This window comes from Rutidosis leptorrhynchoides, chromosome 7 (genome assembly GCF_046630445.1).
Source record: "Rutidosis leptorrhynchoides isolate AG116_Rl617_1_P2 chromosome 7, CSIRO_AGI_Rlap_v1, whole genome shotgun sequence".
In the NCBI taxonomy this organism is placed as follows: Eukaryota; Viridiplantae; Streptophyta; class Magnoliopsida; order Asterales; family Asteraceae; genus Rutidosis; species Rutidosis leptorrhynchoides.
In genome coordinates this window covers 187,722,310-187,794,398 of record NC_092339.1, presented here as the reverse complement: position 1 = coordinate 187,794,398, position 72,089 = coordinate 187,722,310, and the positions used below count along the sequence as shown (strand labels likewise).

Sequence of the window (72,089 nt, the reverse complement as noted above, 5' to 3'; positions counted from 1 at the left end):
TGTAATGTCTTTAAAATGAGCAAATGCACAGCGGAAGATTTCTTTCATACCTGAGAATAAACATGCTTTCAAGTGTCAACCAAAAAGTTGGTGAGTTCATAGGTTTATCATAAAACAATAAAATTCATCATTTTGATAGACCACAAGATTTAAATCCTGCATGGTACAAATGGGCCCGAATCCTATACCCACCTGTAATGTACACGCGATATCATTTAAATACAGTACACATTTCTCGTGTACGAAATCATCTTTCATAAATCTTAGTAACCGTACACATATCTTGTGCACAAAAATAACATACACATAACCTGTGTATAAAATCATTCTCTCGATACATAACATTCACTTTTCATTTCTTTCATAGCTTGGCTTGGTAGCCAACCTTAACATATAATGCGCATAATAATATCCCCAAAACAGAACATCTCGTCTGTATAATAATCATATAAACTTCGAAGTACTAAACACCACGCCCACTAGCCCTTCCGTCTAGTGAACATTCTGGGTGGGGGTGTTAAACCCGGTAGCTACCTTTAGGATTCGTGTCAATTAGGCATGCACTAATTCTCAAAATTAGTGATGTTCCCTAATTCTTAGGTTACCAAGCAATAATAATCAGGGGAAAAATATTCATATCAATTGTGGCAATTATCAAGTCCACATAATTCAATGGTGGCAATTATCAAATTCACATAATTCATTCGAGGAATGTTTTGCTTGTGTCTATATCGTCAAACATTTATAAAAACATTTCATGTATTCGCAGTTCAAAATGTATTTCAAAAGCATTTAATAAAGCAGTTGTAAAAGTAGCGCATGTATTCTCAGTCCCAAAAATGTAAAGAGTAAAAGGGAATCAAATGAACTCACAATACGATATTTTGTAGTAAAAATATGCATACGACGGAATTGAACGATGCAAGGATGACATCGGATTCAAGAACCTATTTCAGTAATATATATATTAAAACACATAATGAGCATATAATGGTATTCAATCCAGTTTATAAATATAAAATATATTACTTGTTAAAAATATTAATGTATTTATTATTTCTAATACAATATATATCTATAAATGTTATTTTTATATTAAAATAGTGAATTAGGTATACTTATGATATATGTAATAATTATATTTTTATATAATTATCTTTTGTTTGTCCAAATAATAATTATGATAATACTAAAATAATGATAATAATACTAATCATTAGATTTAACAATGGTATTGATAATAATAATTTTGTTCATAACCTTAGTCATTTTATTTGTAGTAATGATGATGATGATGATGATGATGATGATGATGATGATGAAGAAATGTGACTACCTTTAGAGATAAGCTTTCTAAATTTTTTTTGCATGAAACTAGGCTCGAACCCGCAACCTCTCGCTAACCCAACACCCCTTCTAACCATTCTTCCATTTTTTCTTTTCTGATTAAACTTGTATCTCGTTTATATTTAACCGAAAAACTAAACTGTTTTTCTCCTTTCTCTAAAATCTAAACGATTGAATACAAACCCAATCATAGTTGGACTTTGAAAAGAAACAGAATCTTGCACAGCAGCCCATGTTGCCTCACTAGTTCATTTAACGATTGATGGCCCATGCATTTGCAGTTTTAATATGGCGAAATAATTTAAGGAAAATATAGTGGTTGTCGGTTCTTCTCAAGGAGCTCGATTTGGATTAATCACAGCCAGCACTATCCTATTAACATAACATTGCACTTCTCTTTATGAAATCCACTATGGTGGACCATGCTATGCTCTTTTGTGTGATTAATTAGATTCAAGAAAACATCCCATTTAATATTACGGTTCTTGTTATTGTTTAATTCCCCACGGCTTATCCTCAACCATCTTAACAAACACCCCAGCCCCACAACATTGAAATAATTAGAATAATGTGGTGATGATGGTAGACAAAATGATACTCCCTAATGAAATCTTAGGGACCATCACAAGGGAAAAGTGTCATAAGATTCCTTGGCTTTATCATTAGAATTAAGTTTAATAGAGTATGATATATCGTAGCAGCAACAATAACATAATTCGAACAGAAAGCAGATACTTTAAGCGTAGCAGCAGGCTGCAGTTCACTTGTGTTGTTGAAGTTGTTCGAATAACAAAAACAGAAAAACAATAATTGTGGTTGCATTATTTCGTGGGTGGTGGTTAATTATGGTTGTATTGGTGGTGTGGTTTGGTTTTGATAGTGAACCGGAACAAACGCGTATAACAGTAGTTCAAGCAAAACATCGAGTAACAGCAGTTTTCATTGTGGGTTTTGTTAAGGCCCAACAGATGATGTACTCTGGTTCTCGGCCCAACAAGCATTAACTTATTCAAGCAGCCCGTAATTGTTTCCAAGCCTACTCCGCTAGTTTTAATAGTTTAAAGGAACGTGACTTGTTCCTGAGTTGTTTCCCATCATCTTCCAACATAATAAACATAATAAAATTTACTTTAAAAGGGAATCCTAGACGTGCCTTTTGTTTTGTCGGATAAAAAAAATTAGTAGATAGTTTGGCAAAAGTGATTGATAAAGGTATGTGTGAGAGTAGGGTTGGGTGGGTCACGTAATAGTGGCTGCAGAATAATCGAGCAAGATTAATCATACTAATATAATATCTAGCAAATTAATTAATCCCTTAATGCACAAGTGGGATCTTAGCTTTAGTATGTATCGGCCAGAAGAAATTGCACATATATCCCACTTAGGTTCCTCTTTATGTTCGCCTTTAATTATTACCTTATATAACTCACTTATATCACGTAAGGGACTTAATAAATATAAGGAAGAAAGTAGTTGCAGGTACCAACTTGAGAAGGATGGTTGTGATGTCGGTTACTACCTGGAACAGAAGAAATATAATATCGAAGTTGCGGCAGTTTAACTTGAGTTTGGGTGACAGTTTGTGTGTATTGAGGTGTGTTTATAGCGAATGATAGCAGCAACACATGAAGTGGCAACGTGGCTTGGTGTTGATCGAGCAAGGTGGTGATTATGGTGAAGTGAGTTGTGATGGTGAAGGTGGTTTAGTCGTGGGTTTCAAGAGAGTGATGCATGGTGGTGATATTCATGGTGGTGGCATGGGTTGTTGAGTTCGTGGTGGTGATTATCGTTCGTCCAAAACAGAAATATAATAAAGTGCAGCGATTGATGGGTGTTCTGTTGAAGTGAGGATCGATGGTGGATTTTGATATCAAGAAGGTTATGTCTTATTTTCTTAGTGTGTTCAATACGCATACGTATATATATATATATATATATATATATATATATATATATATATATATATATATATATATATATATATATATATATATATATATATATATGATTTAGGGGAACGAATATAATAAAGCAGAAACAACTCGATTTAATATATTCTCTTGGATCTGACACCAAGTTAACTTCTAGTGTATCGACATGGAAGAATAGAATCAAGAATGAAGCTAAGAGATAAAATTTAAAACTGGATAGTGACCTGCAACCGACTTCGTTCTGTATTGAGATTAATATTCCAAATTGGAGTAGACAGGAAAATAATGGATGAAACTGACTGCTAACAGATTAATGTATTTGTTCAAGTGATTGGATTGTGATTGGTACGAGCTTAGAGACAGAAACACAAATCAAATACAGTGAGATAACGATATGAAACAAATTTTGGACTCTACTTCTTATTTATCTGTATTTTATCATATATATATATATATATATATATATATATATATATATATATATATATGTATATATATATATATATATATATCTGCATTCTGTAAATATGTATGTATTTATATATAATCTGCATATCGATTTTCATATACCTGTATTTATATCCGAAGTTGTATATCTATTATATCTATATATTTATTTTTATAGCTTATAAATTAATCTTATTAATAAATATAAATATGATAATAATACTCTTAATATTATAAATAATAGTAATACAAATGTAATAGTAATAATAATAATATTATTACTCATGATAATGATGATAATTACTATAAAATATATAACAATAATACTAATTATAATCATACTAATATTATTGATAATAACAATAATACTAATAATAATATATATCAATTTATATATATCAACTTTCCTATCTATTTATTATCTATTGCTAATAATAATATATCTAACACTGATTTTAATAATGATAATAAAAATATTAATAATATTAATGGTACTAGTAATATTATCAGTTATAATAATATTAATTTCATTGATAATAATAATATTAACAATAATAATATAACAACTTATTCTTATCAAATTATATATATATATATATATATATATATATATATATATATATATATATATATATATATATATATATATATATATATATATATATATATATATATTGTATTAAAAATAATAATATTAATTATACAAATTTTAATATTGATAATAACATATATTTATATATTTACATATTTATTTACACACAATTGTTCGTGAACCGTCGAGCATAGTCGAAGGGTAATTGATTACATGAACATAATTTCAAAATTTTCGAGACTCAACATTACAGACTTTGTTTATCTTGTCGAATTCATATAAAGAACTAAGTTTAAATTTGGTCGGAGATTTCCGAGTCATCACATGACAGAATTTGGGTACCAAAGTTTGGGGATGTGAGAGAAATGGTACTTGGGGAAGCACATAAAACTAGATATTCAATACATCCCGGAGCGGGGAAGATGTACAAAGATCTCAAGAAATACTTTTTGTGGCCGGGTATGAAAACCGATATTGCTACATACGTAGGAGAATGCTTGACTTGTTCTAAAGTTAAAGCTGAACATCAGAAACCATCAGGCCTACTTAAGCAACTTGAAATCCCGGAATGGAAATGGGAAAACATTACCATGGATTTCATTACTAAATTCTCAAGGACTGTAAGTGGTTATGATACTATTTGGGTAATAGTCGATCGTCTCACCAAATCAGCACACTTTTTGCCAATGAGAGAAGATGATAAAATGAAAAAGTTAGCACGTTTATACTTGAAGGAAGTCGTCTCCAGACATGGAATACCAATCTCTATTATCTCTGATAGGGATGGCAGATTTGTTTCAAGGTTTTGGCAGACATTACAGCAAGCATTGGGAACTCGTCTAGACATGAGTACTGCCTATCATCCACAAACTGATGGGCAGAGCGAAAGGATGATACAAACGCTTGAAGACATGCTACGAGCATGTGTTATTGATTTCGGAAACAGTTGGGATCGACACCTACCGTTAGCAGAATTTTTCTACAACAACAGCTACCATTCAAGCATTGAGATGGCGCCGTTTGAAGCACTTTATGGTAGAAAGTGCAGGTCTCCGAATTGTTGGAGTGAAGTGGGGGATAGACAGATTACGGGTCCGGAGATAATACAAAAAACTACCAAGAAGATCATCCAAATTCAACAACGGTTGAAAACCGCCCAAAATCGACAAAAGAGCTACGCTGACATTAAAAGAAAAGATATAGAATTTAAAATTGGAGAGATGGTCATGCTTAAAGTTGCACCTTGGAAAGGCATTGTTCGATTTGGTAAACGACGGAAATTAAATCCAAGGTATATTGGACCATTCAAGATTATTGATCGTGTCGGACCAGTAGCTTACCGACTTGAGTTACCTCAACAACTCGTAGCTGTACATAACACTTTCCACGTCTCGAATTTGAAGAAATATTTTGCTAAAGAATATCTCAATATTCCGTTAGACGAAATCCAAATCAACGAAAAACTTCAATTCATCGAAGAACCCGTCGAAATAATGTATCGTGAAGTTAAAAGAATTAAGCAAAACAACATACCAATTATTAAGGTTCGATGGAATGCTCGTAGAGGACCTGAATTCACCTGGAGCGTTAAGATCAGATGATGAAGAAATACCCGCACCTATTTTAAGAAGATTCGTCAACACCTTCAACAGCTTAAAATTTCGGGACGAAATTTATTTAACGGGTAGGTACTGTAGTGACCCGAACTTTTCCATGTTTATATATATTAAATGAAATTGACATTTACATGATTAAGTGTTTCCAACATGTTAAGCAATCAAACTTGTTAAGACTTGATTAATTGAAATGAGTTTCATGTAGACAATTGACCACCCAAGTTGACCGGCGATTCTCGAACGTTAAAAACTTGTAAAAACTACATGATGATGATATATATATATATATATATATATATATATATATATATATATATATATATGGTTAACATGATATTATGATAAGTAAGTATCTTACTAAGTGTATTAACAATGAGTGATATACATAAAAATGAGATTATTGAATTAAGAAACTCGAAATAACAACGTCTTACTAAATACATATGAATCATATTAAGATATAGATACACTATGTTTAACATGGTAAAATGATAATTAAGTATATCATTAAGTGTGTTAACAATGAACTACATATGTAAAAACAAGACTACTAACTTAAGGATTTCGAAACGAGACATATATGTAACGATTATCGTTGTAATGACATTTTAATGTATATATATCATATTAAGATATATTCATACATCATAATATCATGATAATGTAATAATTTAACATCTCATTAGATATAATAAACAATGAGTTAACAACATTAAATGAGATCGTTAACTTAAAGGTTTCAAAACAACACTTACATGTAACGACTAACGATGACTTAATGACGTTATACGATTATCGTTATAACAACGTCTTATTAAATACATATGAATCATATTAAGATATAGATACACTATGTTTAACATGGTAAAATGATAATTAAGTATATCATTAAGTGTGTTAACAATGAACTACATATGTAAAAACAAGACTACTAACTTAAGGATTTCGAAACGAGACATATATGTAACGATTATCGTTGTAATGACATTTTAATGTATATATATCATATTAAGATATATTCATACATCATAATATCATGATAATGTAATAATTTAACATCTCATTAGATATAATAAACAATGAGTTAACAACATTAAATGAGATCGTTAACTTAAAAGTTTCAAAACAACACTTACATGTAACGACTAACGATGACTTAATGACTCAGTTAAAATGTATATACATGTAGTGTATTAAGATATATTTGTACACTTTTGAAAGACTTCAAGACACATATCAAAGTACTTTTACTTAACAAAAATTCTTACAATTACATCCTCATTCATTTTCATCAACAATTCTACTCGTATGCACCCGTATTCGTACTCGTACAATACACAGCTTCTAGATGTATATACTATTGGTATATACAATTCAATTGTGATGACCCGAAAATTTCCGAACAAATTTAAACTTTATATTTATATTATTCCGACACGATAAGCAAAGGTTGTTAAGTTGAATCTCAAGAGTTTTAAACTATGTTTGTACATTCATTTAAACCTCGACCAAATTCCAATGATTCAAGAACCATTAATTGAACGTATATGATTATATATGTATATGTGTATATATATATATTATAACTTGAAAATGTCAATAAAGTATTAGACGTATAATACTTTACATAAATGTATTTGTTTCAAAATATATTTAGAATAATTATCGATGGAATTAAAAGATAATATCAAAAGATTGAAATATCAAATACATTGAATTATGATTTCGAGTCTCTGTTAGGAGGTCCACTTTGATTTGGAAAACATTTCTTTTTAACGATATTCGGAATAAATGGTAAAGTGATCTTCGAGTAAGGACAAAGTGTCAAATAGCGAGAGCTAGTCGAATTAGTGGAGACTCCTGTTTGATTTTCAATACATGCCTTACAATAATTTTCTCGTTAATATTGATAGGTTAATTACTAGTCTTTAATTATATTTTATCATGAAGAGTAAATGATTGAATTAATGTTCGTCGGCAAGATAAAACTATTTGACATGTTAAGATGATTTCATACGTACATTTATCCATTTGACCTAACCCTTCAACTCTTGAATAAACTGTAAGTTAATAACTTGAAACCTGTTATGATTTATATATTATTTTACTTTCTTAAGTAAAAACGTTTTTCGACATAATAGAACTAGATTATTAATGTGTATGTTTAAATAACGTAAGTTAGAATATTAGTTGTTAGATATATGAATAACTTGCAACATACATTAAAACGTATTCATTAAATATATGTTTTTGAAATTAATTAAGTACACGATAGTAACACTCACTTGGTGATGAGATTGATATTTAAAACGTTAGTGCATAAATGAATCGTATCTATTTAAGTTTTAAAGTATAAACGATACGTGTTATAATATTTTCTAAACGAAAGTTAAAACGAATTTTGAAATATAATTAGTTTTGAAAAACTATATATTATATTAAGTAAATAGTTCAAACTTATATTTTGAAATGAATATATATATATATATATATAGTTTTGAAAAACTATATATTATATTAAGTAAATAGTTCAAACTTATATTTTGAAATGAATATATATATATATATATATATATATATATATATATATATATATATATATATATATATATATATATATATATATATATATATATATATTTAACTTAGTCATAAAACATCCTGATTTAAAATAATATATTTTGATAAACAGTGGGCCCTTGATTTATAGAAGCAAATGACCACAACGCTCAAATATATAAGTTACATTTCTTATGATATGTTTCAACGACGTTTAAGTCAAATTTTTGTAAAAGGTACACGTCGCGTAACGAAAAGTGTTAGTTTTCTAAGCGTACGAAAAGTCGTTTGAGAAACCGGAAGTTTTCTAAGCGTACGAAAAGTCGTTTGAGAAACCGGAACCAAGACATGAGTCGAGTGACAACGTCCGTGTCATTTGTGTAAAAATTATTTTTTTTTACCATGAACGTAAATATAATATAATATATAATTAATTATAAAGATTAAATAATATATATAATTCTTTATATTAATCAAATAAAGGAGTGTCGGCAAGAGTTTAATGGGTAGGTGAGGGCTGCTACTTGCCTTTAAATATAGAACGAGCTTAAATACAATTCATTTCATCATTCACTTCGAGAGAGAGAAAAATTTATACATATATTATTAATATTAATATTATTAATATTAAGATTATTATTATTAATCTTATTATTGGTATTAGTATTATTAGTAGTAGTATTATTAGTATTATACATAAAATACTACGACGAGGTCATGAGCGAATTATTTCAAGACGGGTTTTTCGAGGATAGGGCTAAGGAAATTATGGGTTATAGCTATGGAGGTGATGGGTATGGTTCATGGGTATGCTTGTGAGGTCAATCTAGTGTTTATCGTCTCCGTTGCGTCTACGTACCTTTTCCGCAATATTGAATCTCAATATTGATACGTAAGCACTCATAATTTAATTTTTTACATATTAATAGTGTATCCCTAACTAGTGCTCGAGTATATAGGATTATGCATGCTTGTATTTTTGACATTGTCATTAGATAGATTATGTTGAATCCTAAATTAGTTACATATGCGGTTGAGATAAGGTATAAGATATGCATGTCGTTGAAAAGCTAGCAAAAAATTAAGAACTTTTCATTTAGATATCGAATGATTTCGATGAACGGATTAGAAGTTATAGTCAATTGAATTTTTATATTATTATTAAAAATGATTATTATTATCGTCGTTATTATCGTCGTTATAGTTTTTATCTAATTATTATTATTATTATTATTATTATTATTATTATGATCATTATTATTATCATTATCCATAGAAAGTATTATCATTAAAAATTGTTCTTTTATTATCGTTAAAGTTATAATTAATATTATTGTTATTATTATCATTAAAATAGTTATTAGTATTATTATAATTAAAACTAATATTAGTAACACTTAATTATTATGATTACTATTATTATTATTAAAATGAACGCGATATAAAAGACAATTAAAAGCTATCAAATGAATCAATTAGGAAATAATGAGTATGAGTATCATGATAAAATTAAAATATTGTAAGATATGAATTTAGATAAAATTATTGTACTTATTATTTTATCATTACTATTATTATTAAAAGTATTGATAATATTAAAACCATCATTTTAACAAAAATTATCATTTTAATAAAAATGTCATTGTTATTATAAAAGATCATTATTATTATTATCATTTTTAATAAAATTATTATTTTAAAGTATATTAAAAAGTATCGTAAATATTAATGTTATCATAATTAGAATTATCATTTTATCATAATATCATTTTTTGTAAATATAAATATTGATATTTTTATTAATAGAATAATAATAATTATTATTACAATATAATACAACTTTTACTTATTATTATTATTATCAATGTTATTTTATCAAATAAATATGTAATACAAATAATATATTTACCTTAATAAAACCTATCATAATATTTTTATGATATTAAATGAACTTTATAAATTTTATTACTTAAGATATATAAAAGTATATTTTTTTATAAAATTTTATTTATTAATAAATGAATTATATTATTTAATCTTATAAATCTTTTAAAAATATTTAAAAATATAAAACGACGATATATAAACTATATAATAATCATGTATAAATTTTGAAAATCATTTTGAGTCAAATTGACTTTTGTTGACTTTTGCATATTAGTCTCGAGCATTAGGATTGTGGTACACTATGACTTGACCTAATTTGTTAAGACAAATATTGACCAACATATAAATATATATATTTAATTTAGGTTCGTGAATCCGAGGCCAACCTTGCACTTGTTTAATGATGTTATATGTATTTTTACTACAAAATATTGTATGGTGAGTTTCATTTGCCTTTTTACCGTTTATATTTTTGGGCTGAGAATACATGCGAAATTTTTATAGATGTTTTACGAAATAGACACAAGTAATCGAAACTACATTATATGGTTGAATGATCGAAGCCGAATATGCCCCTTTTGCTTGGTAACCTAAGAATTAGTAAACCGATTTACTAATTGACGTGAATCCTAAAGATAGATCTATTGGGCCTAATGAACCCCATCCAAAGTACCGGATGCTTTAGTACTTCGAATTCGTTTTTATCGTGTCCGAAGGATTTCCCGGAATGATAGGGGATATTCTTATATGCATCTTGTTAATGTCGGTTACCAGGTGTTCAATCCATATGAATGATTTTTGTCTCTATGCATGGGACGTATATTTATGAGAAATGGAAATGAAATTCTTGTGATCTATTAAAATGATGGAAATGAATGATTATGATAAACTAATGAACTCACCAACCTTTTGGTTGACACTTTAAAGCATGTTTATTCTCAGGTATTAAAAAAATCTTTCGCTGTGTATTTGCTCATTTTAGAGATCTTAATTGGAGTCATTCATGACATATTTCGAAAGACGTTGCATTCGAGTCGTTGAGTTCATCAAGATTATTATTAACTCAATTATAGTTGGATGTATTATGAAATGGTATGCATGCCGTCAACTTTCGTTGGAAAGAAAGTTGTCTTTTAAAAACGAATGCAATGTTTGTAATATGTATCATATAGAGGTCAAATACCTCGCGATGTAATCATATGTTATTGTATTCGTTCTTATGGATTAGGACGGGTACTTACATCAATGATCAGCTCCTTAGCAGCCCATGTGAGTCATTAAACATGTGGGAACCATCATTTGACAACTAGCATGAAATATCTCACAAAATTACAAAAAAAATTATAAATCATTCATGAATTATTTACATGAAAACAAACTTACACATCCTTTATATCTAATCCATATACCAACGACTAAAAACACCTACAAACACTTTCATTCTTCAATTTTCTTCATCTATAATTGATCTCCCCCAAGTTCTATCTTCAAGTTCTAAGTGTTCTTCATAAATTCTATAAGTTCTAGTTTCATAAAATCAAGAATACTCTCAAATTTACAAGTCTACTTCCAAGCTTTCTAATCCATTTCAAATAATCATCCAATCTCAAGAAATCTTTCTTATTTACAGTAAGATATCATTCTAATTCAAGGTAATATTCATATTCAAACTTTGGTTCAATTTCTATAACTATAACAATCTTATTTCGAGTGATAATCTTACTTGAACTTGTTTTCGTGTCATGATTCTACTTCAAGAACTATCAAGCCATCCAAGAATCCTTTGAAGCTAGATCAATTTTTGTCACTTCCAGTAGGTTTACCTACTAAACTTGAGGTAGTAATGATGTTCATAACATCATTCGATTCATATATATATAAAACTATCTTATTCGAAGATTTGAACATGTAATCACTAGAACATAGTTTAGTTAATTCTAAACTTGTTTGCAAACAAAGTTAATCCTTCTAAATTGACTTTTAAAATCAACTAAACACATGTTCTATATCTATATAATATGTTAACTTAATGATTTAAAACCTGGAAACACGAAGAATACCGTAAAACCGAACATACGCCGTCGTAGTAACACCGCGGGCTGTTTTGGGTTAGTTAATTAAAAACTATGATAAACTTTGATTTAAAAGTTATTCTTTTGGGAAAATGATTTTTCTTATGAACATGAAACTATATCCAAAAATCATGGTTAAACTCAAAGTGGAAGTATGTTTTTCAAAATGGTCATCAAGACGTCGTTCTTTCGACTGAAATGACTACCTCTTACAATATTGACATGTAACCTATATTTCCGACTATAAACTTATACTTTTTTAGTTTCATAAATTTCAGTTCATTATGAAACTGTAGCAACTTGAATCACTCAAAACAGATTTAAAACGAAGAAATTATGGGTAAAACAAGATTGGATAATTTTGCTTGTTGTAGCTACGTGAAATTTGTAACAAATCTATACAAATCATAACTTAACTAACTTATATTGTATTATACATGTATTCTAACATATATTATGTAATCTTGGGATACCATAGACACGAATACAATGTTTTGACATATCATATCGACCTATATATATATATATATATATATATATATATATATATATATATATATATATATATATATATATATATATTTCGAAACAACCATAGACACTCTATATGCAGTAATGTTTGAGTTAGCTATACATGGTTGAGGTTGATTCCAAAATAATATATATACTTTGAGTTGTGATCGAGTCTGAGACTTGTAGACACTGGGTCGTGGATTGATTCGAGATAATATATATTGCTTAATTTCTGTACATCTAACTGTGGACAACTAGTTGTAGGTTACTAAGGAGGACTGCTGACTTAACAAACTCAAATCATTAAAACGTAATAAAAATGTGGTAAATATATTTTGAACATACTTTGATATATATGTACATATTTGTTATAGGTTCGTGAATCGACCAGTGGCCAAGTCTTATTCCGACGAAGGAAAAATCTGTGAAAGTGAGTTATAGTCCCACTTTTAAATCTAATATTTTTGGGATGAGAATACATGCAGTTTTATAAAGGTTTTACAAAATAGACACAAGTACTTGAAATTACATTCTATGTTGGATTATGAATACCGAATATCACCCTTTTTGCTTGGTAGCCTAAGAATTAGGGAACAGACACCCTAATTGACGCGAATCCTAAAAGTAGATCTGCGGGCACTAACTCCCCCCATACTGGAAAATGGTATGCTTTAGTACTTCGAGTTATTAATACAGATGGATTTCTGTTTTGGGGATATTCTATATGCATTTTGTTAATGTCGGTTACCAGGTGTTCAACATATGAATGATTTTTATACAGATTGTATGTTATTGAAAGATGAAATCTTGTGGTCTATTATTACGATTTGATATATATAGGTTAAACCTATAACTCACCAACATTTTTGTTGACGTTTAAAGCATGTTTATTCTCAGGTCATTATTAAGAGCTTCCGCTGTTGCATGCTAAAATATGGACAAGATTTGGTGTCAGCATGCTTGTATAATATTGTTTAAAACTGCATTCGAGATTTACTTTGCTGTAACATATTAATATTGTAAACCAATATGTATTGGTCTTGTGTAAGTGTGATATTTTTAGATTATCAAATTCTTGATAATCTAGGTGGTGTCCTTTTAAGCTTGTCAATAAAATAAAGGTTATGGTTTGTTTTAAAAACGAATGCAGTCTTTGAAAAACGTCTCATATAGAGGTCAAAACCTCGCAAAGGAATCAATTATTATGAAACGTTTATAATCGATATGAACGGGACATTTCATTGATAGCTTCATCTCCAGTAATCAAAGCAAACAAATTATCTACAGCCGTTGCACGGATGGTTGGTTGTGCTAATTCTGCTTATATCGTGATGGTGCCGTCTTGGTCAAAATTCCATCCAATAACTTTCCGGCCATCTCCTCAGTCATAAAGAACTTCTCGTCTTCGTCCCCAAAATTCCAATCATCTTCCAAGAAACCTTCATCACTGTGTTGAGTTTCAGTTTCATCGACAAAAGTGTTCAATTGATTGAATAACTTGAACAATTGTGATTTTGAGATTGTCTTTCCTCTGTTGTTGTGCTTAACATTCACATCAGCTGTCCTTTTAAAAGAAACATTGTGTGTTCCTCGCCTGGCTTTCCACATTCCTCCACTAGAACTCCCCATCAATGGCTTCTTCAATCGTGGTATAGTTTCATGAACTTGATCATCGGTGTTACCAGTGTGCGGTTGGTCCTCTTCTTCAATTGAAGTTTCTTTAAGAGTTAGCTGATCCACTGGTATGTTCTCAATGATGTTTTCATCAACTGGTTCAAGTGCTGTTTTTGATGAGGTTGTTTCAGTTGCCTTCGTGTTCTTGGTGGTTTTGGTGGTCCTCGAGACGGGTGGCGCCATTTGTTGGTACGATTTTCCGTATAGCGGCTGTAAAGTACCAGTACAAGACAATAGCTGCTCAGCGTGTGGCGTATACTGTTGGTTGTTGTTTGCCCTCGAGAAATAATCTCTGTAAACCCGGAACACAGATGTAAGATCTGTGGGGTGGCCTCAATCAATCTGTGGACCAATCTCTAAAGATCCGTCTAGCGTATTGCTGCTAAGCGGCTAATGTGCTTTTAGAGTGAGAAAGAACTGCGTGAGAGAGAAAGTGTACTTCTCTCTGACTGAAGTTCAGATTGAAAATGGTGTGAAATGTGGTGACCCAGGGGGTCTATTTATAGGCGTAGAATGTCCGAATTTCACGGGATACACGTGTCAATCACTGAATGGTTCTGTTACGTGAAGTATCCAGAATGTCGGTGGCATGTGCTGACGTGGCTGCGTGCCGTTCACCCGCTGAGTTAAAGGGCTTATGCATAGAAGCTGCCTGCAGGGCTTATGCTTGACGCTGGGCGGCCTGCTCTACGCTGGGCGGTAAATACTAAACACTGCTAAATTTTGTTATCTTTTGTGCTTTTTGATCCATTTTTCTATATGAAAATGGTGTTTTTATGCGTGTATCTCCTAGGATACACCATTAACGATGTCCTTTCAAAGGTGGATGAGGATCATGCACGTGAATATTTAAAAGAGGTTGGGGTGGATGCAAACTTGGATTCCACTAATCTGAACTCGACTAATAGCAACGAGCACGCGAATGGGTGCGAGTCTAATTCATATTCGTTTTCTCCTGTGTATGAAGATATTAATTTGCCTCAGTTTGCATCACCTACAACTCATAATGTCCCTGCTGAATCGTGTACAGCTCCTGCTACATCAAGCAATTCTTAGCCATTCAAGAGACTAAGATGATGAGATTGGTGTTATATCGTTTAAAAACAATGTGGGAGAATATGAACTTTGATTATGCGTGTAGCTCTTCTCGTGGTCACTCAGGTGGGTTGATGTCTATTTGAGATCCAAACGTGTTCGTTAAGGAGGATATTTGGTGCCAAGACAACTTCATTATCGTCAAGGGTAAATGGCGTGGTCACAATGTTCAGTGTTTTATGGTTAATATTTATATATGCCTCAACCCTGGGTCGAAAAGTTGGCCATTCTTAATCAGATTCGTGAGTTTATGGGATCGAACCCTGGAGAGTATATCTTATGTGGTGATTTTAATGCGGTTCGAACCAGTGATGAGAGGCATGGTTCTAAATTCTCACAGGTAGAAGCTGATGATCTTAATAACTTTATTGTGGATACGGGTTTATTCGATATTCAACTTGTTAGAATGAAACAAGTCAACAAAAGACAAATTACCAAATGTGGTAGTTTGACTCTAGGATCAGAGAAAGAGCTTCTCATCATTTCCATATTTGTTGGAAGTCACATGTCAACCCAAGACAACTACTAGAAGCCAATACAACGGATCCAAAACAAGCAAAGACAAACTGCATTTCCCAAATTGTAATCAAGGGGTTCCAAAATGGGATTTGGAGCCTAACCTCTAATGGAAATAACTGTTACCTTGTTTTTCATATAAAAAGGCTTCAATGGCCATTTGTAATATATACAATCTGTATCAAAAACCAAAATCTATTAAAAATGTAGTCCTTCAAGTTTATTGTTCTCTTTTATCTTTTTCTAGTTTACAACTTAGATCAATATCGGTTAACATCCACTTCATTATCAATAAACATTCAATCATATCGATAAACATTCAAATATTTTCGCATATCAATTGTTAACATGGTATCAGAGCTAACGGTATCGATCCTTTGATCAAGATAGTCGCTTTTTGCTTCAATCATATACCTCAAATCTGAGCTGCCATGTCAATAGACGGTAACTCAGTTAATAGTCTCAAAACCTAACCAAATTCAGGCATAAGGAAGAGCCGAAAGGGTTGCTGAATCAAAGCAATCACCTTTCAAGGCTTACTTCACTTGCCATTGATGGTAGCTCAGAAAAGCAGAAGCAATAAGCTTCTTAAATCAAGCCGCCATGTCAAAAAGACGGTATCTTAAATCAAGCCTCAATATCACCGGCCACCAAAAGCCACAAAGAATAGTTTTGGTTTCCATGGTGATAATATGACGGCTTTAGAGCAAATAAATGGTGGGATTTGCAACCGTCGGTAACCAAGATGGTACCAACAGCGGTGACCACCATCAACCGTTAACGGCGACCATAGGTGTGATTACCTGGCGCCGAAAGGAGAAAAGAAATCAATGACCTGAACGGCGGCGAAGGAAGCAACAAAGGTGGTTGGCGGCAACCTTGAAGCTACCCGCAACGACACCACATGCTTCAATTTAATGCTTCGAAAATCTGCAATTAGGTAAAGGGTTTGGGGTTAACACCTCAAACCCTTCTCTTCTCAAAACTCGTTCCTTTAATTTCGTATTCATCCCGAAAATCGTCAATAAAATTTTAAGGTTTTTGGTTTGAATCAAACCCTAATTTAGTCGTGACTGATTTTAGGGAGGAAAAGATTGGTATGAAAGAATACAACCCTTAAACCATTTATTTCTCTTTTCACAGATATAGAAAAAGTAAACGAATCTAGGGTTGCTTCTAGGTTTAAAGGTACGTGTGGGGAAGATAAACTGAACCAACCTGTTTGTATCGATAAACAACCTGTCTGTATCGATAATGAGAAAGTGACAGCAAAAAGGGAATCTCGAGGTTGAAAAAGGGGACGGTTGGGTCAATTAAAAATGGATACCGACTAAAAAAAGGACGGTTGGGTTAATTAAACACTTTGGGCCTGTTAAGGGTAGTGGGCCAATTAGCAACCCTTGCTTTGTGTAAAACACACTCCTGCCAAAAAATACTTCAAATATACTCCGTATGTCTTTAAAGTATGGAGTAAAAAGGAGTCCAAAGTTTGTAAACAACTTTAAAGTTGGTCAACTGCCCCTTCTGATATTAAAGAGTCAAGATCAAAAAGGGGATTTTTTTTTTTTTTTAAACAAAAGAAATAAACGTACCTCGTTTTATTGATTTACAATTTTTTTTTTCCCTGTGAAGTTAAAAAAAAAATGTCCAAAGATCTCTTCAATTTTATTTAAACAAAGGAATGTCCAGTTTTTTAGTCCAAACCATTTGTTAGTAACTTTTGTTTACTAAAGGAAACTCATGTTTAATAATTTTTGGTTGTTGGTTAATTTCACCCTTGGAGATGTGAAGGTCATAAAAAGAAGATTCTCAAATAACCACCTTTTAATTTAAATTAAATTTAAAGCTTAAATGGAAAAAAAAAAAAAAAAAAAAAAAAAAAAAAAAGAGGATGGTCAAATTTTTTTTGTTTTAAAGCAAAATACTTTTGTTAAAAGACAGCTTCAAATAGTGTTTTAAGTAAAAAGGAGGTCAAATAAAAAATTACATTCGAGGTTGTGAAAAGTCAGTCACAGACTACCTTTTGGTTGGGAAAAGTAAAATCTTAAATCAATTTTCCAAAATAACTCTAAAGTGTTTAAATGAGTTTAAAAATGAGGGACTTTTGAAATACGAAAAATATGGTTGGGATAAACTTTATAAAGTAAAACATTTTCTTTTTAAGAGTATGCAATGACCCGTGTAATAATAGGAAGTAAAAAAAAAATGGTCAATTTGTTTTCAACAAACAAGAAGTCAAATTGGTCCCAACGTTTTTTGGTCCAAACGTATTTTTTCTTATGATAAGGAATCGAAGATTTTCTTTTATGAAATAAAGAATCAAATTTTTTGTTGAAAAATACACCTTCGTGAATTTAAAAACAAAATGTGAAACTTTGATTTGTAACTTTTTGGTTTAAGGTTAAAATCCTTTGTTGGAAAAGGTTACAAGCTTTTTACCCGAATGTCTTAAAAATAACAAAATGTTTTTTTCTAGTTAAAAAGGTGTCACATTTTCTATTAAATTATAAGGTTCTTGAGACCAATTATTACTTTTAACCTCCAACACACAAGTGAGGGGAAGTTTAATCCTAATATCATTGTGAGTTGGTGTAAACTAACTATGATTATGAATAGATTGTGTTATTGCAACGTCACTAATCCTTTGTTTTTATGATATTTCTGGTATATATCCAATACACGGGTGATGGGCAGATTGATTCTAACAACACCGTGAGTTGATTACCGGAGCATCTAAAGGAATAACTCAAGACACTTCGGCATTTAGCAAACAATAAAAGATTAAGAAGAGGCGCATGAAGCTACTCAAAGAAGAAACATCAATGCTAAGTCAAAGTGGCAATCCCACTTTGACTTCATATTACTCAAGCAAAACCAAACAAGTTCCAAGATTGGATTGGGTTCATGTCTTGAGACTGAACAATCCTTGACGAACCAAACAAAGTTCAAGATGAATTGGGTTCATGTCAAGGAACAAAAACTTAAATACTTCCAAGCAAACCAAACAAGGTTCAAGAGAAACTAGGATCATGTTTGAAAGATGAATATACTAGACGAACCACTAAAGGTCCAAGATTGACAGGGTTCATGTCTAGAAAATTGAATATTACTTGGCGAACCAGTGAAGGTCTAAGTTGGACTGGGTTCACCTCAGAAAGATAAATACTCCAAGCGAACCAGTGAAGGTTCAAGATTGAACTGGGTTCATGTCAGGAGCTTGATACTCGAGACCAACCAAATAAAAGTTCAAGTTGAGTTGGGTTCATGTCGGGTGAACCAATGAAGGTTTAATTTGAGCTTGGTTTAAGTTGGAAACTCAAGAAGATGGTTTTTTCGGCGAACCTCAAAGGTTCAAGTCGAGAATTAACTAAACATGTTTTTTAAGACAGATGAAGAAGTTCAAGTCATGAATTGACTTGAACAAAATTGAAGACTAGTTCGTGATTATTCTTGCAAAACTAGTCAACGAAAGTCTCTTCAACGGCGTATTGGGCAAGTTGAATTGTGGAAATCCCACTATTCAACTTGAGGGGGAGTGTTAGAATGAAACAAATCAACAAAAGACAAATTACCAAATGTGGTAATTTGACTCTAGGATCAGAGAAAGAGCTTCTCATCATTTTCATATTTGTTGGAAGTCACATGTCAACCCAAGATAATTACTAGAAGCCAGTACAACGGATCCAAAACAAGCAAAGACAAACTGCATTTCCTAAATTGTAATCAAGGGGTTCCAAAATGAGATTTGGAGCCTAACCTCTAATGGAAATAGATGTTACCTTGTTTTTCATATAAAAAAGGCTTTAATGGCCATTTGTATACAATCTGTATCAAAAACCAAAATCTATTAAAAATATAGTCCTTCAAGTTTATTGTTCTCTTTTATCTTTTTCTAGTTTACAACATAGATCAAGATCAGTTAACATTCACTTCATTATCAATAAACATTCAATCATATCAATAAACATTTAAATATTTCCGCATATCAATTGTTAACACAACTAGGCGGCTTTCGGTTCTCTTGGCGTAATAAACCGGGGTCTAAAATGAGTAAGTTGGATAGATTTTTGGTTTCACAAAATATTGTGAATATGACCGAACCCATAAAAGGTATGATTTTACGTAAGGGACATTCTGATCATTCTCCTATTTTGCTCTATCATGAGAAAGTTAATTATGGGCCTACCGTCTACCCCTTTCAAATTATTTCATTCTTGGTTTGAAAGAGTTGGATTTGAATAAGTGGTAAAAAAAGTCGCTCACTGATTTTGATCACTTGAACGTGGATACCAATTTTATTGTTAAAATGAAGATCTTGAAAGCTAACATCAAAGAATAGTTTCATGCAAACAGAGATGGTGATCTTTCTCGTAAAAAGCAAGTTATTAATCGCATGCTTATCATTGACGAAAGAACTGATGGTGGGTTAGCCTCCGCCGAGGAAGTGGCTGAGTATTCTCAGCTCGCTAGGGAAGCTGATTCGTTCGATCGTTTGGATGAAATGGATATGTTTCAAAAATCTCGGGTTAAATGGATTGCAAATGGTGATGATAACTCGAAATTATTCCATACGATGTTGAAACATAAGCGTAATAATACTGCTATTCAAGGTGTTCTTGTCGATGGCGAATGGAATTCAGATCCTGATATTGTCAAAGACAAATTTTTCGATTATTTCAAGTTGAAGTTTCAAAAAGTCTCTTCTGGAGCTACTCTCGAGGATATTGTAGTTGATCGTTTGCTAGACCCGTTAGATGCGGCGTTTTTGGAAGAGGCCATAACGGAAGATGAGGTCAGAGCGGCAATTTGGGATTGTGGAAGTGATAAAGCGCCTGGACCAGATAGTTTTACTTTTTACTTTATCAAACATTACTGGGCTGATCTCAAACACCATATTATGAAGGATGTGTATCGGTTCTTTGCATCTTCGGTTTTACCTCAAGATGCCAAATCGGCCTTCTTTTGTTTAATCCCGAAGTTTTCCAATCCGACTGTAATTGCAGATTACCGTCCTCTCGTTGGTGTCTTGTATAAGATCATTTCTAAGGTGCTTACTAACCGATTGGCGCTTGTTATTGATAACATTATTAGTCTAGAACAGTCGGAATATATTAAGGGTGATGGCTCGATTGTTTTGAGTGAAATTATCTCGTGGATGAAAAATAAGAAACAAAAGATGATGCTTTTGAAGGTGAATTTTGAATAAGCATACAACTCGATTGATTGATGTTTCTTAGACCATATGCTTAAATATCTCGGTTTCGATTCTCAATGGCAAAGTTAGATAAATGGATGTCTCTCCTCGGCCCGAACGTCTATCCTTATTAACAGTAGCCTAACGAAGGGATTTCCAATTCAATGTGGTTTGCGCCAGGGTGATACTCTTAGTCCGTATTTGTTTTTAACTGTTATGGAGGGGTTGCATCAGATGATGGTGAAAGCGCCGGCTTTTAATTTATTTAAAGGGGTTTGGATTGGAAATTCAGACGTTACTATTTCGCACCTCATGTATGCTGATGACGTTATTATCATGACGGAATGGAACCAAGGCTACCTCGAAAATATTATACATATGCTTAATGTTTTTTACTTGATTTCAGGTCTGCGTTTAAATGTCACCAAATCCCACATTTTTGGTATTGGAGTTGAGAATGCAGACATCAATCGTTTAGCTGCCGAGTCGGGTTGTGCTATTGGGTCTCTTCCTACAAAATATCTTGGCTTCACAATTGGTGCTAATATGAACTATATAACGTATTGGTCAGATTTGCTAGCTAAATTTCATAAAAAATTGGCGGCATGGAAGATTCCTCTTTTATCAGTGGGTTCTCGTCTTACACTAATAAAATCGGTGTTGGGATCTATCGGTCTATATTTTTTCTTTATGTTCAAATGTCCCGAAAAGGTTTTAAAAGAGATGGAGTCATATCGTTGTCGTTTTCTCTGGGGCGATAATGGTGTGTCTCGAAAAATATATTGGGTGAGATGGGATCTTATAATGGCCTCATACGACAAAGGTGGTCTTAATATTGGGAGCCTTAAAGCGTTTAACATGGCGTTGCTTTTAAAATGGAAATGGCGTTATCTTGTGGCTCCAGATTCGTTATGGGTGAAGGTTATTCAAGGCATCCATGGTCCCTTGTTTGATCAGACCTCATCAAGTGGTTTGTGAGGGATTCTATTGTTAAGAATTCTAAAAATGTGGTGGAGCAACATCTTGTACCCAACGATTTGTTTCAAATGAAGCTAGGAAATGGACATTCCATCCAGTTTCGGCATGACCTATGTGTTAACGGATATTAGACATAGACAATATCTGATATAATATCTAGCATTAAATGTAGGCATATCTATCCATATCTCATATTAAATGTAGGATCCCTAAAATCAAAGGATATGAGATCAGATCATGTACTATATATTTGGCCTCTTTAATCAATAAGAATTATGGGTGAATTATAACATTTCAACATGGTATCAAAGGGTTTGATCCAAAACCTAGTCAGCCGAATGTGTGCCGCTTCTGCTCTACCACCCATCAAATCTTCTTCCTAACCCCATCAATACCGAACCTCTACTTCGGCCTTCTATCTATCTTTCTTTTGTTTTCCAATTCTTTCAAAAAGCATTCAAATCACGGTTGAAATATACACCATCATACCACCACCGGAGCAGCAAATCACGGTTGAAATATACACCGTTTCAGCTCCCGTCTTTATCCTTTTTCTTTTATTTTTCCATTTCTTACAAAAAGCATCCAATTATGGTTGAAATATACATCGTCATCTCACCACCGGAGCAACAACATCAGGGTTGAAATATATACCGTTTCAGCTCCTGTCTTCTTTCTATGACTCTTTTGTTCTTCAATTTCTTTAAAAAAAATAAATAAAAAACAAGTACCTCTGTTCTTCACCTCGTGCTCTCTTCCATAGCATCTCAGCATCTTCTTTTCTCCATCCTTATCTTCTGTTTGATCATGGCTAAAGACCATCAGCAGCAAAAAAAAAAAAAAAAAAAAAAAAGCAGCCAAACTAGAGAAAGAAGGAGATGTGGGAATGAGAAATGATGTGTTGTCTCTAAGCCTCAACTATCATTTTATAATTCTTATTTTCGGTCCCACCTCCACTTTTGATTACTTTTCCAAATAAAAAAAAATTATAAGAAATGTAGCACATGGCACGCGTGAAAAGAAAAAGAAAACATGGTCATGGATCGGCGTAAGGATGAGCCACCTAGCTATACTAGGTTCCAAACCTCAAAAAAAAAAATAATAAGAATAATAATAAGCTCTTTCGATAAAGACTGGTTATCGTCGACAAAGTTCAATGCCCAAGTCCTACTCAATCCTTAGGCAAAGTGTGATGCCCCGTACAAAACCATCGTGTACGAATCATCAACAACATGATCATTACAAGGTCAAATACTATATGCTGTTTCAAAAAGAGTTTGCATTCATAAATAAAGGTGACGTTTTAACCAACGTCAAATGTTTAATAACCAAAGTATGCTTTTACGAATAGCAAGCAATAATAGTACGTGACCCATAGGTCGTTACAAATACATCGTTTCAAAAGTAATATAGTTTGAATGCAAAATAAACGTTTCATGCGGTGACATCTCTAATAAGTGCAGTGGGTGTCTACAAAGCATGACTAGTACAGCGGAAGCAAGCAAACCTTAAGCACCTGAGAAAAACATGCTTAAAAATGTCAACACAAAGGTTGGTGAGCTATAGTTTAAGTATAACAGTAATGTAAGGCAGGCCACGAGATTTCAGTGCTTCAACAGCGTTTCAAAACAGTATGAAAAGTATATGCATAACCGTGGGCACTTGGTAACTAACTTAACGTTTATCACCCCCTAAAAGTGCACTTGGCGAGTGCGTATGTTTACGAAGTATTAAACACCCGTTAAATGCTAGCGCTACTAGCCCGAGTGGGGATGTCAAACCCTATGAATCCATATCTAAGATTCGCGTTCACCGGTTCAAAGACCAATGACTAAACGTTACCGAGCTAAGGGGAAAGTTTATGTCGTTGTATAACCCACACATATATAAAGTTTAAGTACTCGTGCCTAGTATGTAAAACGTAAAATGCGCATGTATTCTCAGTTCTCAAAATAGTTAAAGTAAAAAGGTATGCTATAACTCACAGTGGAAAGTAGTAAAAGTCGATACGCGAAAAGGTAAGCAAAGTGGTTGGTCCGGAAGGTCCTCAACCTAAGTCAAAAGTTAATAAGTCAGTAAATCATTCCCAAAGGTTTAAATGTATGTAAATTAGTTCTTAAGTACCATCATCATTCATCATTAAACAAAAAGTGTAAAGTAAGTTTAATTCAAGAAAAGAGTTTAAAACAAAGGCTGATTTAGTTCAGCCGTTACGACCTCTATACAAACTGAAATAAGGTGAGGACAGTGGCCATGGCTTCGTATATGAGTCCCCTAGACGTTGACAAATTTCCAGAACCAAACTCGTCTTAGTTTGACCGTGGTGACGGTTTAAGTACGAGTAGGTCAGAAATTTCAGCACAACGTTAATAGGGTGTAGTGACTTTCGGGGGGCCATAGATCCTAAACCGTAACTCGGATTAAGACAAGGTCTAAACGGAAAATCATCTACTCGAACCGAACTAACTGAAACTCAACTTTACAGTCACCCAGGTAGTCTGATCAGTTCCAGAAACAGTAAGTAAAGGTGTTTCGGTGGGTTCTTGGTGCTTGATGCTCATCACGGTTCTCATCCTTGATGCGTATAGCTTCAAGTGTACAACTCGTTGATGGGTTTGCATCATCTTAACCAAGGTTTGACCATCATAACACTAGTGTAAGTCTAAGATATGTTGCACAACTCACTTAAGAGTTGTATGTAGTTTGATGAACCAAAGTTACATCAAGATCTTAGATCCGACACATACATGAGTTACAAAAGTAATATTAAGCTATAAATTTGAAAGTAAACTAAATAATCAAGATCTTAAGTTGCAGAACATAGTTCTTAGTTAGATCTTGAAGATCCTAGACTCAAAAGTCTAGATCTAAAGTCCTTAAGTTAAACCCTAAGTTATATAACTTGGATCTTAACTTTAATGAAACCATAAGTTATGAAACTTAGATTTTCATCTTGAAAAGTGTATGTAAGCTCATAAGATCTTGTTTACAACAAAATTAGAAGACCATAAGCTATAGAAACTTAGATCCAACACAAGTATATGAAGTTATAACTAAAAAGTTATACTTTCATGTTCTTGAACTTACAAAGTTAACTTTGGTTCAAGAAAAATGAGATCAAGATTAACTAGTAACACTTGACCAAAATAACAACATCACAAACTTTAAAAAGAAGGAAATAAACTAAAGTACAAGTATTATGTTCATGTTTTGTTTCATACTTAGAAAGATTCAAATCAAAGTTTGAATCTTAGGATTTAAGTCTACAAACATGAACACAAGTATGAATATGAAACTTATGAACTTTAAATCTTGAAAACATTTAAGTGTAGAACCATAAACTAGAAAGTTTAGATTCCTTGTTCTTGACTTCATCAAATAAGGATGGAAGTAACAAGATTTCATGAAGATACAAGTTAGAAAACTTGATCTTTAACAACAACAACAAACTAACAAAGCAAGTAATTAAACAACAACAAAGACAAGTTAATAAATGATGATGGTGGTGGGTTTGTTTAAGAAAAAGGAAGAAGAAACTAGTTCATGTTACTTACAAGTTTGAGAGAATATTGAGAGAAAAGAAGTTGCAAGTATTATGTGTGTGTAAAAAGTGAAGTATACAAGAGAATAAGTAACAAAAAAAAAATTGAAAAGGAATCCCTCTCTCCCATGAAAACTCACGGCCAAGGGTGCCTAAAGAGGAAGGTCAAGTCTCCAACTTTCTTACATGGGAGAATGGTGTGAGCTTGGAATGGAAATAAAGCTAAATGGTTATGGGAACAAGGTGTAAATGTGTAAGTAACTAGATTCCTTCACTAATTAATCCAAGTTAAGTCCTTAACAAGTCATTAGCATAATGTTGGGCTCCTGATAGTCCATTAAGAAAAGTAGGGTGGGCTTTCAAGTCCATTTTCAATAATAAAAGCCCAAGTCCAAGTAAGTAACAAATTAAATAAACAAAGCCCAAGTAATTAACTAGTAACATTAGTTAATTAAAAATGATCAATATTAATTAATCATGAATGTAAATAATATTCGAAAATATTATTCGTGCAAAGTACGTGTGTCACAAAGATAAGTCGGGATATGTAAAGTCAAGTACGGTATCAAGTAAATGTATATAAATACATTTATTAAAACGCATGTATTAATAATAAATATTACTGAATAAACGTTGGAAAATCCAGGGTCGTTACATTATCCACCTGTTAAAGAAAATTTCGTCCCGAAATTTTAAGCTGAGGTAGATGGAGGAGTTGGGAAAAGGTGAGGATACTTCTGCATCATTTGATCCTCTCGTTCCCAGGTAAACTCAGGTCCTCGTTTGGCATTCCATAGTACTTGGACGATCGGAATCTTGTTGTGTTTCAAATTTTTGACCTCACGGTCCATAATCTCTACAGGTTCTTCCACGAAGTGGAGTTTGTCGTCAATTGTAAGTTCCTCCAATGGTATGACATGTTCCGGTTCAGCAAGACACTTCTTCAAATTCGATACATGAAAGGTAGGATGAACTGAGCTCAATTGAGTTGGAAGATCCAGACGGTATTAACGGGTCCAACACGCTCCAAGATTTCAAAAGGACCAATGTATCGCGGGTTTAACTTCCCATGTTTTCCAAAACGGATCACATCCTTCCAAGGTACGACCTTCAACATAACACGGTCACCGACGTTGAATTCGAAGTCTTTACGTTTAAGATCAGCATAACTCTTTTGATGATCACGGGCCTTCTTAATTCTAGCTTGAATTTGAGCAATCTTATCTGTTGTTTCATGGACTACCTCGGGTCCGGTGATTTGCTTTTCGCCCACTTCGGCCCAACAAATAGGAGACCGGCACTTGCGGCCATACAATGCTTCAAAAGGTGCGGCATTAATACTCGAATGATAACTGTTGTTGATGATTCATACACGATGGTTTTGTACGGGGCATCACATTTGGTATCAGAGCATTGGTTGTAGGGAATTAGGTTGCATTAGTGAGTCTGGACCGATCCGAGTAGGATTCACTAATAGAACTAATTTACAACTTGCTAGTTTACTTGTTTCTGCGGAACTTACTGCATGCTGCTGCTTACTTTTACTACTATATGCCGTATACTGCTACATGTTTACTCTAATGCATGCTACTATATGCTTCGATTGCATGATACTTCTGTACGATTTGTTATTATTTCCATGCTACTTACTGCTATGCATGATCTAGACTGTCATAGTCACCTTGCCTAATACGTGCTTGCTTTATGACTTACTGACATGGAAAAAGTTATTTTTCCTTGTTCAAATGTCGGATGCCCTGCCCACTATCTTTCACTTGGAGAGCGCCTCGGACTCATCGGCCACCTCACCTACCGTTGTTGCTGACTCGATCTCGTCATCTACACCTTCCAGCGACTCCGGCGATTCATCCTCTGGAGCCAGTAGCCATGCGCCCGGCCCAGTGATCACCTCTGACGGAGCCGAGGACCCACCATATATTCCAGCTCCACTTGCCCCAGGACCTCCGGAGCCACAGCACCATCCCGGTGGTGCTGTGATTCTCGCGGAACTTGGGAAAGGTCCGGTCCATAATGAGCATAACCATTGGTGCTGACGCCTTCCTGATGGACGTCTCGTGCCGATCCCGCCCTTCAGATACCGACTGATGATGGCAGCCCGAGGAGAGCCACCCATATAGCCACCCCCCAGCTGATCTAGACGACCCATCATCTGCCGACTCATCATCCGACGACTCATCCTCCGACAACTCCAGTGACGAGGATTCCGATGAGGACCCTGATGAGGCACCCGTGCAGCCACCCTCTACCCCGCTGAAGAAGCGGTATCGTTTCGATGGTACTGTTATTCCTGGGGTTAACAGATGGAGATCATCCGTTAACGCACATGGACTGAGGACTAGAGTTACCGCCCGTAAGCGGCTTGTGCCATATCCTGCTGATCCCTTCATCCGTAAGCCTTACCGCTGTGCACCATCCACTTCTGAAGACGGACCATCTGCACCACCGTCACCACCCGTACCGACTGCACCACCTGCCCCACCATCTCCCTCTATCGAGGAACTGACGAGAGAGGTGGAGATCCTTCGTGCTCGGGTAGCTGAGCTCGAGGACCAGATGTCCCACGTAATGGACATCCTACACCCACCATCACCATAGGACATTTGTAGTAGATTTCATTATGTAATCTCACTTGTAGTTTTATGTTTTATTTATGTATTGCGCGAACCTATGCTGATGTATGCAACTTATTATTAATGAATGGAACTTTGTGTTATTTAATCCTTGTACGGTGTTCTATTTACGTTACTGTATGATGATCTTGTGGTATCTGAATCTATTTGCATTACTTAATTAACATGTGTTGTGTTGATTCCATGCTGGTTACCATATACTGTATTATTACTATTTGAATACTGGATTTTGACTTGAGTCAAAATTTTTTGTTTAAAACATCAATGGCCAACGGAAGATCAACACCCACCGCAGCCCAAATCGAAGAAATGATCAATGAACGAGTCGCCGCAGCTTTAGCGGAAATGAACCCCCAAGCTCCACCACCACCGGTTATCCAGCCCATTCGTAATGGGTTCACATACAAAGAGTTTCAAAGCTGCAAGCCCCACAACTTTAGTGGAACTGAGGGGCCAGTTGGTCTCACTAGGTGGTTTGAGAAATTAGAATATGTGTTTCGAGTTAGTAACTGCTCAGAGGCGAACAAAACCAAGTATGCTTCATGTACGCTGTCAGACGGTGCACTAACTTGGTGGAACACTCTGGCTCAAGCAAAGGGTATTGATGAGGCGTATGCCACTCCATGGGAAGAGTTTAAGGGGGCCATGATTGAGGAATATTGACCTAGGACAGAGATCCAGAAAATGGAGATTGAGTTTATGCAGTTGAAGGTTGTGGGAAACGATCTCGATGGTTACAACTGTAGGTATCTGGAATTAGCCCTGATGTGTCCTACCATGGTTACCCCGGAGTTTAAGCGTATGGAAAGGTACTTGTGGGGACTTCCTAAGTCCATTAAGGGAAATGTCACCTCGTCTAAACCACCCAATGTCCCGGAAGCAATGCGCATGGCGCATACCTTAATGAACCAAATCATCATCGATGAACCAGAAAAGGCAAAATCCGAAGCGGGTAGTAGTGATAAGCGTAAGTGGGATAACAATAAGGGGAGAGCCTATGATCAAACCCCCGCCAAGAGGCACAATGATGGGAGGAACCCCAATCCGAACACCAACTCGAACCCCAATTACAAGGGTACTCTACCACAGTGCAAGAGGTGCTACAAGCACCATACCGGGTACTGTAACGTTGTTTGTGAAAAATGCAAAAAGACCGGGCATATTGGCAGAGACTGCAAGATCACCACCATGACTGGAAAGCCGAACTCCAATGGACCGAGAAAGTGTTATGAATGTGGACAGACGGGCCACTTCAGAAATGAGTGTCCCAACAAGCGAAAGGACGGTGGACCACCGCGTGGCAGAGCTTTCAACGTAAACGCAAGGGATGCCTGTGAGAACCGCGACTTGGTCACAGGTATATTCACTATCAAAAATCTATTAGCTTCTGTCTTATTTGATACTGGTGCCGATAGGAGTTATGTATGTAGCCACTTTTGCGATAAGATAAATTGGTCGTTAGTTCCTTTAAAGGAGAGTATGCTTGTAGAGGTAGCCAATGGAAAACTTGAAAAAGTTGACCAAATTAGCCGGGGAGCTATTATCAATATAGCTGGTGTGGATTTCGAGATTGACTTGATACCCATTAAGTTGGGAAGCTTTGATGTTATTGTTGGTATGGACTGGTTGACCAAGATAAGGGCTGAAATTATCTGTGGAGATAAAGCTCTTCATATACCGCACGGAAATGGTGAGCCACTAATTATTTACGGAGAGAGATGTAGCTCGAGACTGAATCTCATTAGTTGCATGAAGGCGCAAAAGATCATGAAGAAAGGACGTCTTGCTATTTTGGCACATGTGAAAACGTTAGAAACTGAAGTGAAGAGCGTGGATGACGTACGAATTGTGAACGAATTTTCCGATGTCTTCCCGGAAGAATTGCCTGGATTACCGCCACCGAGAGCAGTGGAATTTCAGATCGATTTAGTGCCAGGAGCTGCACCTGTAGCTCGCGCACCTTATCGACTCGCACCTTCCGAAATGCAAGAGTTGCAAAGCCAATTACAAGAACTGCTAGACCGTAGATTTATCCAACCAAGTTTCTCGCCTTGGGGTGCACCTGTTTTATTTGTGAAGAAGAAGGATGGATCATTCCGCATGTGTATCGACTACCGTGAACTCAACAAATTGACGATTAAGAATCGGTATCCTCTTCCCCAAATTGACGATCTTTTTGATCAGCTACAAGGATCAAGTGTTTACTCTAAGATCGATTTGCGATCCGGTTATCACCAGTTGAGGGTGAAAGAGAGTGACATGATGAAGACTGCATTCAGAACTCGTTATGGTCATTATGAGTTTCTCGTGATGCCATTCGGTTTAACCAACACACCTGTCGTGTTTATGGATCTCATGAATCGTGTCTGCAAGCCATACCTGGATAAGTTCGTTATCGTCTTCATAGATGATATCCTCATCTACTCCAAAAGCGAAGAAGAACATGAGCAACATCTTCGTCTAGTTCTTGAACTCTTGAGACAATAGCAACTTTATGCAAAATTCTCCAAGTGTGAGTTTTGGTTGATGGAAGTCCAATTTTTGGGTCACGTTGTGAGTGATCAAGGTATCAAGGTTGATCCTGCCAAGATTGAAGCTATCAGCAAGTGGAAAACCCCCACTACTCCGACTCATATCCGCCAATTTTTAGGCCTCGCCGGTTACTACCGAAGATTTATTGAAGGTTTCTCTCTGATTGCGCGTCCTTTAACCGCGCTGACTCACAAAGGGAAGAAGTTCATTTGGGACCCGAACAGGAATCTGCATTTCAAACTTTGAAAAAGAAGTTAACCACCGCACCTATCTTATCACTTCCTGAAGGCAGTGACGATTTTGTCGTTTATTGCGATGCTTCGAAAAGTGGTTTTGGTTGTGTACTGATGCAACGAACAAAGGTTATCACTTACTCCTCCCGACAACTGAAGATTCATGAGCGAAATTACACAACGCACGATCTCGAGCTTGGAACCGTTGTCTTTGCATTAAAGATGTCGAGACACTATCTTTATGGAACAAAGAGCACTATTTTCACCGATCATAAAAGCCTCCAACATATCTTCGATCAGAAGCAACTGAATATGAGACAGCGTCGATGGATCGAGACGCTGAACGACTATGATTGTGAACTTCGTTATCATCCTGGCAAGGCCAATGTTGTAGCTGAGGCTTTGAGCCGAAAAGAGAGGATGCCACCTCTTCGTGTTCGGGCACTGAACATCACCATCTATTCGAATCTCAACAGCCAGATCCGAGCAGCCTAAGATGAGGCTCTCAAGGAGGAGAATATATCTCATGAATACTTGAACATTCTCATTTCTCGATTCGAAGTTCAGGAGACTAGACTTCGATGTTATGCCGGAAGAATTTGGGTACCCCGTTATGGAGATCTACGGAACCTTATATTGGATGAAGCCCACAAGTCGAGATATTCGATTCACCCTGGAGCCGGTAAAATGTACCACGATCTTAAGGAACAGTATTGGTGGCCTAATCTTAAGAAGGATGTTGCAACTTATGTTGGTAAGTGTTTTACTTGCTCGAAAGTTAAGGCCGAACATCAGAAGCCCTCTGGATTACTTTAACAACCGGAAATCCCGCAATGGAAGTGGGAAAGGATAACAATGGACTTCATTACTAAGCTACCAAAGACGGTGGGTGGATACGATACCATCTGGGTTATCGTTGACCGTCTTACCAAATCTGCACACTTCCTAGCTATGAAGGAAACTAATACGATGGAGAGACTCGCTCAACTATACCTCAAAGAGGTTGGATCTCGTCATGGTGTGCCCTTATCGATCATCTCAGATCACGATCCCCGTTTTGCTTCCAGATTTTGGCGTTCTTTACAAGAAGCCTTGGGAACCCGTCTCGACATGAGTACTGCGTATCACCCGCAGACAGACGGACAAAGCGAACGCACGATTCAGACTTTGGAGGACATGTTGCGTGCTTGTGTCATTGATTTTGGAAAGGCTTCGGGAAGGCATTTGCCGCTAGCTGAATTCTCTTACAACAACAATTATCAAATGTGATGCCCCGTATAAAACCATCGTGTACGAATCATCAACAACATGATCATTACAAGGTCAAATACTATATGCTGTTTCAAAAAGAGTTTGCATTCATAAATAAAGGTGACGTTTTAACCAACGTTAAATGTTTAACAACCAAAGTATGCATCTACGAATAGCAAGCAATAATAGTACGTGACCCATAGGTCGTTACAAATACATCGTTTCAAAAGTAATATAGTTTGAATGCAAAATAAACGTTTCATGCGGTGACATCTCTAATAAGCGCAGCGGGTGTCTACAAAGCATGATTAGTACAGCGGAAGCAAGCAAACCTTAAGCACCTGAGAAAAACATGCTTAAAAACGTCAACACAAAGGTTGGTGAGCTATAGTTTAAGTATAACAATAATGTAAGGTAGGCCACGAGATTTCAGTGCTTCAACAGCGTTTCAAAACAATATGAAAAGTATATGTATAACCGCGGGCACTTGGTAACTAACTTAACGTTTATCACCCCTTAAAAGTACACTTGGCTAGTGCATATGTTTACGAAGTATTAAACACCCGTTAAATGCTAGCGCTACTAGCCCGAGTGGGGATGTCAAACTCTATGGATCCATATCTAAGATTCGCGTTCACCGGTTCAAAGACCAATGACTAAACGTTACCGAGCTAAGGGGAAAGTTTATGCCGTTGTATAACCCACACATATATAAAGTTTAAGTACTCGTGTCTAGTATGTAAAATGTAAAATGCGCATGTATTCTCAGTTCCCAAAATAGTTAAAGTAAAAAGGGATGCTATAACTCACAGTGGAAAGTAGTAAAAGTCGATACGCGAAAAGGTAAGCAAAGTGGTTGGTCCGGAAGGTCCTCAACCTAAGTCAAAAGTTACTAAGTCAGTAAATCGTTCCCAAAGGTTTAAATGTATGTAAATTAGGTCTTAAGTACCATCATCATTCATCATTAAACAAAAAGTGTAAAGTAAGTTTCGTTCAAAAAAAGAGTTTAAAACAAAGGCTGACTTCGTTCAGCCGTTACGACCTCTATACAAACTGAAATAAGGTGAGGCCAGTGGCCATGGCTCTGTATATGAGTCCCCAAGAGGCTGACAATTTTCCAGAACCAAACTCGTCTTCGTTTGACTGTGGTGACGGTTTAAGTGCGAGTAGGTCAGAAATTTCAGCACAACGTTAATAGGGTGTAGTGAATTTCGGGGGGCCATAGATCCTAAACCGTAACTCGGATTAAGACAAGGTCTAAACAAAAAATCATCTACTCGAACCGAACTAACTGAAAATCAACTTTACAGTGGCCCAGGTAGTCTGATCAGTTCCAGAAACAGTAAGTAAAGGTGTTTCGGTGGGTTCTTGGTGCTTGATACTCATCACGGTTCTCATCCTTGATGCGTATAGCTTCAAGTGTACAAATCGTTGATGGGTTTGCATCATCTTAACCAAGGTTTGACCATCATAATACTAGTGTAAGTCTAAGATATGTTGCACAACTCACTTAAGAGTTGTATGTAGTTTGATGAACCAAAGTTACATCAAGATCTTAGATCCGACACATACATGAGTTACAAAAGTAATATTAAGCTATAAACTTGAAAGTAAACTAAATAATCAAGATCTTAAGTTGTAGAACATAGTTCTTAGTTAGATCTTGAAGATCCTAGACTTAAAAGTCTAGATCTAAAGTCCTTAAGTTAAACCCTAAGTTATATAACTTGGATCTTAACTTTAATGAAACCATAAGTTATGAAACTTAGATTTTCATCTTGAAAAGTGTATGTAAGCTCATAAGCTCTTGTTTACAACAAAATTAGAAGACCATAAGCTATGGAAACTTAGATCCAACACAAGTATATGAAGTTATAACTAAAAAGTTATACTTCCATGTTCTTGAACTTACAAAGTTAACTTTGGTTCAAGAAAAATGAGATCAAGATTAACTAGTAACACTTGACCAAAATAACAACATCACAAACTTTAAAAAGAAGGAAATAAACTAAAGTACAAGTATTATGTTCATGTTTTGTTTCATACTTAGGAAGATTCAAATCAAAGTTTGAATTTTAGGATTTAATTCTACAAACATGAACACAAGTATGAATATGAAACTTATGAACTTTAAATCTTGAAAACATTTAAGTGTAGAACCATAAACTAGAAAGTTTAGATTCCTTGTTCTTGACTTCATTAAATAAGGATGGAAGTAACAAGATTTCATGAAGATACAAGTTAGAAAACTTGATCCTTAACAACAACAACAAACTAATAAAGCAAGTAATTAAACAACAACAAAGACAAGTTAATAAATGATGATGGTGGCGGTTTTGTTTAAGAAAAAGGAAGAAGAAACTAGTTCATGTTACTTACAAGTTTGAGAGAATATTGAGAGAAAAGAAGTTGCAAGTATTATGTGTGTGTAAAAAGTGAAGTATACAAGAGAATAAGTAACAAAAAAAAATTTGAAAAGGAATCCCTCTCTCCCATGAAAACCCACGGCCAAGGGTGCCCAAAGAGGAAGGTCAAGTCTCCAACTTTCTTACATGGGAGAATGGTGTGAGCTTGGAATGGAAATAAAGCTAAATGGTTATGGGAACAAGGTGTAAATGTGTAAGTAACTAGATTCCTTCACTAATTAATCCAAGTTAAGTCCTTAACAAGTCATTAGCATAATGTTGGGCTCCTAATAGTCCATTAAGAAAAGTAGGGTGGGCTTCCAAGTCCATTTCCAATAATAAAAGCCCAAGTCCAAGTAAGTAACAAATTAAATAAACAAAGCCCAAGTAATTAACTAGTAACATTAGTTAATTAAAAATGATCAATACTAATTAATCATGAATGTAAATAATATTCGAAAATATTATTCGTGCAAAGTACGTGTGTCACAAAGACAAGTCGGGATATGTAAAGTCAAGTACGGGATATGTACATTTATTAAAATGCATGTATTAATAATAAATATTAATGAATAAACGTTGGAAAATCCAGGGTCGTTACACAAAGCAAGCCACGACGTAAAAAAAACGTTACGGAAAAGGAAACGCAGTCAAGCAATATGCAACCACATCAACGAATATCAGTCTGCTCGGAAAGAAGAATGTTATTTAGTTTTTAGCGTTTTAATCCAGTTTGTCCGTTCATTCCTCTCCCGCTCAAACTGCGGGGGGATGTTAACGGATATTAGACATAGACAATATCTTATGTAATATCTAGCATTAAATGTAGGCATATCTATCCATATCTCATATTAAATGTTGGATCCCTAAAATCAAGGGATATGAGATCAGATCATGTACTATATATTTGGGCTCTTTAATCAATAAGAATCATGGGTGAATTATAACATTCTAACACTATGGATAGGTGACACACCTTTACGGATTCATTTTAACCGATTGTATCATTTGGAATTGAATAAACTAGTTACTATTAAGAAAAAAGAAAATAATCAATGGACGTGGAATTGGGCTTGCAATGATATAGGATGTCGGAATGAACTATCGTTGGTTTCTTTATGCTCGGTTTTGCAGGAGGTTCAACCATATGAAGAAGATGATTACTGGAGATGTACTATTGCAGGTGATGGGGTATTTACAGGGGTGGACCTGGTGCAGGGAGAAGGGTGCGACCACACTGGGCATCATACCTTTTGGGGCATCAAAATTATGGTTCATGCTATGTTATGATAGACAACTTTCAGATGAGTTACAACAACGTCAACGTGTTTTATGATTATTATATTACGTTTTCTTAAAGATTGAACAACTACCTAAGGAAAAAAAAACTCAAACTTTTTTTTAATGGAGTTTCAAGGTTGGGTTGGAGTTTCAAACTTTTTACTTTTTATCTCTATTTATTCAAATAGTCCCCGGAATTACTTTACTATTTCACTATTGACCCTAAAACTTTCAAATTGTATTTATGCTCCTCTAAATTTTGTTTGACTTAGTTTGCCATATAGCTAGAGTCGATATCTAAAATATACTTCTATGACATATGCATAAAATGATGTGCATTATAGAAAAAAAAACTAAGATTTAGACTAATAATTATTATCAATAACTAAAATACAATAACCCTATAAAATTAAAATTCAGAAGTGTATTAGACATACACAAGTGATAATAGATCAAATTATTTAATTGCGAGAATGTAGAAACACTATAACTTTCAATAACGTAATTCTCGTGCTTTGTTCCACCACTGATGGAATTAAGAGACTACATATCTAGAGATACCTAATTTTTCATTTGTTCTTTTTGAAACCGATGGTGCAACTGAACCATAAACATGGTCTGATAGTGCTAAAAATTGTGATGTTCAAATTTCATACTAATCACATATATTGTAGCGAACGCGTTAGAGTGACTCATTATTAGAATAAACATTTTAGTAACTGTTCGAATTCATATATAGTTATTACACATACTAATGTTCACTGTCATCAACTACTCAACATGCAGTTAAGGGTAACATGCATCTGAGGTGAGGTAGGTTGACATAATTGGATCATGAGAACATGGGCTTATAAATTAGTTATATACCGTTGATCAGAGACAATAAATTTTGAGCTGATGGATGCTCCATGGATGGTATTACTTTTCTGATTTTCGGCATATCAGGACACGTATTGGAGCATCACTATCTCCAATTTGAAGCTGGACGAAATAGACAATTGAACTTTTGTGAGGAGCTGCCCTTAAAGTTTAGGTGGATTGACCCATTTTGGGAGGAAAGTGTGTTTGTATTTGATGGTTTAATGTAGTTGATAGAATGTTTTATATATATATATATATATATATATATATATATATATATATATATATATATATATATATATATATATATATATAAAACTATCGAACTTAGACATTCGGGTCTAATTAAGTGTGAGTAACATTTATTAGTTACATAATTATACATAATTAAAATTATTAAACTTAGATGGTTAGTGAAGGGTCAAGAAATGTTACTATTCATATCCTAGTTAACTCAAATGAAATGAAAGTAGGATGTTCATCTTCTAATGTGGTCATGTAAATTCATAAACGTGGTCATGTAAATTCATGTTTAAAGTAAATAGATGATGGAACCCAAACATACCACACCTAAACCCAAACTCAACCCCCCGAATCATCAGTAATAATCAAATTAAAAAAACACAAAACACATGTGTATCTTCGTTCACCAGTCAAACACAATAAAAAAATCCTAAAATTTGAAAATCATAAAACATAAAATAAAACTCGATACCAATTTTGTAATCCCACTTATGTATCATTTTATTTATTTGTTTATTACTTTTTCTAATAAAAATCAAGAAGTGAAGTGAACTAAATGAATTGAATAAGCAGTGAACTAAATGCATTGAATACACCATGTACTTAATCTTTTAGTATTAACACAAAAAAAAATCCTAAAATTTAAAAATCATAAAACATAAAATAAATCTCAATACCGATGTTGTAATCCCACTTATGTATCATTTTATTTATCTATTTATTACTTTTTTAATAAAAATCAAGAAGTAAAGTGAAGTGAACTAAATGGATTGAATATACAGTGAACTAAATGCATTGAAATACACCATGTACTCAATCTTTTAGTATTAAGATATATATTTTCCGATATTTACCATTCATTATTTATAAAGTGACTACAAAAAAAACTCATAAATAAAACATACATTTATATAAGTGACTAAAAAATGCATAAATAAAAAATAAATAAAAAATATACTTTTATATAAGTGACTACAAAAAAACTCATAAATAAAAACTACATTTACTACTCAATCTTTATATAGTGTATATATTTTTTCCATTATTTACCATTCACAATTTATATAAGTGACTACCAAAAAAACTCATAAATAAAAAATACATTTATTAAGTCACATTTACTCATTTATATAAGTGACTACTCAGAAAAACTCATAAATAATAAATACATTAATTAAGCCACATTTACTTCTCATGGACTCATTTATATATATATATATATATATATATATATATATATATATATATATATATATATATATATATATATATATATATATATATATATATATATATATATATATATATATATAGTGATCCAGATTTATTTTAATAATAAATTCAAATTGTTAACGTGAAGTAATTACAACTTATTAGTATTAGTTATATATAGTTAATACAAATAAGTTCTCGACTATCTATTAAATTGCTATTATTATTATTGTCATTTGTCATTTTTTTATTAGTTAATTGTTCTTAATGAAATATTATTACTATTATATTCTATTTTAAAATAATTTACTTATTATCTTGCGAAAGATACGTCTTGATTTTTTTACAAAATCTTATATATATATATATATATATATATATATATATATATATATATATATATATATATAATATGATGAAAATCGTTAAGATAATGAAGAAAAAAAATACAATTAATGAAGATAACAAAAAATCTTATTGAAAAAAGTAATAAAAGTCTTTAAATTTTTGTAATACCCAGAATATATAGTTTGTTAGTATTAGTTTTAAAAATTTTTAGTGGGACATAATTAATTATTTCGCACCGGGCATCGTTATACTCAGGACCGACTCTGGGTATTTACTGTTCGCGCAGCTAGATCTTTTATAGATAATATTCTACTACCGTCTAGCTCGGTTGTCACATCTTGGAAGAGTTTTTTACCGGGTAAAGTTAACGTTTTTATTTGGCGTTTCATTAATGATAGTCTTCCTCATAGACAAAATCTCTCGAGAGGTTTGGAAATCGAAACCATTAGCTGCGTGATTTGTCATCAATACATAGAAAGTATTCATCATTCGTTCTTCATATGCAGTTTCGCGCAAGATGTTTGGAAAGGTATATTTTTGTGGCTTAACTTGCCATTTCCGGGTTTTACTTCGTGGCATGAAGTTCTTAGTTGGATTGAAGGTGATAACGGTTATAGAGACGTGAAGATTTGTAGATTTGCAATTGTGACGATGGTTCTTTGGTTGATTTGGCGTTTCAAGAATTGTTCATTATTTTGTTTCAAATTGGAACAATTGGCTATCTTACCCCTTGTAATTGTTAAACAATAGAACCCGTGAATATTATTGATATTAGTAGACGGTATTTATAGAGTATAAGTCCCCTAAACTCATAAATAAAACCCTAATGGACCCAAGCCCACAAATGGACTTGAGTCTAACCTAATCCGTCTAACACTCCCCGCAGTCCGAGCGGTGAAATCGCCGAAGCTCGGACTGGAAGAAAACGCTAATAATGAAAAATACAAACAAATAAAAACAAAAGTAACTCTTTTTGTCTCTTATTTGCTGCATTAAATAAACTGATATTCATTGATGCAGTTGCAGATTTCTTGATGACTTCTCCTTTTTCGTAGCGTTTTTATGTCTTTTACACCATGGCTTGTTGTGCCTAAGGATCAAGTACCGCTTTGATATGCTACTTTTGTCGACAATAACAATATTCTTCAACGCCGCAAACAAGAATTTTGATTATATTCTCTTTTTTTCGGGGTTTGGAACCCAGTCAAGCTAGGCGACTCATCCCCACGCCGATTATAATTATAAGAGCGGCTATAATAAATAAAGTGACGCAAAAAAATAGAAAATAGCAAAACGGAGAGATGGTGAACTTTTTTGATAATTAAGTTTGAAAAGAAGGTGAATGTGTGCTATTTTTAGAGAAGAATTAGGAGAATAAAAGTAATAGAATAAAATAGGAAAAGAGGTAACTATAGATAATAATACGGGAGTATTAGATAAGGAAAAAGAATATTTTACAAGAAACAAACATTATTATTACCATATATACTAATAGAAAAAACTTATGAATATTACTATTCGCACGCTTTAATCACTTGCACACCACACAACAACGGTTGTAAACTTATGAATAGCACTATTCACACGCTTTAATCACTTGTACACCGCGCAACAACGGTTGTACACCGATCACTATTCACGTGAACAGTACTATTCACTGAATATTACTATTCGCACGCTTTAATCACTTGCACACCACGCAACAATGGTTGTAAACTTATGAATAGTACTATTTACACGCTTTAATCACTTGTACACAGCGCAACAACGGTTGTACAACGGTCACTCTTCACGTAAACAGTACTATTCACGTGAACAGTACTATTCACGTGAACAGTACTTGTACACCGCGCAACTGAAATGTCCCGTTCTTATTGATTAAAAACGTTCCATATTAATTGATTTCGTTGCGAGGTTTTGACCTCTATATGAGACGTTTTTCAAAGACTGCATTCATTTTTAAAACAAACCATAACCTTTATTTCATAGATAAAGGTTTTAAAAAGCTTTACGTAGATTATCAAATAATGATAATCTAAAATATCCTGTTTACACACGACCATTACATAATGGTTTACAATACAAATATGTTACAACAAAATAAGTTTCTTGAATGCAGTTTTTACACAATATCATACAAGCATGGACTCCAAATCTCGTCCTTATTTAAGTATGCGACAGCGGAAGCTCTTAATAATCACCTGAGAATAAACATGCTTAAAACGTCAACAAAAACGTTGGTGAGTTATAGGTTTAACCTATATATATCAAATCATAATAATAGACCACAAGATTTCATATTTCAATACACATCCCATACATAGAGATAAAAATCATTCATATGGTGAACACCTGGTAACCGACATTAACAAGATGCATATATAAAAATATCCCCATCATTCTGGGACACCCTTCGGATATGATATAAATTTCGAAGTACTAAAGCATCCGGTACTTTGGATGGGGTTTGTTAGGCCCAATAGATCTATCTTTAGGATTCACGTCAATTAGGGTGTCTGTTCCCTAATTCTTAGATTACCAGAATTAATAAAAAGGGGCATATTCAATTTCGATAATTCAACCATAGAATATAGTTTCACGTACTTGTGTCTATTTTGTAAATCATTTATAAAACCTGCATGTATTCTCATCCCAAAAATATTAGATTTTAAAAGTGGGGCTATAACTCACTTTCACAGATTTTTACTTCGTCGGGAAGTAAGATTTGGCCACTGGTTGATTCACGAACCTATAACAATATATACATATATATCAAAGTATGTTCAAAATATATTTACAACACTTTTAATATATTTTGATGTTTTAAGTTTATTAAGTCAGCTGTCCTCGTTAGTAACCTACAACTAGTTGTCCACAGTTAGATGTACAGAAATAAATCGATAAATATTATCTTGAATCAATCCACGACCCAGTGTATACGTATCTCAGTATTGATCACAACTCAAACTATATATATTTTGGAATCAACCTCAACCCTGTATAGCTAACTCCAACATTCACATATAGAGTGTCTATGGTTGTTCCGAAATATATATAGATGTGTTGACATGATAGGTCGAAACATTGTATACGTGTCTATGGTATCTCAAGATTACATAATATACAATACAAGTTGATTAAGTTATGGTTGGAATAGATTTGTTACCAATTTTCACGTAGCTAAAATGAGAAAAATTATCTAATCTTGTTTTACCCATAACTTCTTCATTTTAAATCCGTTTTGAGTTAATCAAATTGCTATGGTTTCATATTGAACTCTATTTTATGAATCTAAACATAAAAAGTATAGGTTTATAGTCGGAAAAATAAGTTACAAGTCATTTTTGTAAAGGTAGTCATTTCAGTCGAAAGAACGACGTCTAGATGACCATTTTAGAAAACATACTTCCACTTTGAGTTTAACCATAATTTTTGGATATAGTTTCATGTTCATAATAAAAATCATTTTCTCAGAATAACAACTTTTAAATCAAAGTTTATCATAGTTTTTAATTAACTAACCCAAAACAGCCCGCGGTGTTACTACGACGGCGTAAATCCGGTTTTACGGTGTTTTTCGTGTTTCCAGGTTTTAAATCATTAAGTTAGCATATCATATAGATATAGAAAATGTGTTTAGTTGATTTTAAAAGTCAAGTTAGAAGGATTAACTTTTGTTTGCGAACAAGTTTAGAATTAACTAAACTATGTTCTAGTGATTACAAGTTTAAACCTTCGAATAAGATAGCTTTATATGTATGAATCGAATGATGTTATGAACATCATTACTACCTTAAGTTCCTTGGATAAACCTACTGGAAAAGAGAAAAATGGATCTAGCTTCAACGGATCCTTGGATGGCTCGAAGTTCTTGAAGCAGAATCATGACACGAAAACAAGTTCAAGTAAGATCATCACTTGAAATAAGATTGTTATAGTTATAGAAATTGAACCAAAGTTTGAATATGATTATTACCTTGTATTAGAATGATAACCTACTGTAAGAAACAAAGATTTCTTGAGGTTGGATGATCACCTTACAAGATTGGAAGTGAGCTAGCAAACTTGAAAGTATTCTTGATTTTATGTAACTAGAACTTGTAGAATATATGAAGAACACTTAGAACTTGAAGATAAAACTTGAGAGAGATCAATTAGATGAATAAAATTGAAGAATGAAAGTGTTTGTAGGTGTTTTTGGTCGTTGGTGTATGGATTAGATATAAAGGATATGTAATTTTGTTTTCATGTAAATAAGTCATGAATGATTACTCATATTTTTGTAATTTTATGAGATATTTCATGCTAGTTGCCAAATGATGGTTCCCACATGTGTTAGGTGACTCACATGGGCTGCTAAGAGCTGATCATTGGAGTGTATATACCAATAGTACATACATCTAAAAGCTGTGTATTGTACGAGTACGAATACGGGTGCATACGAGTAGAATTGTTGATGAAACTGAACGAGGATGTAATTGTAAGCATTTTTGTTAAGTAGAAGTATTTTGATAAGTGTATTGATGTCTTTCAAAAGTGTATAAATACATATTAAAACACTACATGTATATACATTTTAACTGAGTCGTTAAGTCATCGTTAGTCGTTACATGTAAGTGTTGTTTTGAAACCTTTAGGTTAACGATCTTGTTAAAAGTTGTTAACCCAATGTTTATAATATCAAATGAGATTTTAAATTATTATATTATCATGATATTATCATGTATGAATATCTCTTAATATGATATATATACATTAGATGTCTTTACAACGATAATCGTTACATATATGTCTCGTTTAAAAATCATTAAGTTAGTAGTCTTGTTTTTACATATGTAGTTCATTGTTAATATACTTAATGATATGTTTACTTATCATAGTATCATGTTAACTATATATATATCCATATATATGTCATCATATAGTTTTTTACAAGTTTTAACGTTCGTGAATCACCGGTCAACTTGGTTGGTCAATTGTCTATATGAAACATATTTCAATTAATCAAGTCTTAACAAGTTTGATTGCTTAATATGTTGGAAACATTTAATCATGTAAATATCAATCTCAATTAATATATATAAACATGGAAAAGTTCGGGTCACTACAGCCACAACGGTTGTAAACTTATGAATAGTACTATTCGCACACTTTAATCACTTGTACACCGCGCAACAATAGTTGTACACCGGTCACTATTCACGTGAACAGTACTATTCACGTGAACAGTACTATTCACGGTACTGTAGCATTTTTTTTTTTGAAACATTTTTTTTTCCCATTTTTTCTTTTTTGGTTTCCTTTATATTTTTCTTCACCCGCAACAAATATCTACTAGACAAAAAATATGAATAGTACTGATGGTTTCTTTATAATTAGCAGCAGCAACTATCTACTAGGCAAAAAATATGAATAGTACCGATTGTTTCCTTTATATTTTTCTCTACCTGTTGTAACAATTTTTTCTTTTTTGGTTTCCTTTATATTTTTCTCCACCCGCAGAGATGCACATATATTATTAATTTAAAATAACATTTAAATCTTTGACGGGTTATACCTTTTAGTTCGACTCGAGTTGCGCTTCAACGACATCATCGTTAAACTAAACGCAATAAAATATATTGAAAACCGAACCCCCGGAGCGAAGCGAGGGTAAACATCCAGTTTTTGCTAAAAATAAATAATATGGAGATACGAGATTTTATTATAGCATATCAAAGCAAAAGAAACGAAATAATGGTGACATAATTAAGATACATAACAAAAAATTGTTTGTCACTTTCGAGGAATGGTGATCGACCACCATAGAAGGAGGTGGTGATCCACCATTAGAGAAGGAGAAGGGCTAACCAGGATCGTAATTATCTGATACCATGTTAATGTGAAGTAAAGTGCGTAATATTATTCTGAATAGTAGACGGTATTTATAGAGTATAAGTCCCCTAAACTCATAAATAAAACCCTAATGGACCCAAGCCCACAAACGAACTTGGGTCTAACCTAATCCGTCTAATAGTAATACTCTTCTAGCGCTTTGCTAGAGAATCGTTGTGATTAATAAAATTGATGTTCTAAAAAAAAGTAGGTTGTTTGCCAGTGGTTGGACTCCTAACATCATCACAAGTGATTCGAGTGGGTTGGAAATAGTCTGTTTACCATTTTTTCTTACTTCCTCTCTTTTCAATTCTCTCGTCCATATATATAATATGAAGTAAAGTAAAGAGTATCAATCAATTTGAATCACGGATATATTTTCCTTTTTGAAAGTCGTATTTATGATTTACGCGTTTTAACTTCTTTTGTAATTTTCTTTTTCAAAGTCGTATTTCTCAAATACTTTAGGGGTATATTATGTAACTTATAATTAATAATTTATATCATGTCGCTTTCATATGAATAGTAAATTAATTAATTTCAATTCATTTACTATTCATAAAATAGTAAATGAATTAATTTTGATTTACTATTTTGTTACTTGAGTAATATATATACATCATATATATTTTATTTGACGTCTCGATGTATATGTGTGTGACCCCGAAGGCTCAAATGAGGTTGGCCATATAGTTATATGTTGTACCTTGTACATTAATTCTACAGACTCCCACTTGTGCATGGCACGACACCAAGTAACTATACAAACAATGGTAAGCGTCTAGCAACACGTCATTGTCCCCAAATTCATGTGAGGGTAGTTTCTCGAAACTTTTCATGGTAAGTTTTAAATGTCATTCATCCTTTTGTTTCAGATACTTTAGTTAAACTTGAGATATGGATCATCGGTCATTCTCATTTGTTTAACAATTTTGTTTCTCGATCTTAGAACTGAATTAGATCACCAAACTAATTAAGTATCATCTTAATTACATTTGGGTGCGGCCACACAAATATCTTATTCATTCATCGAGGAGCTCAAAAAGTATCGAACTCCAAACATATTAGAGGAACAAATCCTATATTGCATACATGTGTCTATCACGAGCTTTACATTATACCCCATAATGGCCTTTATAACAGTCTTATTCAGGACATCATTTAACCATATCAAAGTACAATGTTCCACACATCAAAACTGGCGTGCATCTCAAGTCTAAGGACATAAAAACATAATCACTAAAAAATTCACTACTGACTACGATCCATGTAGTGACAACTCATGGTTGGGTCATTCCAATATTCATCATCAATGAATACATATAAATTTTGGTCTCAATAAGTTAATTATTCATCATCAATGAATATAACCAAAATTTCATGTTAATCTTAATTCATGTTATTCCCATAACATAACTGATTATGGAGATTTTAAATAATCAACAATTATTCATGGATTAAACATGCTAATATAGAAAACAGTGATATAAATGAAACTGATCATACCAAATATATATCAATTCATTAATATAAAACTGCTTAATGTTCAAAAAATATCCAAATACTAAATTACAAATTAAAAAGATCGACAGCATAACGAAGTCCAATACTACTAGCATGATCATCATGCTTGTTGTGTGTCATGGGCTTCGTGAACGAGTCAACCACATTATCATCTGTATGAACTTTAAGAATACTAATATCATTCCTCTCAATGACTTCTTGAATGTAGTCAAACTTTCGAAGAATGTGTCTGCTACCTTTACGTACACATGATTCTTTCGCAAGTATAATAGCACTTGAATTATCACAGTACATTTCCATAGGGGATTCAATGCTGGGAACTACTCTGAGTTCAGCAATAAACTTCCTAATCCAGACAGCTTCTTGAGCAGCTTCTGAGGCAGCAATGTATTCTACTTCCGTTGTATACTGTGCAACTGTGCTCTGCTTTGAGCTTCTCCAATCAACTGCCCCGCCATTCATGACAAAGACATACCCTGACTGGGATCGAGAATCATCTCGATCAGTTTGGAAACTAGCATCTGTGTAACATCTAATACTCAACTCTTCTTCCAAACCACCATAAACCAAGAACATATCTTTAGTTCTCCGCAAATATTTAAGAATGCTCTTAACAGCAATCCAATGTTCTTCACCTGGATTCTGTTGCTAACGACTCGTCAAACTCAAAGCTAACGAGACATCAGGTCTAATACATAACATGACATACATAATGGATCCTATAGCCGAAGCATACGGAACACATTTCATTCGTCTTATCTCATCAGGTGTGATAGGACTTTGAGACTTGCTCAAGGTTATGCCCTTTTGCATGGGCAATGCTCCGCGCTTGGAGTTTTGCATGTTAAATCTTCGCAAAATTTTGTCAATGTATGTACTTTGACTCAAAGCAATAAGCCTTTTGGATCCATTTCTATATATCCTGATTCCTAGAATATACTTAGCTTCTCCAAGATCTTTCATGGCAAAACATTTTCCAAGCCAAGATTTGACATCTTGCATAGTTGGAATGTCATTTCCAATAAGTAGTATGTCATCAACATATAAGATCAAGAAGATAACTTTGCTCCCACTATCTCTAATGTAAACACAGGGCTCATCTTGGTTTTGAGAAAAACCAAACTCTTTGATTTTCTGATCAAACTTAAGATTCCAGCTCCTGGATTCTTGCTTTAATCCATAAATGGATTTTAGAAGCTTTCATACTTTAGTAGGATGCTTAGGATTCACAAACCCTTCCGGCTGAACCATATATACGTCCTCGCTTAGGTCGCCATTTAGGAAAGCGGTTTTGACATCCATTTGCCATATTTCATAATCATAAAAAGCAGCTATGGCAATAAGTATCCTAATTGATTTAATGCTCGCGACTGGTGAAAAAGTTTCCTTATAATCAATTCCTTGAGTTTGAGTATAACCTTTTGCCACCAACCGAGCCTTAAAAGTATTTACATTACCGTCCATGTCAGCCTTCTTCTTAAAGACCCATTTACACCCCACTGTCTTGCAATTGGGTGGAAGATCAATCAAGTCTCATACTTGATTATCTTTCATGGACTGCATCTCTGCCTTCATAGCATCTCCCCATTTGTCAGATTGTGGATCTGACATGGCTTCACCATAGCTAGAGGGTTCATCATAATCTCCTAGATGAGGTTCATTTGAATTAATCAGAAGATTTAACCTCTCAGGTTGATGAAGAGTTCTACTAGATCTACGAAGTATAGGTGCAACACTTTCTGGCTCACCAACAGTGTGTTCAGCTTCAACGTGCGGTTGGCTAGTGCCTTCAGAAGGTATGTTACTTTGTGATTCTTGAATTTCTTCAAGATCTACTTTACTCCCACTGACTTCTTGTAAGAGAAGATCTCTTTCAAAGAATTCAGCAAACCGAGCAGTAAACACTTTGTTTTCAGCTTGGTAGTAAAAGTAGTAACCCATTATTTTCTTTGGGTATCCCACAAAGTTAAATTTGATACCTCTGGGTTCTAACTTGTTTGAAGTGTCACGTTTCACATACGCTTCACAACCCCATACTTTCAAATAAGACAACTTAGGACTCTTTCCATACCATAATTCATATGGTGTCTTTTCTACCTTCTTGGTTGGAACCATATTGAGTATGCGTGCAGCAGACTCTAATGCATAACCCCAAAAAAACATCGCAGAGCAGTTAGACTCATCATAGATCGAACCATATCAAGTAAAGTTCGATTCCTCCGCTCCGACACACCATTGTGTTGTGGTGTGTAAGGTGGAGTGAACTGTGAGACAATCCCACGATTCTTCAGGTGGTCCAAAAACTCTTGACTCATATATTCCCCTCCCCGATCAGAGCGAAGGGCTTTAATGGTCTTTCCAAGTTGATTCTCTTCTTCGTTTTGGAAGATTTTGAATGTTTCAAAAAATTCATGTTTATATTTCAGCAAGTAAACATAACCATATCTACTATAATCATCAGTAAATGTAACGAAGTATGATTCACCATTTTTAGACATAGTTCTAAAAGGGCCACATACATCAGTATGTATTAGTCCTAAAAGATCTTTAGCTCTTTCCCCTAAACCAGAGAAAGGAGCCTTTGTCATCTTTCCACATAAACATGACTCACATACATCAAATTACTCAGAGCCAGTTGATTTCAAAAACCCATCAGATTGGAGTTTTAAAATGCGTTGTTTGTTTATATGACCAAGACGACAATGCCATAGATAGGTATTATTCAAGTCTTTCTTGACTCGTTTGGCAGTACAGGTATATATAAAATTATTATTTGAAATCACACTATGCATATCAATTTCAAAAATACCATCACGTGGAATATCATTAAAATAAAATACATTATTCTTAGAAACTGAGATACCAAGGTGCGTAAAAGTAAGATCAAAACCAACATCTTTCAAAAGAGAAACTGAAATTACATTGCTCGTAATACTAGGAGCATAATGACATTGTTCCAACAAAACAATAAGACCACTAGGTAGAGTAAGCGTATAGGTGCCAATAGCTTCGACAGCAACTCGAGCCCTATTGCCCACTCTTAAGTCTAGTGTGTTGTTCTTCAGTCTCTTACTTCTTCTCATTCCCTGCATATTGTTATAGATGTGAGTACCACAACCAGTATCAAAAATCCAGGAATCACTAAAAAAGTATATAACTGTATATGAAATATACCTGATTTGCTGGTCTGGCCAGCTTTGTCTTTTCTCAACTCAGATAGGTAGGAAGGACAGTTCATCCTCCAATGGCCAACTTTTCCACAGTGGAAACATTCGGCATCTTTCGCTGGGTTTTCTTTCTTGAGAGGTGGTGGAATTTTCTTCTTAGCAATTGACTTGCTTTTTTCTTTTCCCCAAGTTTTCGGATTATTCTTTTTTACCTTACCATCCCTAATCATCAGGACACCTGGATTGTAAACCTTATATGGAATATCCTGTTCAGCAGTTTTGAGCATCGAGTGCACCTCTGCCAGAGATTTCTCCCAACCTTGCATATTGTAATTCATCACAAACTGGTGATACGATTTTGGTAGTGAAATCAAAACCGTGTTCACAGCCAAGTTTGGCGACAAGGTAGTTCCAAGTTTTTCCAGTCGGTCAATGTAGCTTTTCATTTTCAAGACATGAGAGCTCACTGATTAACCCTCCTCCATTTTGCATGTTTGAAGAAGCTTATAAGTTTCATATAACTCTTGACTAGCCTGTTTCTGAAATATATTTTTCAGCTCAGTCATCATATCATATGTTGTACGATCTTCCATTTCCTTTTGGAGGTCAGAAGTCATACTAGCAAGCATGATTAAAGCTATCTTCTCTTGCTCATCAAATAACTTCTGATAAGCATTCTTTTGAGCAGCAGTAGCTATCTCAGGAGGAGCTTCGGGTAAAGGTTCTTCCATTTTGTTCAACTTTCCTTCATATTTGAGAACAATTATCAGGTTGCGGTACCAATCGAGGAAGTTTGAACCATTGAGTTTCTCCTTCTCCAACAAAGAACGGAGGGTGTTTTGGTGTACGTTTTGATTGTTTGACATCTATAAAAGAACAAGGTTCAATTTTAATATTTTCGATATAATACTTTAATAAATTAATTACCCAAGTTTTAATATATTTAAAAACAATTAATTTACGAAAGCCTAAGATCCACATAGAGGTTCCATAACTACATCTGTTGATTAGCTAGCAGTTATAGAGTCTACTGGTACGTAGCGAGTACCCATTGCATCACAGGTGCAACTATTAGATCTTTATGGGACCTTGAGATATGTGTAGTCTAACAAACCACTATTATCTATTGGCATGTTTGTCTCATCCTTGCCTTGAACTCAGGTCTCACCGTGAATACGATTAAGTCGTTCAATTTAGAAACAGTGGAAATTCAGCCTAGTCTCACTCGTAACTGAAAATCCGCCTCGTGGCTATAATTCGATTAGGTCTCACCGAAATTAAAAAATAACGAGGAGTGTTTACAAGCTCATTGGATGGCATGACTAAAAATTGATGGGTATTTTTAAAAAAGTTTGTGTTAACGAATAATGCATGCACACAAGATTCGCTACACTATTCGTTAAAAATCATTTTAACCAGTTTTATATATGTCGATCGTGTTTATGCGTCTAGTTTGTTATTTTATTTTATATATAAAAGTAACAAATACACAAACGTGTATCGTTTTAAAATAGTTTTAAAAGATGTCGCCCATATATATATATTATTTGAGTTTTTAAAAAAAAAATATTTAACTTTAAACTCATTAGAGTTTAACTTTTTAAAATCATCAATTTTAACCTTTAAAACTCGTTACTAGTTTTATTTGATGTTTTTATCAAAAACATTTAGCATATATTATAATTAACAATTAAATATAAATGCGTAAAAATAAAACACAACCATACCATGCATCACACACACATAGCCTAGCCCAAAAATCCTATGCTTGATCTCATGAGCCAACATGGGATCAAGAGGTCAAACTAAGGGTAATATCATAGCTCCCACTTAATTCAAGAATCAAGTGAAAACTTGACAAATGCCATCGTTGTCAACTTGACCTATTCGCCATCTTCTAAGTCAACTTCACGTTGCATCTTTATCTTTAATCTTCATCTTATTACATTTATTTAAATTTGAAAATACAACTAAACTCGTACTTTTACAAATTGAAATAAACTTAAATACAATACCATGAAAATAAAAAATAAATATAATACAACTTTGGCTTCAAAATGGTCTTTCTAATAATACAAATAATCAACATGACATAATATTGTCGTAATCAACAATCACAACAATCATACATAGGTCGGGGCATTATGGGCTATGTGTGCAATCACAATTTTAATAACTACATTATTAAAACCTACATATGGCTTGTTCATGGTTACAATACATGTGTACAACCATGGAATGAAATAAACAACAATTATTCAAGCCATAATAAATAAATTCAAAATTTATAGCAGTGATTTTTTTTAGATCTTATTCGTGCGTCATGAGGTAATCAACAGAGTTGACTTCCAAAACCATAAAGGTTTTGACTTCTACCAATTCACCACAAAGCTAAATCTAAAGAAAATCACGTGACAATTAAGATGGTGTAAAAGCGGCTCTGATACCACTGTTGGATAACCGTGTGTACTTTTACCAATTTCAGATTAACGCAGTGGATAGTAAAAATAATAATCTTTTATTATTTTATGAACAAAATTTTACAAGATTAAATATTCACTTATTTAATGAAACATGCACACGATTAATCTTTCCCAATGATCCAGTTACACCATAATAATTGTTATGAATATAAAACAAAAGAGGAGTTAACGATATACCTTTCTTGGAGAAATTGATGAGACGGAGAGAAACTTACGATCAAAAGTATGACCGTCTCTTAGGATAGTCCACACTACACTTCAAACAACGTCAATGGATGCTAGTCCAAACTCAAGTAATAATTAATCAACCTTTAATTAATATTATGAATCCAAAATGATACTCTGTATGAAACAATGTTATTTTTTATTACTTTCTCTCTTTTCAATTCTCTCGTCCATATATATAATATGAAGTAAAGTAAAGAGTATCAATCAATTTGGATCACGGATATATTTTCTTTTTTGAAAGTCGTATTTATGATTTACGCGTTTTAACTTCTTTTGTAATTTTCTTTTTCAAAGTCGTATTTCTCAAATACTTTAGGGGTATATTATGTAACTTATAATTAATAATTTCTATCATGTCGCTTTCATGTGAATAGTAAATTAATTAATTTCGATTCATTTACTATTTATATGAATTGTAAATGCATTAATTTTGATTTACTATATTGTTACTTGAGTAATATATATACATCATATATATATTTTATTTGACGTCTCGGTGTATATGTGTGTGACCCCGAAGGCTCAAATGAGGTTGGCCATACAGTTATATGTTGTACCTTGCACATTAATCCTACATGATGTTACTGCTGGTAACAATCTTTATGAAAACGTTTCATCTAACTGTCAAACGTGAATTTTCAAGGACTGTTTGAAATGTTAATCGACAATAGCAGTGCTCGATGTCGAATAAACGTCTGCTTACACATCACCTCACACTAGCTACAATTCATTAAGGTCTAAAGGATTACCCTATACATACAGATAACATACACAACATAAAAAGAAACAAAAAAGCATACATTCAAGGTGCAGGAGATGTAATCTGCTACTCAACATCTTGTAAGAGAGGTTCCGCTTCGTTAGCCAACTTCGAAACCAGCACACTATTTTCTTCTGCCGCCTTTCCCCACATCACCATGTAGAACCCAATAACAACAACAATTGATCCCAACAAACTGCATGACAATTTAGACAAAACGTATATGTGTGAATTAACTTAGCCTTAAAACTTAGTTGTAAAAAGAACTAGGTTGACGAAATAATATTCACCTTCCCACATAGAAGCCGTTGCCTAAGAAAATGACACAGATGAAAGTTGAAATAACGATTCCCACCGGCTGAAACATAGCAACAAAAAGCGGTCCTTTCCTTTGTACGTACCAACTCAAAACCGTGACATTAAAAGCAGACCCAAAAATCCCCTATTTATTTTCTCACACAAGGTAACAATCACAACAATAATATAAAAAAGTTACATCTCTTAAGATTGAAAAGATAGTTAAATTACCGAATAGAGGACGTAAAGCATCCTCTTCTTAGGCTGTAAACTAAAACTACTGAGGTCATCCTTCACAATCAAAGAAGTTGCGCCTGATAAAACGGAACACATGAAGCAGTAAATGAAGATCACAATCATCAATGCAAGATATTTCTTAAGGACGAATGCCTACAAATAGTACAAAGAAAATAGATCGTAAACATATTTTAATACACCGATTATTATAAGTTATATATGAACCGCCATTTTTACCTGTAAAATGACATAGACAGAAGAAAATACACATGTGATAAATAGAAATATTCCTCCAAGTACCGAGTTTGATGGTTGAATATGTTTAGAAATTTCTGATTTTAAAGGAGGTGATAGGATCGGGAGGCCTTTGTATAAAGTTATGATGATAGCCCCTGAAATTGTCACTACGGTTCCTATGAATTTTGCCCGTGTGCTGAAGCTATTAATGTTGATTGTTTCCATCCTAAAAAAAAAAGAAAAAAATAAATTAATAAGACTTGTTATTATTCTTTTACAAATATAAGTGTGTGCAAATTAAATGATCATAGTGTGTGAAATATATACCTGCATAAGATGGCAAGTAGAAAAGTAAAACCTGGAGTAAGGTTGAGCAAAGTTGTTGGAAGAGTAGCGGAGGAATATGAGATACCAGAAAAACCAAATACCTGTGCAAAGAAGCTTCAAACAGTACCAGGCGAGTCAATGTGTATACTACAAAAATTTCAAACTATGAGACAATATAATTCCTTTTAATTTTTTTAAACCGACCTCACTCACCCACACAAATGTTCTCAAGAATATAAATAATTACATATCCACCCTAGACAAATTATGATCATTTAATTTGAATCTGACCAATGACATTTGCTATGAGAAGCTATAAATCCAAATTTATTTCAAGTTTTCCTTAGTTTAAATACGTTATTGAAACAAAATAGAAGAGTTAAGAAACATTGCATTTTGAGGCGGGTTAAAGCTACAAATATGCTATTTACTTTCTTGAATGTCCTGATGTCGCCCATATACCCATTTACTTCTCACTGTCGGCTATATACTTTCAAAAAGTGTACCAATATAAGCCACTATATATTTTTTTAACTGCAACTAAAACAAATGAAGACGTGGCTTGTAAGTAGTCATGACACGCCGGTGATACATCAGAACAAAAATTGAAAGTATATAGCCTACATCGGAACAAAACTGAAAGTATATGACCTATTTGTAGCCATATAAAATGGAAATTAAAATGTTAAATAATTAACTTTACCGGTTCAACATGTAACTGGTAACGAAATGTTGACATTGGTACACTTTTTGAAAGTGTATAACCGACGGTGAGACACAAATGGGTATATGGGCGAAATCGGGACATTTGAGAAAGTATATAGTCTATTTGTAGTTTTAACCATTTTGAGGCCAACATCATAGGCTATGCTATGCGCTCGAATCTCATTCCCAAACAATGTCGCATTGTTGCTAGGTGAGTTTGATTCACCTCTCAAGTGTTGGACGTGGGGTTGTCTGGCTGCTGTGTTGGACGTGGGGTTGTCTGGCGTGAGCAGGCTAAATTTCCGGGACAAAACCTTTTGCACAATTTAAGGTAAAACTGAATTATTACTTTATGTAATTTTCTTTGTGAGAAAGCTAGCTTCCCCAAATAAATTGTTCATATCATAATAACTAGAAAAAAATTCGACCGCACGTTGCTGCGGTTGTATTCAACGCGCGGTCGAATTTGAATATACATAGGTATCTAATATATCTAGTAGGTTGGGTTGCTTGTTGGACGCGTATGTATATGTATGAAATATAGCCCAAAATATTTAGTGTTTTTTAACGATGTCCGTTTCGCGTATAGTTAGTCGCGTTATGTTCGTAAAATTATTTCGAGTTTAACGGTGGTCTCGGAAAAATTTAACTCGCACAGAGCGAGAATATAGGGCCCGTTATTTAGTGATTTTTAACGATGTCCGTTTCGCGTACAGTTAGTCATGTTGTGTTCGCGAGATTTTTTCGAGTTGAACGGTGAGCTCCGAGAAATTTAGCTCGCACCGAGCGAGAAGATAGGGCCCATTATAAATTCGGGTGGAATTAGTTTTTTTAATTTTTAAAAAACTATATATTTACAGTTTCTACCACTGAAAAAGTGTTAATTTGAGGAGTCGTTATGTAAATTGAGCGGAGTTGAGGGACCGTTTGTAATGTGAACGCAAAATCAAAATGACGATGCGGTAAAACAGAGACGACACCAAATCAGGTGGCTTTTAGTACGTAGGAAAAATGTATATCAAATTTCCCATTCTACTATAAAAAAAATTCGCAAACTTTGACTTTCACAAGGTAAATTTGACATTCGATTTAACAAATGTAGTGATTCTACATTCCTAAAATGTTGTGTATTTGTACAGTAGAAAACCAAAACAGAACAAACATAATAATAAGTTACAAAATCAAGAAAATGAACAAAGAGCCCATGAACCAGTCTCACAAATTATCTTAATTGAACTAACTAGGGGTAGTAAATTAAGCAAAGGCGTGGTATGTTACCTTAAATAATAACGAAATTATGCTTAAAAAACACAATAAATCATAAATCACACGGAGTAATAGTTAGATATTACAGAGCATACCCAAGAAGACCAAGAATGAAAAATCCACATACGACAATGAAGCTAAGTTTAGGACGATCTGGCGATCTGCTCACAAAAACACCGACTAATAAATTAATCAACCCAAACAACAAAATATTAATCAATTAATTAATTAATAATAATACCTGTTGAAAATGCGGGAAAGGGGAAAAAGGATTAGTGAAGCGAGTAGGTTTATGTAGAAAATGAAAGAGTAATTTGAAATGCCATCTACAATTGCGGACTTGCTTACCATCATATGCAACACTTGTATTACCTGGGCTGCCACCATGCCTATGTATTCCAACATTCTTTTTGAATACCTTTTTTTTTTTTTTTTTTACTTTTACGAAGATTGATGGATAATGTTGATGATCTAAACCTGCAACGAAGATGAAAACAACACGAGTGTGATTACATTACCTAAAAGCTTCGAGAGCTATATTCTGAAACTAACTTCTTGATGTAAATACTAAATGAATTCTCTTCTTGAGAAACTAAATTAAATTATGTAAAATGTTTTGAGCTTCAACAAGTGGCGCCTTGCGTTTTACTTACGTGGCATAGTGGACATGATAAGTGACATTTGTTGAAAAACGTTGTCACAAACATTTCATAGTGGGCAGAATTTTTTTTACGTGAATTGAAATTTTTAAAAAAGCGTAGTAAACTAGTAACTTTTTTTTTTTTTTTTTTTTGTTGTTGTTGACAAATCTGAAGACTTTGGGGACAATAAATATAGAGACTTTGAGGGTAAAATATGGAATCTTTTGAGCAAAAAAATCCACTTTGAGTCAAATCGAAAAATCTAAAATTTTTTCACTAATAATTAAAAATTCACTACAGGCGGGTATCCCTCCTTGTCCCTTCATATTTTCGCCAGTGTCGTTGGTTCTTGTCGTTTACATCATATTAAGTGGATGATTCATGTACTGTTTTTGACGCAGTTGATCACTGTGGTTTACACAAGTTACGTAGGTAGTCCGTGTCAGTAACGATCGTTAAACCCCTATGAAGCTTTGTTTGTCAATTGAAGACTTATGGGTCTTGAATCTTTTGTCATGGCGATTAACTGAATGAAGTCGGAATTAGGAGATGACAAAAACAAAACCTTGGATACAATTAGATATACATTTTCGTTCATCAACAACCACTCAACTACCACCCAAAATGAAACCATAACAGTGTGTGTTACTCCGACTTCGTCTTTTTATAAACTCCGGCCAAATTTTATAAACTCCGGCCAGATATACAACTCTGGCCACCACAAAACCTTCGGTTTTAGAAAGACAAAGTGGTGGTGGATCGAATGAACGATGGTGTGATGGTAGTGAGTTCAGGTAAGATTTTATTGTTGCAATAGGTGACAGATTGTGGTGGTTGTGAGTCCCGATGATCATTCTGTCGGTCTTTATTTTTTTCAGCCATCATTTTTTGTACTTTGTTTTCCAGACCTTCATTTTTCACTTAAGCCGTTCATTACTTGTTGTATGTTTGTCAAACACAAATCCTTCGATATTAGATTTTAATTTTATAATTTTTGTGATGATATATGTTAATAGATACTCTCTCTGTCCTATTTCAAATGTCCCTAACAATTTTTTTATACTTTAAGATTGATTAGATGGATGTCAGTTTTGCTCTTATATTCAAAGTAAGTTTGATTGAATTTATTTAAAAAATGAAACGCTAATAGTAATAATAAATTACGGTAAAATTGAGAATTTAATGATTTTTATTAATTATTTTTTGTAAGTGGACAATTATTTTGAAACATATATAAATAATAAGTTGGACACTTATTTTGAGACATAAGGAGTATTAAGTTTTAAATGGAAGAACAACACCATTTTGTGATGATATGATTTTGTGATAATATGTGTTTTCGAATATCCTTATAAACATAGATTCAGAGTTTGGACAGAAGTTTTGTGCTCATGTTAGAAATTTGTTGCTATGTTTTTGTTAAGACAGACAAAAAATAACATAACAATAATAATAGCTAGAATCAAAACAGTCCGCGCGTTGCTGCGGGTGCGTTTAGGTTTGCCATTGTTGTAAGAGGAATGAGAAGAATTCCATAAACAACAAAAACCAAGATAACCTATTTCATGCCGGTTTCTGTGTAGCTGTAGCTGGTTAGATTTACAAAATACAACTACCTTTAGCTACTAATAGTTACAACAGTTGAAAATCTAACTGGCGTTCGTCATACCAAGAAATCGCACCACAATAACGGCAAGCACACTTACAGTCACCACTATTATCATAAAAATTGGTCACCCCTGCAAAGACAGCAACACAAAGAAAATAAACACATTACAAATAAACTAATGACATCCATTGCTCATAAAACCATCACCTACTGACCTTTCCTCGACAACCATTGCTCATGAAAACGTCACCTACAGACCTTTCCTCTGTCGCGGACTTCCACGAAATGAAAACGTAATTTTCATCCGAACCTAAACAACCAAAAATAAACAAAAGACAATAATAACCTCAGATACACCAACAACATGATTAAAGAACATATTAGCAACAACATACTACCAGAACAACTATGCAACTCCAAAAGAATGTAGATAAACAATAACAACTAACAAAAGTCGAGCAGAATGAATAAATAATATAAGTTAAAAACATTTACAACAATGCAGCACATACCCTTAGTATAGCAACAACAAATGATTTTTTGTTGGAGCTGCAAGCCAGTTGACAGGCTGTAGAAGCAGTTCTTCCAACTCAGCTCCATCTAAACCTTCAAAAGTCCAACCTCTAACTAAGCCTGTATTTTCACAAAAATAGAATTAATAAATTTCATTATAAGGAGAAAAACAAATAATGAAAACTTTGACCTTAACTTCATATTATTCTCGATAATATTTTCACATCAAGCAATAACTAAATATCTTCATAGTATAGTCATATGTGAGTATTCTTACAGGGACGGAAGATTTGTTAGTGAGATTCAAAAGATTGGTTATTAGTGAATCAACATGTATGTGCAATTCAATAGATCAGCTCACATACATGTTGGTTCTCTATGTTGAGCATATGTATGTGATCTTCTAGTCAAGTGCTTAATCGGATACCACAGACAACTTATATGTATTTTATACCATGAATTTGGTCTGCTAATATTTGGTATTTTAGTTTATTATGTTACCAATGAGCTTATAGGATTATTAGAATTTGGCATAAACTTATGAACTTAAATAAGGCGTTAGATACGTTTAAAAGCTCATAAGCTATTAGAATTGAGCTTATAAGCTTTTCCAGACTACAATAAACTCTGATACGTTGTACGTAGACATAAGCATTATTAATTAGTAACACCTAAATCTAATTGACACATAAGATAAGATGATCATATCGAATAACCGAAATATAGATAAAAAAACCCGCATAATGAGGTCAAATACCTACATTTAATTAAAAGTTTTGTGGATAAAAGCGATGAGAAAGTTGCTGAATGTAATGAAGGAATGTGTCCTCCATTCACCCTTAGAGTTTTGTATCACATATCTTATACAATACTTAGTAGTTAATCAAATTAACATATAACACGACATTCGCAAATAAATATAAAAATCATATCATATAGCACACATATCATTCAAGAACAATACAAACAAATCATTACAAACCCCATTATAAACTAATGTAAACACGTAAACAAAAAGCAAACAAAGAAATCACAAATAAAAAAAAAAAAAACCCATTTCACCAAACAAAGCCCAATTTTCATTATTTTCTTTTTGCCTCTTCTTAGATTGCATTGTATTAACTAACTATAATAAACAACCAATTATTCAAAACAAAGAGCGACAAAATCACACATTTGATAACAAAAACCACAGATGCACATACCATTATAAAACTAATAATCAGCAACAACATAATAACAATTAACCATAACGAATAAAAAATGGAAAAAAATATGCATAAATGAATAATGAAAAAACATAAGATAGAAAATATGAAAAGAATGCCTAAACCAAAACCAACCTGCACAAACCAAAAGCACAGATAACGAAACTTAAATTGATATATAAATATATAACAAGTACCAACTAACAAACCCAACATATTAGAGTTGAAGATACTCAAACAACATCAACAACAACGTCCAGTTAAACTCGAATATGTAGTAAATAAACAACATGCAATAAAGATGTCAAGTTTCACATTCAGTAGCTAGTAGCAATTGAAACACCTTATGGCATTTTATCGAAGTTACAACTTTGGAGTACTTGCTTTCTGAGAAATGTGCTATGTGATGCAAGATACTGTATATTATTTATGTTTGTCTGTATTTTTAGTGTTTAGGGTGTTTTAATATTCTACCTGAGGTAGTAAGGTTGTTGAATGATAAGTACGATGAGTTTGATGCACCAGATCTGATTTAAAGATTTTGTCAATGATGTGCTCAGGATGTCTTCTTCTTGATTATATGTTGTAGAGGAATTGCAATGTGTGTGTGGTGTTTTCGATAGCTTTTTTGAGGGGTAGGATTTCATGTGGGTCATCATGGTCCATTTGTGTTATCAGTTCTTTGCACGTATTGAAATGCCCCGTTCATATACAATATAAACGATTCATAATAGTTGATTACATTGCGAGGTAATTGACCTCTATATGATACATTTTACAAACATTACATTCGTTTTTAAAAGACAAACTTTCTTTACATCGAAAGTTGACGGCAAGCATACTATTTCATAATACCTCAAACTATAATTGACTTAATAATAATCTTGATGAACTCGACGACTCGAATGCAACGTCTTTTGAAATATGTCATGAATGAATCCAAGTAATATCTCTAATATGAACAAATGCACAGCGAAAGATTTCTTTCATACCTGAGAATAAACATGCTTTAAAGTGTCAACTAAAAGGTTGGCGAGTTCATAGGTTTATCATAAAACAATAAAATTCTGTAATTTTGATAGACCACAAGATTTAAATGTGCATGGTATAAATGGGCCCGAATCCTATACCCACCTGTAATGTACATGCGATATCTTTTAAATACAGTACACCTTTCTCGTGTACAAAATCATTTTCATAAATCTTAGTAACCGTACACATATCTCGTGTACAAAATATCATACACATAACCTGTGTATAAAATCATTCTCTCGATACATAACATTCATATCAATTGGTGGCAATTATCATGTCCACATAATTCAATGGTGGCAATTATCATGTCCACATAATTCAATGGTGGCAATTATCATGTCCACATAATTTAACAATAATCCGCAGAACTTCTGTCTGCATAATAATTCATTCGAGGAATGTTTTGCTTGTGTCTATCTCATCAAATATTTATAAAAGCATTTCATGTATTCGCAGTTCAAAATATATTTCAAAAGCATTTAATAAAGCAGTTGTAAAAACAGCGCATGTATTCTCAGTCCCAAAAATGTAAAGAGTAAAAGGGAGCAAATGAAACTCACGCATATAAATATTGTAAAACAGTTATTAAAACAATGCATGTATTCTCAGTCTCAAATATATATATTGCAAAAGCATTTAAAAAGAGAGTAATGAAACTCACCATACTGTATTTTGTAGTAAAAATACATAAGACAATATTGAATAATGCAGGGTTGGCCTTGGATTCACGAACCTATATCATTGGTATGTATATATATTAAAACGTATAATCGTAATCGAACAATTTATTATATCTTAATTTATATTATATATTTAATTTGTGTTTATATTTAAAAATGGTTATTATTTATATAGTTATATTAATATATCCATACTTGTTTAAATGTTATATTTAAAAATCAATAGTTTGTTATTTGCAAGTATTTATATAAATAATAGGGAAAATTGATTCAAAATGCATCGAACTTTCCACCAATTCCTATTGTATGCATCCATCTTTCAAACCTCATATTGTATGCATTAAACTTTGTATTTTCTCCTATTGTATGCATTTCACCTGTTATAATAGGTTACCTTCAAGTCACCATTTCTAAACATTTACATCATTGGTCCCTCATTTTTGTAAAACCTAATTTCATTGATCCCTCAGTTAGATTGGTCATTTACATTATCAGTCCATTATGTTTCTTTAACCTGAATCATCTTCAACAAATGTTAAAGATCAAAAATCCTAAAAATCAAATACTATTCTTTCTTAATCTACAACCACCATCCAAATTAAAATAACCTTATTCAACACAATCACTAAACTTCAAATAAACAAGCTGCATACCAAATGTCTACGACTACCTCTGTAGCGACCCGACCAAATCGTCATTGACGGCGTCGTCTACTTAGGTCCCGTTACATGGTCATAAGTCTTTAAAACAACGTTTGACCAAAAGATATGTCGCCTTCATTTCAAAATAAAGATTGTTTCAAAGTTTACAAGAATTGTTCAACCAATAGTTAAGTTACAACGTTATAATACGAATGAAATCTAGGCGACACGATTTAAAGTAAAGTCAAAAGACGCTCTATGAAATGCACGTATACTCGACATCCAATGCAAGTATCAAATAATGAGCGGAAGCATGTATCATGTATCGTTCAAGGACCTGAGAAAAACATAGAAATCTGTCAACGAAAACGTTGGTGAAATCATAGGTTTAAGTAAGTAAGTACAAGTGAACCACAAGATTTGCATCAATGAAATAATAGTAATACATTCCAAAAGTTTGTTTCACGAGCACCCAATTATCAATGCTTAACATTTCCTTCCATTGAACCCCATCACTTAGTGCTAGAACATACACTGTTTCTCGAAAATATATTTCATTCGTAAACGGTAGCGAACCGTTTGAATGAGGGTTTGTCAAACCCATATGGATCCATACAACATAAGTTCTCGCTTACACCCGGCAAGTGTAACTAATGATAATCGAATTGAGGATTTTGTTCTAAACTCGTATGTAGAATGTTTGTTTTCCTGTACTTGTGTTCACTTAGTAGAAGAAATGTTTATGTTTTCTCATTCCAAATGTAAGTTCAAAAAGAGTAAAAGTGGGACTATGATCTCACCTTGTATGCATGAACCAAAAAGTACTTCGACAAGTAAACGTGCAGTAACAATGCTAGTCTTGACCTAAACAAATAGGTTGTATCAATAACGAAAGTCACGAGGGGTCAAAGTTGTTCAATTAGTCCTATGGCTCAATACGACTCGATTACGAAGCATGTGAAGCAAATAGTCAAGTTTCATGCAAGGTACGCGTATAGAAACAAGTTAGAAAGATTACATAAGTAATTGGTCAAGTTTGATTAAAAGTCAAACTTGGTCGGGTCAAAGTCAACGAAAAAGTCAACACGTTCGGGTCGGGCCTCGAACGAATTTTCTGAAGTTTTTAATCATATATAAGCATGTTGGAACAAGTCTCATGTGAAACGGAGGTCTAGAACGTCCCAAACATTTTTCGTTAAATGACAACCAAAACAGCCCACTTTAGGCTTATGGGACGGCGTCCCAAAAGGCCTAGACGGCGTCCCACTTTGAAGGGCAAGACGGCGTCTTGGACCCCTAGACGGCGTCTAGGTTTGAAAGTCAGGACGTCGTCCTGGGTATTGGGACGGCGTCTTGGCTTGTTTCCAGACCCTGGTTGCTGAAACTCCTAAGTGCACGAGTCCAAACATAAACCAACACAAATTACAACCCGCAAACATTCAAGACATGTATTTTATATCACCGGAAAGGTATTTTGACGAGGAACACAACTATGCACTTATCATCAATCAAACTTTCGCATACAACAACCAAAAACCGCATTTAGTGACCCTCATTCAATGCATATAAGTCATAAATGCTATTTAATGATTCGGTAACCAAAAGACATGAACAATATGCCGTTTCGAAGGTAATTAAGCATACAACACAACCTAACACTTATAATTAACACTTCATGTCATTTAATGCTTCAAAATCCATTCCTAGTTCATGAAACCCTAACCAAAAGTTACCAAATTTCATAATCAAGTTTAAGAGGTTTCTTTGATCAATCTTTACATCATAATGAAGCTAGTAACACTAGGAACAAGATTAAAACATGAAGTCTTAGTATCTAACAACACATGAACACTTAAAACTCAAGATTAAGCATGTTAACTTTCCATATGAACTAGTTACTCCAAAATATCAAAAACGAGCATACAAAACACATAAACAAACTAGACTTGAGCCATAGATACTAATTAACAAACTTATAACTTAAAAATCTCAAGAACACAAAGATTAGTGATTTAGAAAGTTACCCAAAATTGATGAAACCGGTATGAAATCGAAGAGGAGATCACGAGGAGTTCAAATATGTATTTTGTTTGGCAAGAAGATCACTAGCTCGGTTTTGGATGATGAATCTTTGTTCTTGAAGTTGAGAGGAAAAGTTGAAGTATTAAGAAATTGGAAGAGATGAATGAATGGATAGAATGAGAGTTTGACTCTTTGACCTAGTCACAAGTTTCAACATTTGGCAAGATTGGTCCCTCAACTTAAATCGGGTGCGGGAATTACCTAACAAGATAATTCAAACGCATATTAACGAGATGTGTTATAAACATCTAACGGAACTTAAATAGTTAAACGGAAAAGTTGACGGAAAAAGGCGGGATGTTACATTACCTACACCTTAAAAGAAATTTCGTCCCGAAATTTAAGCAGGCGTTGTAGTCGTTGTTTCTTCCTCGGAATCTGACGGTTCCGGAATCGGGAATAGATGCGGGTGCTTCTTTCGCATTTGGTCTTCTCTTTCCCAAGTAAACTCGGGTCCCCTTTTGGCGTTCCATCGGACCTTAACAATCGGGATCCGGCTTTGTTTTAATTCCTTTTCGACGTAGTCCACAATTTCAACCGGTTCCTCCACAAAATGGAGTTTGTCATTAATAGTAAGTTCCTCGAGAGGGACGACGATATCGGGCTCGGCAAGACACTTCTTCAAGTTAGATACATGGAAAGTAGGATGAACGGAGCTTAGTTGAGGCGGAAGGTTTAAACGATACGCGACGGTTCCAACACGCTCTAAGATCTCGAAAGGACCAACATACCGCGGATTTAGTTTCCCACGTTTCCCAAAACGAATGACACCTTTCCAAGGTGCGACTTTTAACATGACGCGATCACCGACTTGAAATTCGAGGTCCTTGCGTCTCTTATCGGTATAGCATTTTTGACGACTCCGGGCCGTCCGAAGCCTATCTCGGATTTGAAGAATCTTCTCGGTGGTTTCGTGAATGAGTTCGGGCCCGGAAATTTGCACGTCACCTACTTCGGCCCAACAAAGAGGAGAGCGGCATTTTCGGCCATATAATGCTTCAAACGGTGCGGCCTTAATACTCGCGTGATAACTATTGTTATAAGAGAACTCGGCGAGAGGTAAGTGCTTGTCCCAAGCTTTGCCAAAATCGACCACACAAGCTCGGAGCATATCTTCCAAGGTTTGTATCGTACGTTCACTTTGCCCATCGGTTTGAGGATGATATGCGGTGCTCATGTCCAAACGCGTTCCCAACGCTTCTTGTAACGTACGCCAAAATCTAGAGACGAAACGACCATCTCTGTCGGAGATAATCGATAAAGGTACGCCGTGTCGGGCTACAATCTCCTTAATGTAAAGTCGTGCAAGTTTCTCCATTTTGTCGGTTTCTTTCATGGCGAGGAAGTGCGCGGATTTGGTGAGGCGATCGACAATGACCCAAATAGTATCATAACCGCCCGACGTTTTCGGTAATTTGGTGATAAAATCCATCGTGATCATTTCCCACTTCCATTGCGGGATCTCGGGTTGTTGGAGTAATCCGGACGGTCTTTGGTGTTCGGCTTTGACTTTAGCGCAAGTCAAACATTTGGCAACATATCTAGCAACTTCCTTTTTGATGTTCGGCCACCAATATTGTTCTCTAAGGTCGTGGTACATCTTATTGGCACCGGGGTGAATCGAGTATCGTGACTTATGGGCTTCATCTAAAATAAGGCTTCGTAGATCCCCATAACTAGGCACCCAAATTCTTCCGGCGAAATGTCGGAGTCCGGTTTCTTTAACTTCGAATCGAGAGGTGAGGACGTTCAAGTGTTCGAGAGAGATGTTTTCATCCTTGAGAGCCTCATCTTGGGCTACCCGAATTTGGCTATTAAGGTTGGTGTGAATGGTGATGTTTAAAGCTCGGACACGGAGAGGCACCGCTCTTTCTTTTCGGCTTAAGGCATCGGCTACTACATTTGCCTTCCCGGGATGGTAACGAAGCTCGCAATCGTAATCGTTTAAGGTTTCAATCCACCTTCGTTGTCTCATGTTTAGTTGCTTTTGATCGAAAATGTGTTGGAGACTTTTGTGGTCGGTAAAGATAGTACTCTTGGTTCCATAAAGATAGTGTCTCCACATTTTAAGTGCAAAGACAACGGCTCCGAGTTCGAGATCATGCGTCGTGTAGTTTCGTTCATGAATTTTGAGTTGTCGAGAAGCATAAGCAATGACTTTCGTTCGTTGCATCAATACACACCCAAAACCATGTTTTGAGGCATCGCAATATACAACAAAGTCATCATTGCCTTCGGGAAGTGACAAGATAGGAGCGGTGGTTAGCTTCGTTTTCAAGATTTGGAATGCGGATTCATGTTCGGTCGCCCAAATGAATTTCTTTCCCTTGTGAGTCAATGCGGTTAGAGGACGTGCAACCAAAGAGAAATTTTCGATGAATCTACGATAGTACCCGGCGAGACCCAAAAATTGACGAATGTGAGTAGGAGTAGTAGGAGTCTCCCATTTGCTAATGGCTTCGATTTTCGTTGGATCGACTTTAATACCTTGGTCACTTACAACATGACCAAGAAATTGAACTTCCTTTAACCAAAATTCACACTTGGAGAATTTGGCATAGAGTTGTTCTTGTCTTAAAAGTTCAAGCACAAGTCGGAGGTGTTCCTCGTGTTCTTCTTCGCTTTTTGAATAGACTAAAATATCATCGATGAACACGATAACGAATTTGTCAAGATACGGTTTGCACACGCGGTTCATAAGATCCATGAACACCGCCGGTGCGTTAGTGAGACCAAATGGCATGACAAGGAATTCATAACTACCGTAACGAGTCCGGAAAGCGGTTTTGGAGACATCTCCCCCCTTAACCCTTAATTGATGATAACCCGAGCGGAGATCGATTTTCGAATATACACAAGACCCTTGTAGTTGATCAAAGAGGTCATCGATGCGAGGAAGAGGATATCGGTTCTTAACCGTCAATTTATTTAGTTCACGATAATCAATGCACATTCGTAGGGATCCGTCTTTCTTTTTAACAAACAAAATCGGAGCGCCCCAAGGTGAATGGCTAGGTTGGATAAAACCACGATCAAGTAGTTCTTGGATTTGACTTTGCAATTCTTGCATTTCGGATGGAGCGAGTCTATATGGTGCACGTGCTACGGGTGCGGCTCCCGGAATAAGATCGATTTGGAATTCAACCGGTCGATGAGGCGGAAGACCCGGCAATTCGTCGGGAAATACATCGGAATAGTCACTAACAATTGGCACATCATCGATGTGCTTCTCATCGGACTCGACTTTCTTAACGTGAGCAAGGATCGCAAAACAACCCTTACGGAGTAGTTTTCTAACTTTAACACACGAAACGAGGTTGAGTCCGGTGCAACTCTTATCGCCATAGACGATCAAAGGTTCACCATTCTCGATAGGAATTCGGATTGCGTTAAGATCACAAAGAATGTGAGATTTCGTTTTGACTAACCAATTCATACCGATTATTACATCAAAGCTTCCTAGTTCCATGGGTATCAAGTCAATTTCAAATTCCTTACCCAAAATGTTTAACGTACACCCCCGGTAATATGTGTTGGCACTTAATAGTTTCCCGTTAGCCACTTCAATGGTATAAGTGGTATCTAATGGAAGAGGTGGAGTGCTAAAAGAATGAGTCAAAGTCTTGGATACAAAGCATTTATCGGCACCCGAATCGAATAAACAGGAGACATAAGAATTGTTGAGAAGAAACGTACCCGTGACTAGTTCAGTGTCATCCCGGGCTTCCTCGGTGTTGATGTTGAAAGCTCGGCCGCGCGTATTGGTATTATCTTTCCTTTTCGGGCATGCATTTCTATAATGACCCGTTTGACCACATTCGTAACAAGTGCCCGTCTTTGGTGCATTGGGCCACTTTCGAGCAACGGGAGTGGCACTTTTACAATCGTTGGCCTTATGACCAACTCCTTGGCACCGGTGGCAAATTAACTTGCCACATTCACCAAAGTGATGTTTGTTGCATTTGTTGCAAAGAGGTAGATTCCCGGCATAACCCTTCTTGCCGTCGGAAGTGAAAGATTTCTTGGCAAAGTTGTTGTTGCTTGATTGGGAGGGTTCCCACTTTCTTTTGTTGCCGCCCGATTTATCCTCGGCCTTAGGTGCCGGAACTACGATTTCGTCAACCGTTTCAATTAGTTGGCGAGCCATGTTCATAGCGGCTTGATGAGTAGTGGGTTTGGATGACATCACCCCTTGTTTGATGCTTTTTGGAAGACCAAGCATGTAGAGCTCAATCCTTTGAGATTCGGGGTTAACGAGATTAGGACACATCAAGGATAGTTCGGCGAAGCGTTGATTATAAGCTTTAAGATCGTTTCCGACCGCTTTCAAAGCTCTTAGTTCTTCCTCAAGCTTTCGGGTTTCTTCGCGCGGAAAATATTCAACAATCATCTTTTCCTTTAGATCGGCCCAAGAGAGGGCATGAGCTTCATCGGTACCCACCGATTGAACATAGGTGTTCCACCATGTTAGAGCAATTCCGGAGAAAGTGTGAGTGGAGTATTTGACCTTGTCTTGGTCCCGACAACCGCTTATGCTAAAGACGGCTTCCGTTTGCTCAAACCATCGGGTGAGCACGACCGGTCCCCCGGTTCCATCAAAAGTGTGAGGTTTGCACCCCATGAAAGCTTTATAGGAGCATCCCTCGTTTGAGTTTCCGGCTCCATTGTTGTTGTTATTGTTGTTGTTGTTGTTGTGGTTGTTATTATTATTGTTGTTGGATGAGTGACCGGCCATGGCCGCATCTACGGCGGTTGCTATCATCCGTTCGAGAGCTTGTTCGGGAGTTTCATTGCGGCGTACACGACGAGGAGCCATTGTTCCTTCAAGACACAAGAATATCATTGATTAGTATTCTCAATAATACTAACCGTGATATAGAATAAAGATAAAGAGAAGTTTTTCCTCGACTCGCCTTAAATTCTTTATGTCATAATGTCGGAACGTTCATATGAGTCACCGTAATATAATCCCGGAAATTATATTACCCTGATTCATATGTGCATTCGACATCATTTCATATAGTCAAGGTGGCGTGTCAATCAAATTAAACAACGTGAGATTAAGATGAACTAAGAGTAGATATGAGTAGAAGCGTTCGAGTATAAATGCACAAGTAGTCAAGTAATTCCTACTTCAAGTCTATATGCCGGTTGTAGTCTAGACTCACCAATGTACCCTATGACTCGGGGTCGACACCAATGAACTCTAAATCCCTACAACCAACGCTCTGATACCATCTGTAGCGACCCGACCAAATCGTCATTGACGGCGTCGTCTACTTAGGTCCCGTTACATGGTCATAAGTCTTTAAAACAACGTTTGACCAAAAGATATGTCGCCTTCATTTCAAAATAAAGATTGTTTCAAAGTTTACAAGAATTGTTCAACCAATAGTTAAGTTACAACGTTATAATACGAATGAAATCTAGGCGACACGATTTAAAGTAAAGTCAAAAGACGCTCTATGAAATGCACGTATACTCGACATCCAATGCAAGTATCAAATAATGAGCGGAAGCATGTATCATGTATCGTTCAAGGACCTGAGAAAAACATAGAAATCTGTCAACGAAAACGTTGGTGAAATCATAGGTTTAAGTAAGTAAGTACAAGTGAACCACAAGATTTGCATCAATGAAATAATAGTAATACATTCCAAAAGTTTGTTTCACGAGCACCCAATTATCAATGCTTAACATTTCCTTCCATTGAACCCCATCACTTAGTGCTAGAACATACACTGTTTCTCGAAAATATATTTCATTCGTAAACGGTAGCGAACCGTTTGAATGAGGGTTTGTCAAACCCATATGGATCCATACAACATAAGTTCTCGCTTACACCCGGCAAGTGTAACTAATGATAATCGAATTGAGGATTTTGTTCTAAACTCGTATGTAGAATGTTTGTTTTCCTGTACTTGTGTTCACTTAGTAGAAGAAATGTTTATGTTTTCTCATCCCAAATGTAAGTTCAAAAAGAGTAAAAGTGGGACTATGATCTCACCTTGTATGCACGAACCAAAAAGTACTTCGACAAGTAAACGTGCAGTAACAATGCTAGTCTTGACCTAAACAAATAGGTTGTATCAATAACGAAAGTCACGAGGGGTCAAAGTTGTTCAATTAGTCCTATGGCTCAATACGACTCGATTACGAAGCACGTGAAGCAAATAGTCAAGTTTCATGCAAGGTACGCGTATAGAAACAAGTTAGAAAGATTACATAAGTAATTGGTCAAGTTTGATTAAAAGTCAAACTTGGTCGGGTCAAAGTCAACGAAAAAGTCAACACGTTCGGGTCGGGCCTCGAACGAATTTTCTGAAGTTTTTAATCATATATAAGCATGTTGGAACAAGTCTCATGTGAAACGGAGGTCTAGAACGTCCCAAACATTTTTCGTTAAATGACAACCAAAACAGCCCACTTTAGGCTTATGGGACGGCGTCCCAAAAGGCCTAGACGGCGTCCCACTTTGAAGGGCAAGACGGCGTCTTGGACCCCTAGACGGCGTCTAGGTTTGAAAGTCAGGACGTCGTCCTGGGTATTGGGACGGCGTCTTGGCTTGTTTCCAGACCCTGGTTGCTGAAACTCCTAAGTGCACGAGTCCAAACATAAACCAACACAAATTACAACCCGCAAACATTCAAGACATGTATTTTATATCACCGGAAAGGTATTTTGGCGAGGAACACAACTATGCACTTATCATCAATCAAACTTTCGCATACAACAACCAAAAACCGCATTTAGTGACCCTCATTCAATGCATATAAGTCATAAATGCTATTTAATGATTCGGTAACCAAAAGACATGAACAATATGCCGTTTCGAAGGTAATTAAGCATACAACACAACCTAACACTTATAATTAACACTTCATGTCATTTAATGCTTCAAAATCCATTCCTAGTTCATGAAACCCTAACCAAAAGTTACCAAATTTCATAATCAAGTTTAAGAGGTTTCTTTGATCAATCTTTACATCATAATGAAGCTAGTAACACTAGGAACAAGATTAAAACATGAAGTCTTAGTATCTAACAACACATGAACACTTAAAACTCAAGATTAAGCATGTTAACTTTCCATATGAACTAGTTACTCCAAAATATCAAAAACGAGCATACAAAACACATAAACAAACTAGACTTGAGCCATAGATACTAATTAACAAACTTATAACTTAAAAATCTCAAGAACACAAAGATTAGTGATTTAGAAAGTTACCCAAAATTGATGAAACCGGTATGAAATCGAAGAGGAGATCACGAGGAGTTCAAATATGTATTTTGTTTGGCAAGAAGATCACTAGCTCGGTTTTGGATGATGAATCTTTGTTCTTGAAGTTGAGAGGAAAAGTTGAAGTATTAAGAAATTGGAAGAGATGAATGAATGGATAGAATGAGAGTTTGACTCTTTGACCTAGTCACAAGTTTCAACATTTGGCAAGATTGGTCCCTCAACTTAAATCAGGTGCGGGAATTACCTAACAAGATAATTCAAACGCATATTAACGAGATGTGTTATAAACATCTAACGGAACTTAAATAGTTAAACGGAAAAGTTGACGGAAAAAGGCGGGATGTTACAAC

General features: G+C 34.5%; 1 protein-coding gene across 1 annotated transcript; it reads right to left on the bottom strand.

The window, feature by feature from the left end:
* Window positions 1-22,442: 22,442 nt before the first annotated feature.
* Window positions 22,443-56,489, bottom strand: LOC139859838 (WAT1-related protein At4g15540-like). Its single transcript, XM_071848608.1, has 10 exons — window positions 56,326-56,489; window positions 56,180-56,245; window positions 54,114-54,227; window positions 53,787-54,012; window positions 53,544-53,702; window positions 53,306-53,457; window positions 53,091-53,211; window positions 52,980-53,005; window positions 23,153-23,232; window positions 22,443-22,531 (listed from the first exon to the last, which is right to left on the bottom strand). The coding sequence occupies exons 1-10, from the start codon at window positions 56,487-56,489 to the stop codon at window positions 22,443-22,445; spliced, it is 1,197 nt and encodes a 398-aa protein (XP_071704709.1).
* Window positions 56,490-72,089: the final 15,600 nt, after the last annotated feature.

What these genes read in the sequence shown, in the direction of transcription:
- LOC139859838 (XM_071848608.1), bottom strand. Translation starts at nt 56,489, where the DNA reads ATGTTGGAATACATAGGCATGGTGGCAGCCCAGGTAATACAAGTGTTG. An exon ending in TGCTTTACGTCCTCTATTCG is followed by an intron (nt 53,458 to 53,543) that starts GTAATTTAACTA and finishes GAAAATAAATAG; the next exon opens with GGGATTTTTGGGTCTGCTTT. An exon ending in GCACGAGGTGAAGAACAGAG is followed by an intron (nt 22,532 to 23,152) that starts GTACTTGTTTTT and finishes GTTAACACATAG; the next exon opens with GTCATGCCGAAACTGGATGG.